We start from the raw sequence: 64,916 nt of genomic DNA on the forward strand, positions 1-64,916 counted from the left end.
CTTTTGTCTCAAGAATTCATCAAAACCCCAACAAAAAGAGATATCGAATGAACTTCAAGAACACTGATCAAGAACTCAATTCCTTCAACTTTTGAGAATGAAATTACGCTTGAAATAATATGGTTGGTGGGTGGGTGAACGAACCCAATACTGTGGAAGCTTACATACCACTTAGAGATCAAACCCATGGTGAAAATCCGCAACAAAACTCAAGAATCTCGACAAACGCCTTGAGGCTTGTCCACCACGTAGAGATAATAAATCAATATAAAAGAGTTATGCAAGAATATAAGTTTGTACTATTAGCAAATATCACATATAAATTAATTTTTTTTATTTTTAGTTACTTGAAAACAATGTAAAAGTTAAATTTTTAAATATAATACCCCTGATTTCATCGGTATGTTTCACAAATAATCGATCAAATTTATTATTATTTTTTAATTATATACATATTATACATAAACATGTCGTTTTAAGTTTAAGCAGCTAATTGACCAAGTATCTACATTACTTAGACTCATTTGAGATATTTGCTCGATTAAAACTACATAATATTTTTAGTAATTTGTATCATGTTCATACTTAGATATTTTTAATATATTCAAAAAAATTATCCGAATACATAACCCCCCCCCCCCTAGCTCATACATCTCTATCGCCCTCTCGGATACATCTTTCTCCTATATGATACATCCCTCCCATCTCACATCTCTCACCTCTATTATACTTTTTTAATTTGAATAATGGAATGGGAAGAAATGGGATGAATAGAGAATTCAATGAGAAGGAAAAAGATGAAACATGTGCATATAACCCTCCTAAAAAATCGAACATATTGATTAAGTAAAATATTAAATTCATTTAAGACTGTTTGTTAATAATAAAACTCGAGAATTTAAGTATAATAAATTATCCTATTATAATAATCATAAGAATAAAATAAGTTTATCCATGAATTGAGGAATAAATCTTGACCCAAACATAAGAAACAAGAGTTTGAATTTAACCATACAATTTTCAAACACTAAAATCAATCGTTCATATTAAGAAAGAATGAAAATAATAAAATTAATAAATTTCAACACATTAAGATAGATTCGCATACAACATCCATATTCAATTCTTTTTGATAATTTAGCACATTTTAATAACTATACTCATAACAAAAAACTGCTTACGTAAAATTATGTCAATAAAATAATAAAGATCAATGAAAATTTAAGAAAATGCAAAATAAACATGGATTTTTTTTTAAAAGTTGATGCCTCGCATGTAACACAATCCTTCAAGTGATATATATTTTTGTTGAGTAGTGAACTCGTGAAGATACTCAACGACGAACAGAAAAACTCAAAATCAGCCCATTATCAAATCAACAACATAAATGATTATAAATATTTTTGGTTCGTAAAATTTAGATACCAAGAAGAGACAAGATGAAGAAACAAAGTTTTTCAGTATAATAATTTATAGATTTTATTGGTAACTGGTATGAAGTTAAATAGATAAAATAATATTTAAAAAATTAATGTGCTCATAAAATTTAAATATGATTACCGTTACTTATTTCTAAATTTAATAAGTTTTATAATTTAGTTTGTTCAAATTAATGTGTCTTTATGGACACTTAATAGAGGAGTTTCAACAAATTGGGTTCTATTATTAATTGACAATTTTTAATGTTTTGTAAATATTTTAAATAAAATTAAGTCTTTTAATATTAGAAAAATGCCCAAAAAAAAAGGATAAATAACATTGAAGCTCATAGAGAGCGTCACGTCACCGTTTTCTCATCCAGCTTTATATTATACTATAGATTTTAGCTGTGATTGCAATAGTTATAAACAATTTTATATTTACTCAAAAGATGATAAAAAAAAATACTTAAACATCCTTTTAACTTACTTAAACTAAATTAATCTAAATAGATTCCAAAATTATTAAACAATACACACAGAAATAACAAGAAGGGGCTCAAACATGAAAAAAAAATCTAGCTCAAATTTATGACATCACCAATAATTTATGGCTGTCATATAGTTGGTCAGAGAGAAAGATCGATTTTGAATATGATATGAATTTAAGGGATGAAGGAAGAAATAGTTTTTTTGCAAAATTTCAACTAAAAGGCATAATTGGCCGCTAAGGCCCAGTTTACCACTTGGCAACGTTTTAATAGCTCTCATACAATAATTATCGGTTAAATTCACGATAATTTTGTGAACAACGAAAAAATTAATTGACAAATTATAATTAGAAAAGTGATAAAGATAATAAATAAAAACAAATCATCATCAACATAATTGGACGATAGGGCCTACTTTACCACTTGGCAATGTTTTAATAGCTCTCATACAATAATTATCGGTTAAATTCACGATAATTTTGTGAACAACAAAAATATTAACTGAGAAATAATAATTAGAAACCTGATAAAGATAATAAATAAAAACAAATCATCATCACAATTACTAACACGAGTATTGTTTTGTGTCAGATGGTAATTTGTTTTTTTTCACATTGTCATATGCTAAACGAACAATAATTTTTTAAATCAAAACTATAAGTATATTTATTTTTTCTATGGTATTCGTATAAGAGTTCAACTAATTCAAATTTGTACTGTATAGGATAGAAGAGCAACTCACTCTGTAATGTTGTCACACAAGATAAGCACGACGTCCGCCTGCTGGCCGGGCGAATCGTAGTTTTCTTCCAGTCAACTGTCCACCTAGTCAAGTGCAAAAAACACATATTTTACGGAAATGCTATCTATCAATAATTTTCCATATTCATGATCGAACCCAAGATCTATGTTTAAAGAAGCAGCCCATCCACTAAACCACATTTTTTATGGTAATACTCTAATAGTTATGCTTCTTTGTTGCATTAATAAGTCCAATATCAATAGTTGAAGATTTATATGAAAGATACTAAATATTTACACTAAATAAATTTGGTATTAATATCGAGAGGGATAAATATTTATTATTTTTTGGAGATACATATCTAAAAAACTATTATTTTTTGTATCAAATATATCCAAAATGATAAAATATAAAACTCTAAATTTTCATGATTTTTTTTTTGAATTTTAAAGCCTATATTACTATTTAAGCATTAAAATCAAATTCACGACAAACTTGTGGTTTCAACAACAAGAGTGGTGCATCATAATTAACTAGACAAATGTAAAATAACTTAGTATTTTAAGATTCTATTCAAGCAAGCATCTTGTGATGTTTTCACACAAAATAATATTTAAATTTGATTTTATATTAACAATAATTATCATTAATAAAAAATGATAATGTTACATTAAAAGATATTTTTAGAGACAGAGTTATCACTCACTTGAGATGACAAGCAATGTGATTCATAAGAAAATCAGTGATTATTTTACGTTGAATGATACTATTTTTGAAAAAAAATATTGAATACAAATTTAATATCCCATATAAAATATAAAATAAAATAGTATTTAATTTACCTTGTAAAAGAAAAAAAAGGAGGGTGGGGTGGGGTGGAGGCAACTTGTAAAGAGATAGTTGTTGACTTGATGAAAAAAAAAGATAATACATTAAAAATTGGCATAATACATATATTTGATCTTAAACTTGGCTTCAAATTTTAACTTTGACCTTCAACTTTCATAATGATCAAACAGACACTTTAACTATCCAACTTTTAAATAAATAAACACATGAGTCCTACATGGCAAAATACACTTAGGACATCACGTAGGACGAAAAATGACATGTAGGACATGTGTATCTATTTGTTCAACTTTATACAAGTTTATGTGTCTACTTGTGCATACCCAAAGTTGAAGGGCATAAATGTGATTCGAAGCCAAGTTAAATAACATATTTATGTATTATGCCTTAGAAATTGGTATGGTCCATTTTCCTTTAAAAAAATTTAGTGTCGCTCCATTTGTCATTTCATTTATTCGAGTCATGATTATTGCTTCATTTTATGGTCATATAACTAGTATTGAACTTGTTCTCATATTTTGAGGTGGATTTGTTGTAATTACAGGGAAGAATATAGGTGGTTGCAATTTAAATTACTAGGATTTCCTTTTTCCAGTTCTGTGTTAAATCTCATTTTGTCAAGTATCTGAGTATACTGCTACATAGTTTTATATATAGTCATTTCTTCTCCTTTTTTTCTCACCTATTTCTTTTCTTTGGTTGTGAAGGAAATTTATTTTCTATAAGGGAAAAGGGTCTGATATATCCCTCAACTTTGTCATTTAGAGCTGATATACCCCTTGTTATGAAAGTGGCTCATATATACCCCTACTTGTAAACAAATGGCTCACATATACCCTTTTCCTCTAACGGAAATGAAAAAAAATAATTTTACTCTAAATTTTTATTATTTTTTTCTAAAAAATATAATCTCATATGAGTAAATTTAATCCTCGTCAAATATATTTTATTTGACTTTTTTTTGTTTCAATGACCAATTTATAATTATTATTTTGATAATCAAAATTTATTAATATTTCACTAATATTCTTGTAAAACTTATTGTAGATGACCAAATTTTTTCTTCGGATACGAAATTAAATTACAATACACACAAAAAAAATAGTTTAATTTTTTTTCTCTTTAAACTAAGGAATGAAAGAAAAAAACAAAATGAGAATAAGAAACTCAAATAATTATAATAAAAGAAGTCAAAAAATAATTTATGTATGAACAAAATTAAAATATACCTTGAAATTTGATAGAAGAATCATATATACCCCTAAATATTTTTTTTTAAAAAAATTAAAAGTAATAAATATAAATTTAAAACTAATTTTTTAACTTCCGTTAAATGAAGGGTATATGTGAGTCATTTTGTAACGGCAGGGGTATATATGAGCCGTTTGTATAACGGTAAGGGCATATATGAGCCACTTTTATAACAAGGGGTATATCAGCTCCAAATGACAAAGTTAAGGGGTATATCAGACCCAGAGTCGCTCCATTTGTCATTTCATTTATTCGAGTCATGATTATTGCTTCATTTTATGGTCATGTAACTAGTTTTGAACTTGTTCTCATATTTTGAGGTGGATTTGTTGTAATTACAGGGAAGAATATAAGTAGTTGCAATTTAAATTACTAGGATTTCCTATTTCCAGTTTGTGTTAAATCTCATTTTGTCAAGTATTTGAGTATACTGCTACATAGTTTTATATATAGTCATTTCTTCTCCTTTTTTTCTCACCTATTTCTTTTCTTTGGTTGTGAAGGAAATTTATTTTCTATAAAGAATAGCTTCTAGGAGGTAATAGATCCATTGGATTTATATCAACTCAATTTTAAGTAAGGAAGTTTGTAATATCTTTCCCTTTAGGATACTAAACGGAAAGATAACACAAACTTGCTTACTTAAAATTGAGTTTAGATAAATTAAATGAATCTATTACCTTGTAGAAGCTATTATTTTCCCACTAATCACATCCCTTGTCATCTATGAGAGTGATAACTCCCTTTCTAGTAAAAATATCTTTTAATGTAAAATTGTCATTTTCTAATGGTAACATTACAAATCCAATTTGAATACTGCTTTGTATGATACATTATAAATTGCTTGCTTGAATGGAATCCTAAATTACTTAAGTTATTTATCTTTTGTTTAGTTAATTATTAAGTACCAATCATGTTGCCTAAACCACGACATTGCCATGAATTTATAAGTAATGTTAAAATAGTAATATAGGTTTACAAAAAAACATTTTTTTGGGATATTTATATCCAAAAATTAGACAATATTTAACCCTCTCGATATTCATACCAAATTAATTAAATGTAAAAACTACTATTTTTATATATACATTTATTGTTTAACATGATTAAATGACACACACGTGCACGCAAGCATGCTCACACGCACGCATGCTCACACGCACGCACACACATATATGAGAAATTGAGTTCTTAACGGGCTTGTTGAAAATCTATTGAATTCTTGATTTGTTGAAATTATTGAGAAGTTGTTTGATACGAATCCATGATTTTAGGTGTGAATTTGATTAAAATCTTTCATATATTTATGGTATAGTTGATTCTATGCGTTTGGGGAAATAACCAAGTCAAAATAGGGGGTAGAGAGATGAAAAACGAAGAAGAAAACTCGGAGTGTGCCTCGATAGGGGCCTAGGGAGCCGCCGTCTCATAGCCCCAAGAAGGGGTCTCTGAATGTTGTGCTTTGGGGAACCGGCCCAGCCAGAGCGCCCCAACCCAGCCCCTGAATTTTAAGGGATGGCGCCCCGCGCCTTTGAGAGCACCACGAATGCCAGTTTCCCTCTCCCCCCTCCCAATCTTTCTGTACTAGTTGCTTCTTAATGTTCCTATGTTTTCTAGTTAATTCCAACACTCTAAGGTACGTCTAAACGTCATGAAATACTCCATAAACATGAGATCATGAACCTTGAATCCGTACTTCGATTCAGTGAATGTTAACAGTCAAGTCTAAAAGTTAAGAATCAGGTGAAGAGAAGTTCATAAAGTTTTCAAAAGCCTTTCACAAATGTTTTAACTTTATTTTTAGACTTCAACTTCTGGTTGAGTAAAGATTGAAGTTCATTTCTTCAAAAATATATGGGGACTTTGTATCCCAAAGAGTTTAAAACGTTTTCACATTTAAACAAGAAAAGGAAAACTTAATTTTCTAAGAGTCTAGTGAGGTAGTTTTCAGAAAAGACTAAATGCTTTCACAATTAAGCGTGAGAGAAAACTTTGATTTCCATGATATCCCTTGAGCTAAGGTTTTGAGTAATTATCTCAAATCACAGAAAGAAGTATGTTTTTTAATATAATAGATAGTATCATATTTTTGGAGTAGTACTGAGCACCAATATGGGAGAAAGTTCAGACGATCCCCAGTCCCCAAAACCATGTTGCCACCATGAGTAGAATAAGGTTATATTTTTCTTATGATTACTTAGTGTTTTTTAGCAAAGACTAGTATATAAACTTAGTAGCTAGATCTATACCCTCGGCAAGATATAGGGCGGTCATGGCAGCGTGAGGTAAAATGTTGTATCATCACAATATTTCTTACATGATGGTTGTCGGTTAGAGAAACTCCCACAAAAGTATTTTTATTCTTATACACATAGTTTAACAGTTTAATTGTATTTTTACATACATTTCTGAGTTATATTTGTAGTTTTCATATACAAAGAGTATGATTATATTTCCAAATACACAGAGTTGATTAAACGTTTTAAAAAGATTTTCTTTGAATTGCAATTTTTTATACTGCTTTATATTGAAATTAGTTCAGTTAAGTTTGAGATGGTCCAGGTAAATTCTTCAGTTCATTTCAATCTTATATCTTGTTTTAAAATTCCCCTTGCATACTCGTACATTCAATGTAATGATGCCTTTTGACTGACATCTTTTAATGATAAAGATATAGGTAACCAAGATCAGCATGCAGTGCATCATTAATTCTAATTGAGCTCCCGACTTGTTTGTAAGCCTCCTTGGTATCGGAGGATCCTTTATTATTACTTTCAGTATTAGTCATTCCATTAGGATGTCGTCGGTCTTGTCCTGATATTCATCTCAGGTTGTTTAGAGGTTTCACAAATAGATAGTCAGATTTTAGTTCATTCATCGTTACATAGTTATTGGCTTATGTTTGGATCTAAGTTGCCACTTTGTCTAAGTTAAATATTTATTTCTGAAACATTATGAGTTTTGTTTTGAGATTATTGGGTTATCTTGTATATGCGTTCTTCATCTTAATGATTAAAATTCTTCCGCTGAGTAAGTAAGTCAGACCAAGGTTTAGCTTGGGGCCAGTAATGGTTCTCGAGTGCCAGTCCCGCCCAAGGTGTATGTCTGGACGTGACACTCAAATGGGACAACTGACGGAAAAGGAGTTGGGGCAGGAGACCCTGACGCATTATTTGTACGGGGCTCCATCTCCAAACTGCACAAATACCATCGTGGCGCATCCATGGTGCGTTGCGCCACCATTGCCCCAGACAAATCCAACACATTTCGTCTTTCACTTTCTGATCATAAATTACTTTTAATCGATTTTTTTCTCAAGTTATCCTTATACAATTACCAACCTAAATACACACTAATCTACTCAAAATAACACTCAAATAACTAACCTTTGTCTCAAGAATTCATCAAACTCCAACACAATAAAGTTTAGAATGACCTTCAAGAAAACTTATCAAGAACTCAATTCCTTCAACTTTTGAGAATGAAAATAAGCTCGAAATAATATGATTGGTGTGTGGGTGAACGAACCCAATACTGTGGAAGCTTACATACCTCTTAGATATCAAGCTCATGGCGAAAATCCGCAACAAAACTCAAGAACCGTGACGAACGCCTTGAGCCTTGTCCACCATGCAGAGATAACAAATTAATATAAGAGTGATATGCATGAATATAAGTTTTTCCTATTAGAAAATAGCACAGATAAAGTAATTTATTTGATTTTAACCACTTGAAAACAATGTAAAAGTAAAAATTATAAATATACTACCCCTAATATCATCGGGACATTTCACAACTAATTGATCAAATTAATTATTTTTTTAGTCATATACATAAATCATACGTAAGTATTGTAACACCCCTAAAATATTAGACCATGATTCACATGTCGATACATCATTGCCTAATTACTATAATATGTTTTATTCTCATTTAGGACTTGAGATTTTGTGATACTTACAACCTTGCTTAACATAAGTGTTCTCGCAATTTAAGGTACTGTATGGGGGTATTATGTAAATTGACTAATTAAAATTACAAATAAATTGAAAGTATTGGCATCAAGTATATACATATAGGTGTATATGTATGCATTTTTGGCAGCACGCAATTATTTGGGCAACACCTTTTAGTGACAGTTGTACATGTGACTAGCCTCACTTTTGAGACTATATTTTGCCACCTCTTGTCGTGAATTTCGTCTCATCTAAAGATAGGAACCTTAGGACATTATCTAACAAGTTTTTCTTTTAAATCATGAGAAAAAATAGGTCATTTTTTTCTGGAATTCGAGACTCACACTTCTCCTAGGTAAGTGATAAAGAATTTATTTCTATGTTGGATAGTGTTTGGTATTTTATTCATATCTCGTTTAATAGAACTTTGTTTACAGCGAATAAAAATGTTTTGGGAATATAATTCATGTGCCTAACTCTTATTCTTATGTTAAACTCTAATTTTGCAGTTATGGAATCTAAATATGGGACGCAACATATGAGAAGTTCTGTCCAAATTCTGAAATTAGAAATCATGTATGTTCAAGTGTTAGTGTTTTGATTATATCTTTTTGTACAAAATGTATTTTGTGGTGATTATTGATTATTTTCAAGCTTAAGGGATGTACCTACATCTTTTATGAAGGATATAAATTCCAGTTTTGTCGTTTCCTTTTTCAAATCTAAGTTGCGACATGAAGTGCATTACTATTTTGTGAGCTTAGTCGTATTTGTACAGGCTAGGCGTACTTGTGATGATAATCCTGTTTTTCATCAACATTATTGAGATTCTAGGAATTAAGGAAGTTATTTAATTGTATTTTTAAGGTTGTATATACTCGTGAATAAGTTGAGGACCTGCATATGTTCGTTGGTCTACGGTTTGAACTCTTGAAGTGGTGTTGGATTGTTTCTTGTCTAAAGAATTGAGGTTTGTGCATAAACTTATACTTTTACCATTATTTATCTGTTGGTGTATCTGAAAGTTTGTATTGGTACCTTGATTACCTCTTGTCACTTTGCATTGTCGTGTTGTTGTCATTTAAGACGTTAAAGACTCTTGTGTAACTCACCCACTTGTATGGATTGTTTGATCACTTGGCACTCTTATTGGGACCTTGTCCTTGTGGCTGTGACTTTGTCACTATTGGAATGCCTCTTGATTCGGATCATTTTCCATCTTGACTCTGGATTTTTAGTTCGTCTTAAGTATGGGAGTTGTCAATTTTAAGTACGAACTAGAAAGTATTTTTAATATGGTTCTTGGTTCTCTTGATTATTCGGCTTTGACGCTTCTTGATACAGGGTGTCGACCCTTCTTAATACCTGCTCGTGCTTGGTGCGATGGCACAATGTATATATTGGGTGAGTCTTGTTATTGAACCTCTTGGAAAATGGTGCTATGAGCGTTATTGACATTTGGAGCTTCAAATATCCAACTTGATACTCTTTGTATATTGTTCACTTGATTTACTGATTCTGTTTCAATTGTGATGCCCTTGACTTGAGAATGATAACTTGGTAAATCTTAGGACTTCGTATCTATAGTTGTTACATCACTAAGTTATATGCTTAGCGATAGTTGTTTCTATCAAAGGAATGTTCGAGAGGATGCTTGAAGTTGGTCATTGAAAATGGAAATTTTGAAATCTTTAAGGAAGATAACACTTGCATATAGGCATATATATTTTGTATAAACCTTGTATATTTACATAATATTTTGAAGGCTGATTTGATCATGTAATCATGGGTTGTAATATAAGTATGGCATATACGTTTTTATATTTTTGGGGTGTGTAAAACCAAGTCTTGTAATATACTAATTTACTACATGTCCTGAAAGTTTGTGTGAAGCATGAACCGACTGATTTCTCTACACGGAAGTTGTTAATATTCTAGTTATTTCATCCTTAAGTGTGAGGATAATAATATGCATGAAAAACTCATTGGTTATTTGCTTAACAAATTTTGGGAGGGTTTTTCATCATCATAAGTTAAAATTTCGTGTCATATAAATTTTAACCTCAAATAAATGTGTAAATGAGCAAGATGCACATCCTTAACTAAATTATTTGTGCAGAACCTAATCCCTGAATTAGATTAAAATCAATATGCCCTTTCATTAATCTCTTTTAAATGTCACAATTATTAAATTATGTTTCTTGTCAAGTTGTAGTATCGGTCGGAAAGGGTCAGTACAATTATAAGCATATTATACATAAACATATCGTTTTAAGTTTAAGCGGCTAATGGACCAAGTATCTACATTACTTCGCCTCATTTAAGATATTTGCTCGAGTAAAACTAAATAATATTTTTAGTAATTTGTATCATGTTCGTACTTAGATATTTTTACTAAATTCAAAAAACTTATTCTGAATACATCCCCCCCCCCCCCTCTAGCTGATACATCCCTATTGCCCTCTCGGATACATCATTCTCCTCTATGATAAATCTCTCCCATCTCACATCTCTTGCCTCTATTATACCTTTTTAATTTGAATTATGGAATGGGAAGAAACGGGATGAATAGAAAATTTAATGAGAAGGAAAAAGATGAAACATGTGCATATAATCCTCCTGCAAAATCGAACATATTGATTAAGTAAAATATTGAATTCATTTAAGAATGTTTGTTAATGATAAAACTGGAGAATTTAAGTACGATAAATTATCCTATTATAATAACAATAAAATAAGTTTATCCTTAATTAAATTATTTTCATTCAATTCATACACATTTATTGAGGAATAATCTTGACCCAAACATAAGACACAAGAGTTTGAATTTAACCATACAATTTTCAAACACTAAAAATCAATCGTTCATATGAAGAAAGAATGAAAATTATTTAATTTCAATACAATAAGATAGGTTCTCATCCAACGTCCATATTTAATCCTTTTTTTTGATAATGTGGCACATCTTAATAACTATACTCATAACAAAAATCTGCTGACATAAAATAATGTCAATAAAATAGTAAAGACCAATGAAAATAAAAATGTGCAGAATAAACATGATTTTTTTTAAAAAAAAAGTTGATGTCTTGCATGTAACAAAATCCAGCAAGTGATATATATTTTTGTTGATTAGTGAACTCGTGAAGATACTCTAATGACGAACACAAAAACTCAAAATCAGTCCATTATCAAATCAACAACATAAATGGTTATCAAGAAAATCATTATTTAGTAAATTAGTCAAAAAAAAAAACATATTTAGTAAAAATATCCATACTTCATAAATATTAGTAATAATGTCAAAAATATCATTATTTTATGTATCCCCATTTTCCTCCTATTTTATCTCCCCTTTTCAATTAATTTTATGTATTTTTTTTAAAAAAAAAAAACATTCTCTCACATATTTATCTTTTCAAATTGTTAATTCTCTCTCCCATTTAATTTTTTTTTCTCTCTCTCTCATGTTTATCTTTTCAGATTTTCATCCAACATTCAAGTTGCAAATACTTTTCTGCCATATATTTTGGTTGTTTTTTTAATAAAAAATTGAATCAATAAGAATATCTTTGAATAAAGTATCCCTAATCTTTATCCTATTTTCTGATTTTTTTTTTTTCTGATTTTGTTTTTGTTTAAATCTTAAAAAGATATTTTTTTGTATTTTTCAATTTCCGTTATAGTTTACTCTCCAATGGCTGAATCCAAGAGGCTTACTAGAGGTAATCATCTTAATCAACCAATTTCTAGTGATTTTTCATCATTTAATTTATTTATTACTCAAGAAATAGCGTATAATGTATGATCCACTGCTAAAATGAGGGAAGAAAGATGGTTAGAACATTTACAAGACTCATTAGTGTGCAAACCTTCCTCAAATTCAGAACACAAATGTAGAATCTTCGTCTACTCGTGAGGATCTTGAAAAAGACGATGAAGATCGGATATTTGTCGAACAATTTTCTATTAGTTTGTTTTGTATTTATAGTTCTTTTTTAGAATTTGGTATGCTTTCTCAATTTTTATTCAAATCACTATGTATACTATCAATATTTATATTTATTAAAATTTCATGTTGCATGGTTTATGAATCTTGTATTTGTCCCTAATTTGTATGGGAAACTTTCACATATAACCACTTAAAAATAATTAATTACTCTCCATAGCTATAGTTTGGTAATTACATGTGTAGCTACATGTTATATGAAGGAGAGAGACGAGTGAGACTGGGAGAGAGAGGAGAGAGGGGGGGAAAGAGTGGAAGAAAGGTGAATTGTATATGTATATTGGTTAGATAATTGTATATTATACATATGTAATTGTATATATGGCAAGAGAGATGGGGAGAGGGAGGAGAGAGGCTAGCGAGACTGGGAGAGAGCATAGAGAGGCGAGCGAGATCGAGAGAGGAAGAAGAGAGGCGAGCGAAAGAGGGCAGAGAGTGGGAGAGAGGTGAACTGTTTATGTATATAATTGTATATAATTGTATATTATTCATATACATTTGTATAAATGGAAAGCCAGATTGGGAGAGGGAGGAGAGAGAGCGAGAGAGGGCATAGAGTGGTAGAGAGGTGAATTGTATATGTATATAGGCAAAAAAATTATACATTATGCATATTTATTTGTATATTCTGACGAATTATACATATACAAACATGATTAATTATAAAAATTCGAAGTCAGCCTATGTAATTAATGTATAATATTAGTCGCGAGTATTAATTATAACAAACTATAGCTATGGTGAGTAACTAAATAGAATAATATACGAATGCAAATGTATTTCTTAAAAAGATACATATTTATTTGACATACATATTCACGAATACAAACTAATAAAGAAATACAAGCTTCATTATACAAAATGCAACACGAAAACTAGAATAGTATTAATACAGACAGTATACATATTGGAATAAATACGATTTAAGCAAGAATACAAAATTTTGAAAAATAAAACAAATACACTGTGGAAAAAGTATGTCAAATACAGATAAAACTATAGGTGTTCAAGTTTCTAAATTAAAAAAATTAAATTTAATAGATAAAACTGTAACGTATTATCATAAAGTTTCATAATAATAATTAGTGAGAATGAGATATGATATTTTTTGATTATATGATTTTCATAACAAATAGTTAGTGAAAAATTGATATTGAAATTTTATAGATGTGGTACTTCTTTAATTCCGTGATTTTCATAACAATAATTAGTGCATATTGGATATTCATTTTGGTTAGTAAAAGTGTTTAGAAAAAAAATAAAAGATTAAGAAAATTGGATATTGAATTTTTTTAGAACAATGGAGAAAAGAGTGTTTTTTATAACATGATGAAAAAAAGAAGAAAGAGCTAAAAGTTGGTGTATTTTGATAAATTGTAACTGATGATATTTTTAAGTATTTGTTCCTTTTTAAAAATAATTATCTACCCTAAATTCCTCTCAATCTGATATATAAAAATTATATTTTTTAAAATAAAAATAATAATAATAATAACATAAATAAGATCCATAACAGACTTAAATTTTGACATTTTTACTAATTATTGGAAGTGTTGTTAATGAACCATCTTAAATATTAAAATATTGACATTTTGAAAATTTCCCCTTTTTGATTTGTAAAATTTAGATACCAAGAAGAGACAAGATGAAGAAACAAAGTTTTTCAGTATGATAATTTATAGGTTTTATTGGTAACTCGTGTAAGTTGAATAGACAAAATAGTATTTAAAAAATTAATGTGCCCAAAAACTTTAAATATGATCACCGTTAATTATTTCTAAATGTTTGTTCAAATTAATGTGTCTGTATGGACACGTAAGAGGAATTTCAACAAATTGTGTTCTATTATTAATTGACTATGTTTAATGTTTTGTAAATATTTTAAATAAAATTAAGTCTTTTAACATTAGAAAAACGCCTAAAAAATTAAAGAAAAAGGATAAATAAAATTGAAGCTTAGAGAGTGTCACATCACTTTTCTCATTTAGATTTATATTATATATATAGATTTTAGCTTCAAATGCAATAATTATAAACAATTTTAAATTTACTCAAAATTATATTAAAATATTAAAGCATCCTTTTAACTTAAAAGCACTTAAACTAAATGAATCTAAATAGATTCCAAAACTATTATAAATACACACGAAAATAACAAATAGAACATCATCAATAATTTATGACTGTTACGTAGTTGGTCAAATAAAAAGATCAATTTTGAATGTGATATGAATTTCAAGTATGAAGGACGAAATAATTTTTCGACAAAGTTTCAACTAAAAAGCATAATTGACTGATAGGGCCCACTTTACCACTTGCACGTCTTAATGGCTCTCATACAATAATTATCGATTAATTTCACAATAATTTTGTGAACAACGAAAAAATTAACTGAAAAATTATAATTAGAAAACTGATAAAAATAATAAATAAAAACAAATCATCATCAACATAATTGGCCGATAGGGCCCACTTTACCACTTGGCAACATTTTAATAGCTCCCATACAATAATTATTGGTTAAATTCACGATAATTTTGTGAACAACAAAAAAGTTAACTGATAAAGATAATAAATAATAACAAATCATCATCATAATTACTAACACGAGTATTGTTTTGTGTCAGATGGTAATTTGTTTTTTTTTTTCACATTTTCATGTGCTAAACGAACAATATTTTTGTAAATCAAAACTATAAGTATCTTTATTTTTTCTATGGTATTCGTATAAAATTCAATCTAATTCAAATTTGTACCGTATAGGATAGAAGAGCAACTCACTCTGTAGTGTTGTCACACAAGATAAGCACGACGCTTGCTTGCTGGCCGGGCGAATCGATGTTTTCTTTCGGTCAACTGTCCACTTAGTCAAGTGCAAAAAGTACACATTTGACGGAAATGATATGTATCAAGAATTTTCCATATTCATGACTCGAACCTAAGATCTACGTTGAAAGGAGCAGCTCCATCCACTACACCACATTTTTTATGGTAACACTCTAATAGTTATGCTTCTTTGTTTCATTAATCAATCCAATATCAATAGTTGAATATTTATATGAAAAATACTAATTTTTACACTAAATTAACCTGGTGAATATCGAAAGGATAAATATTTATTAATTTTTTGGGTATACATATCTAAAAAAAACTATTATTTTTTGTACCAAATATATCCTAAATGATAAAATATAAAACTCTACATTTTCATGACTACTATTTAAGTATTAAAACAAATTCATGAAAAATTTGTGGTTTCGACAACAAGAGTGGTGCATCGTAATTAACTTAACAAAAAGTAAAATAACTTAAGTATTTTAAGATTCTATTCAAGCAAGAATCGTGTGATGTTTTCACACAAAATAATATTTAAATTTGATTTTATCTTAATAATAATTATCATTAATAGAAAATGATAATGTTACATTAAAAGATGTTTTTAGAGAGAGAGAGAGTTATCACTCATTGGAAATAACAAGCAATGTGATTCGTAAGAAAATCAGTGATTTTTTACTTTGAATTATAATAAAAAAATTTAAATATTGAACAAAAATTTAATATCCCATATAAAATATAAAATAAAATAGTATATAATTTACCTTGTAAAAGAAAAAAATAGAGGGGTGGGGGTGGGGGGAGGCAATTTATAAAGAGATAGTTGTTGACTTGGTGACAAAAAATAATACATTAAAAATTGGTTTGGTCCATGTTCCTTTAAAAAAATTTTATAGTCGCTCCATTTGTCATTTCATTTATTCAAGTCATGATTATTCCTTCATTCTATAGTCACGTGATTAGTTTTGAACTTGTTTTCATATTTTGAGATGGATTTGGTATAATTACATAGAGGAATATAGGTAGCTATAAATTTAATTACTATCTATTTCCAACTATGTCTGTTAAATTCCATTTTGTTGAAGTATTTGAGTGTACTGCTACATAGTTTTATATATAGTCATTTCTTCTCCTTTTTTCTTACCTATTTCTTTTCTTCGGTTGTGAAGGAAATTTATTTTCTATAAATATTAGCTTCTAGGAGATAATAGCTCTATTGCATTTATATCAACTCAATTTTAAGTAAAAAAGTTTGTGTTATCTTTCCATTTAGTCTACTAAACGGAAAGATAACACAAACGTGTTTACTTAATATTGAGTTTAGATAAATTAAATGGATCTATTACCTCGTAGAATCTATTATTTGTAGAAAAAAATATTTTGCTACAAAAAAAGAAAAAGATTTAGGTGTGAAAATAAAGAAGAGAAGAAATGACTATTGCTATAAAAAAAATGTAACAATACACTGAAATAATCTGACAAAATGAGATATAACATGGGTTGATGATGTGCACAATATATTTCTATTCAAAGTATAATATGGGTTGATGAAATGACATTATAAAAGAATTTTTAAAATAATTAAGGGAATATTTTTTCGTCTAAGTTATATTCAACATTAATAATAAAAATAAAATTTAGTATCAAGTAAAGTTAAACAATATACAATGATTTTTCCACTAATCACATCCCTTGTCATCTATGTGAGTGATAACTCCCTTTCTCGTAAAAATATCTTTTGATGTAAAATTGTCATTTTCTAACGCTAACATTACAAACCAAATGTGAATATTGCTTTGTATGAGACATTACAAATTGCTTGCTTGAATGGAATCTTAAAATACATAAGTTATTTATCTTTTGGTTTAGTTAATTATTAAGTACCACTCATGTTGCCTAAACCACGAGATTGTCATAAATTTGTAACTAATGTTAAAATAGTAATACAGGTTTATGAATTTTTAAAAAATCATGGAAATTTATACTTTTATATTTTATATTTTATCATTTATGGTGTGTTTGGTACGATACAAAAAATATTTTTTTTGGATATTTATACCCTAAAATTAGAAAATATTTATCCCTCTCGATATTTATGCCAAATTAATTAAGTGTAAAAACTACTATTTTCATATTTACATTTTTTGTTTATCATGATTAAATGACATACACACACACGCAAGCACTCACATACGCATTGTGACATCTCCTAAACCAAAATATCTAGGATTAAACAAAGAAACTCGGAATAGTTATTTTTGTAAAGAATAGGAAATATCTGGAAAATTTCCTAACTGTAAAAGTAAATTTTTAGTCATTTTCAAACGACCATAACTTCTTGCTCAGGATGAGTTAGGGTCAGTTCTTTATATGGTTGTAAATCCCTTCATGAGCTCTTTCCAATGCCGCCTTTTTTGTGAAATTTTGATATCGTATGAGGGAGATATGCCTATTGAAAGTTGGGCTGTTGGATTGAAGGAAATCCAATTTGAATTTTAGTACGAGTAAAGAAGTCTTTTCACCTTACTATTTCCTAATTTTTTAAGGGTTTATTATGGGTAAAATTAAGCCTTAAGTCAATTTTAAGAAGATTGAATACGCTTACGGTTTGGGAGTAAAGAGAAGAGAAGAAGGAGAAAGGAGAAAAGACCAAGATTTCGCTAAGATTGTTGAGTGAGTCTCGTCGAGGTTGATCCCTTTTCAGGTATATGAGATCTTTCTGTGATGGGTTCTTTTACCCACGCAATAATATTTTTAGTTCAGCTCAATTAGAATAGATTGAATGATGAACATTGTAGTTCTTGATGAAGAAAACCGTTGAATTCTTATTGGTTGAGTTGTAGTATTCCTTTGATTGTTTGATTCATGTTTCCGGGCTGTTTTACGAGTCTAAACTATTTGGTATTGAGGATCTTAGTGATCCTAAGTGTTTGGGGTGAGATCCATGGGAGTTTAAAAGGTTTAGAGTTGAAAAATGAAGAATAAAAGTCAGAGATCCCGTCTAACAAGCCCTGGGGCGCCGCGTCTTCTAGATCCCCTCTGGGCAGCCTCTGTATGACAGGGCCTAGTGTGCCGTGCCAGCCAGAGCCCCTCAGGATAGTCTCTGTCTGTCAGGATCTGGCGCCCCGCGCCTCTCAGAGCGGCAGGGTCACCTAGAGATCCCATTTTCCCCATATTTGTGTACGAGTTCCTAAGTGATGTATTTTCATGCTCGGAGCCTAAACCCTGGACGTGGTCGGCACTCGAAGACCATTTCTTGCCCCCAAGAGAACCCTTGGTCTGACTTATTTAACTCAGCGGAAGACTAAACTCAACTTAAACAAGAATAAAACATATTTAAAAACAATTACTTCATAATTGAATCTGGCCAAAAATGGCACTTAAGTCTCAACAAGTAACATAACTCCAAACTGAACTACTAACAGTCTAGGAAGCCTCTAAATTGACTGAAAAGGGATGTTGGGACAGACCCCACAACATCCTAAAACTAAACTACCAAAGCAAATGAAATGGATGTCCTCCAGAATGCAAGGAGGCTCACCACTGACTGTGGAGCTCAATCTGGATCAACGAAGCGCTGCGTGCTGATCCTGGTTACCTACGTCTGCATTATGAAACGATGCAGGTTAAATGGCATCAACACATGGAATGTACGAGTATGCGAGTTGGAGTGCTAAACACAACTATAAAACTTGAAATGGAGTAAGGATGAACTTATGTTGGCTTCGCTCAACTCATAAGATAACAACTCAATATAAAGAAATAATGACTTAAGAAATGTATGTTTATGTAAAACTGATAAAACAATGTAACTCTTAGTTCATTACAGATATAACAATAATAAACTCAGCTTTACTTATATGTGGAAGTAATGTAGTTTCTGTGGGAGATTCTCTAACCGACAATCATCACTTTGAGCCTAAGTGATGATATAACGTATTACCTCACATTGTCCAAGGACTATCATATACCTTCCCATTGGTATAGGACCTTCATTAACTTAGTGGATCCACTAGCTCTCCTTACGTGATCATCTAAAAAGTATGACCCGTCAATTACCATGTTGGCTACATGGTTTACATGGAGTCTTGAGTTAATATGAATTCTCATCCCCATCGGTGCTCAATACTACTCCAAAAATGTATTTTAGCTCATACTTTTATTAAAACTTTCTTCCTTTGGGTTGAGATAATTTAGTGAATCCTTTAGCTTTAAAAGCTCCTCTTGGAATCAATGTTCCCCTCTTTAATTCAAAACCCTTTTGGAACTTCTTAGTTCCCTTTTAATTTAAATTTAAAAACATTCATAAACCTTTAGGGAATACTTAGTTACCTTATATTACTTTGAAGAAAGATCTTCAACTCTTTACTCTTTACTGGCCTTGAACTTTAAGTCTTTAAAACAAAGTGAAAACATTTGTGAAAGACTAGAAAACTTTATAACTTTACTTTAACTTGCTTCTTAACTTTTAAACATGACTCTTAACTTCTTTGACTTTGATCTTACCTTACCTTGAATTGGATTATGGATTCAAGGATCATAATCTCATGTTTAGGGATGATTTTATGATGTTTAGATGTACTTTAGAGTGTTGGAATCAACTAGGAATAAAAGGTACATCACTTAGGAACTAGTACGAAGATATAGGGAAAGAACAGGGTCTCCATGGGGTCGTCGCGCTCTGAGAAGCGCGAGCGCCAGGGCTTGTCGGATAGACCCTGGTCTGAGGCGCTCTGGCTGGCACGCTGCGCCAGGGCCTGTCACACAGAGCCTGCTTTGAGGCGCTCTGGCAGGTGCGGCGCCTCAAGGGTTGTCTAACGGGACTTCCAACTTTTCTTCTTCGTTTTTCATGTCTAACCTCCCAAACTTCCATGGATCCCACCCAAAACACTTAGGATTCCTAACTAACGCATTACTCAATAGTTTAGACCCGAAAACATGCATCAAAACTACTAGAGATCAACTACAATTCAATCAACAAGAACTTCAAAACTTTTCATCAAGAACTTCAAGATTTTCATTCAAATAACTCTAAATTGTTGTATTGAAAAGTTGGAGGGTGGTTAAAGGACCTAAAACCTATTGATCTCACATATCTCGATAAGGATCACCCTCGACGAAATCCTCGCAACGATCTTGGCGTTCTTGCTTTTTCTTCTCCTTTCTCCTCTTTTCTCCTCTTCTTTTCTATTCTCTCAAAACCCTAACTTGTTATCTAAATGTGTAAACTGAATGTGATCAATTTTGAGCCTAACTTATTACCCAAAATTGAAATCAAATAATTGGTTAAGGAAAATACTAAACACCCTTAACAAATCCGGATTGGACTTTTCCCTGTCAAACAACCCAACTTACGAAAGACATATCTCCCTCATACGACCTTGAAATTTCACAAACTCGATGCCGTTGGAAAGATTTTTTCAAGATATTTCCATCCATGTAAAGAACTCACCCTAACTCCTCCTGAGATGGAAGTTAGGGACATTTGAAAATGACCAAAACTCACTTTTGAAATCTGGAAATTTTCTAGACTTCCCTACTGATTTCAAAAAATGATTATTCTTGGTCTTTTAGCTTGAACCTAGTTTTTTCAAGTTACGAGATATTACATGTACCTACAATTCCTAGTTGATTACAACACTCAAAAGTACATCTAAACATCATGAAAACATCCGTAAACATGAGATCATGGTCCTTGAATCCATAATCCAATTCAAGGAAAGTTAAGACCAAAGTCAAAGAAGTTAAGAGTCAAGTCTAAAAGTTAAGAAGCAAGTCAAAGTGAGTTCTTAAAGTTTTTATGAGTCTTAAACAAACGTTTTTACTTTGTTTTATGTCTCAAGATACAAGTTGAGCAAAGAATAATGAGTTGAGTTTAAATCTGAAAAGTTATAAGGGAACTAAGTATTCCCTAAGAGTTAAGTTTCAAGTCAAATAAACAGTAAAGAGTTGAGTTCATTTCTCAAAAGGTATAAGGGAACTAATTAATTCCCTAGAAAGTATATAAATGTTTTTTACATTTAAGTTAAGAATAAACTAAGATTTCTCAACAGAGTTTTCAATAAGAAAGAGGAACATAGATTCTAAGAGGGCTTTTTAAAGATAAAAAGGGTTGAGCAACTTATGTCAACCCAGAGGAAGGAGGTTATTTTAAAGCATGAGCTAAAGTGTATTTTGGGAGTAGTACTGAGCCCCGATGTGGGGATGAAAGTTCCCATTAACTCAAATCCCCATGTAAACCATGTAGTCGTCATGGATATTAATGGGTCATACTTTTTAGATGATTACCTGAGTTCCAATGGATCCACTAGGTTGAGGATGTTCTATGCGACGACAAAGTATAGGTTAGTTCTGGCAGCGTGGGCGAGACATTGTATCACCGTTTAAGCTCATAGTGGTGGTTGTCGATTAGAGAATCTCCCACAAAACTATATTACTTTCATATATAAGTAAAGTTTAGTTGCTACTACATATTCTTTGATAAATTGAGTTGTTTTACTATTATATATATATATGTGTGTGTGTGTGTGTGTGTGTGTGTGTGTGTGTGTGTGTGTGTGAGCGTGTGTGTGTGTGTTTTAAATTGCTTTATATACATACAGTGAGTTGAATAGTTCTTCAGTTGAGCAGAGCCACGGTACTTAAGTTCATCTTATTCTCATCAAGATTAAGTTGCTGTTAAGCATTCAAACTCACATACTCGTACATTCGATGTACTGAGGCTAGTTGGCCTGCAATATTTTATGATGCATACGCAAGTAACCAGGATCATCATCCAGTGCCTCGTTGATCCAGCTTGAGCATTCAGAGTCAGTGGTGAGACTTTTGACATTCCAGAGGACTCTTTAATTGTTTTCCGTATTTCATTTGTTGAATGTTATGGGGTTTGTCCCAACATCCATCTTAGTAGTAATAGAGGCCTCATAGACAAAATATAGTCTGATAGTTCAGTTTTAGTCTCTTTTATCTTACTTGTCATGTGTTTTTAACTTTGATATTTAAGTGCCATTTTTGCCAAATAACTATTTAAAGTATTTTCTCATGAGAATGTTCCAGCTTTATACTTGAGTTGACTTAAGTCTTTCCCGAGTTAAGTAGGCTAGGCCAACGGTTTGCTTAAGACCATGAATGGTCATTGAGTGCCAGCCACGTCCAGTGTGTAGGCTCGAGCCGTGATAAACTTGGTATCAGAGTTTAAGAGTCCTAGAGAGTCTGCGAAGCCTTGTCTGTAGAGTTTTAGTCATTGGTGTGAAGCATGCCACATCTATGATTAGAAGACTGCGACATTTAAGAATTTCTTCACTTCTTTCATATTTTTTTTCATGCGTCAGGGTTTACCTCTACAAAATTTCCCTCTAATTTGTGCTTGCGTGAGTTTCAGATCATTATGCCTCCACGAAGAGCAGTCAGAGGTCGACCAGCCATAAGGAATGTCGAATAACCATAGGTACCTAATGCACCGAATGTGCAACCTCAATGAGAAGTCACGAACTCTAAATTCCGTGAGGCTATCTAGATGTTGAGTCAAGTTGTGACCAACCTAGTCAGGCAACAAATAGGAGTTCGAACTTCGAGAATTTGGGAACTTTAAGGATTAATTCCCCAAGTTTTTCTGGTTCAAGCAATATTGATGATTCAGAGAACTTTGTGGAAGAGTTCAAAAAGGTGTTTGAGGTGATGCATGTGGTTGATATTAAAAGGGTTGAACAAGCCGCATATCAACTGAAGAAGGTGGCTAGGACTTGTTCGATCAGCGAAAGGAGAACTGAGATGAGGATGCACAACATCCAAGTTGGCCTTGCTTTGAAGAAGCCTTCTTGGGGCGTTTCTTTCCCCGAGAACTGAGAGAAGCAAAGGTACGGGAATTCCTTACTCTGAAATAGGACTCCTTGAGATTTCATGAATATGGGTTGACTTTCACCCAATTGTATCGCTATGCACCCGAGATGGTTAAGGATATAAGGAGAAGAATGAGCTTGTTTGTCATTTGCTTGGGTTGTGCTTCAAGCAAAAGAAGGTAGGGAGACAATGTTGATTGGGGACATGGACATTTCAAGGCTAATGGTTTACGTGCAGCAGGTAGAGGAAGAGAAGTTGATGGACAAAGAGGAGTACAAGAACAAGAAGGCTAAGACTGGGAATGAATCTAGTCAACACAAGAGTGGTTCAAGTCGACCACAATTTCAGAAACAAAAGGGGCATGCACCATCATCTACTAATGCACCTGCGCCCAGAAACTGAGGTGAGTATAATGGCCAAAATTCTTGGAACTTCAAGGCTAGACCAGCCCAATACCAAGGTAGTGTGGCACAAGAAGGGAGTCGGGCTCCTACATGTGTTAAGTGTGGTGGAACCACCACGGTAAATGTTGTGATGGCCAGGCAGGTTGCTTCAAGTGTGGTCAAGAGGGTCACTTCATGAGAGACCGCCCTAAGAATAAGAAGGGCGGTGGAAATCTGGGAAATATATCTCAATCTTCATCAATGGCTCCACGAGATAGGGCTGCACCTAGAGTATCCACTTCTGGTATTGGCGGAGGGGCAAACCGTCTCTATGCAATCACTAGCCTCCAAGAGAAAGAGAACTCTCCAGATGTTGTCACTGGTATGATCAAAGTCTTTACTTTTGATGTTTATGCTTTGTTAGACCCGAGAGCAAGTTTATCTTTTGTAACTCCTTATGTTGCAAATCAGTTTGAGATTCTTCCCGAAAAACCAAGTGAACCCTTCTGTGTTTCTACACCTGTTGGTGAGTCTATTCTAGCGGAAAGAGTTCATCGTGATTGTCCTGTTTCCATCAATCACATGTACACCATGGCTAATCTAGTAAAGTTATACATGGTAGATTTCGATGTTATTTTGGGTATGAATTAGATTTATGCCTCTTATGCGTCAATAGATTGTAGAACTGGAGTTGTTTAGTTCCAGATTCCTAATGAGCCAGTCATAGGGTGGAGTAGTAGTTCAACAGTGCCTAAGGGTCGTTTAATTTCATACCTTAAGGCGAGAAAGTTAGTTTCAAAGGGGTGTATCTATCACTTAGTCCGAGTTAATGACTCAAGTGCTCAGGTACCTTCCCTTTAGTCAGTTTCTATAGTGAAAGAGTTTCCAGAAGTCTTTCCTGATGATCTACCCGGAGTCCCTCCCGAAAGAGAGATAGACTTTGGCATAGACATCATCCCAAATTCTCGTCCTATCACCATTCCTCCAAAAAGAATGGCACCAGCAGAGTTAAAAGAACTAAAAGAACAATTGAAAGACTTGTTAGATAAAGGCTTCATTCAACCAAGTATGTTACCTTGGGGCGCTCCGGTCTTTTTTTTTTAGGAAGAAGGATGGGTCCCTTTTGATGTGTGTAGACTACCGCCAATTGAATAAGGTGACCATCAAGAATAAATATTCCCTTCCAACGATAGATGATCTCTTTGATCAACTTCAGGTGCTTCTTCTTTTTCCAGGATTGACCTCAGATCAGGCTATCATAAGTTGAAAGTAAGGGAATGTGATATTCCCAAGAAAGCTTTTAGAACCAGGTATGTGCATTGTGAGTTTTCATTTATGTCCTTTGGTTTGACAAATGCACTAGCAACATTCATGGATCTTATAAATAGAGTCTTCAAATCTTATCTAGATTTGTTTGTCATCATATTCATGGATGACATACTGGTTTATTCAAGGAAAATAACAAAGTTGAAATAGGGGGTTTATAGATGAAAAATGAAGAATAAAAGTCGGAGGGCGCCTGGGTAGGGTCCTGGACGCCTCCCTCTCAGAGCCCCAAGAAGGGGTCTCTGAATTTTGGGCTTTGGGGAGCCGCACCAGCCAGAGCGCCCCAACCCAGCCCCTCAATTTCAAGGGTTGGCGCCCTGCGCCTCTCAGAGAGACAGGAATGCCAGTTCTTCCCCCCATCTTTCGTACTAGTTTCTTAGTAACATACCTATATTTTCTAGTTGATTCCAACACTCTAACGTATGTATAAACGTTGTCACAACATCCATATACATGATATCATGAACCTTGAATCCATACTTCGATTCAATGAAAGCTAACATTCAAGTCAAGAAGTTAAGAATCAGGTCAATAGAAGTTCATCAAGTTTTCAAAAGTCTTTCACAAATGTTTAACTTTTTTTAAAACTTAGGCTTCTGGTTGAGCAAAGAGTAAAGAGTAAAGATTGAAGTTCATTTCTTTAAAAATATATGAGGACTATGTATTCCCAAAGAGTTAAAAATGTTTTCACATTCAAACAAGGAAAGGAAACCTTGATTTCCTAGGCGTATTTAGGCTAGTCTACAGGAAAGAGTAAATGATTTCACAATTAAGCAAGAGAGAAAACGTTGATTTCTAAGATATCACTTGAGCTAAGTTTCTGAGAGATTATCTCAAATCACATAAAGATGTATTTTTTAAAACCTAAGCGATAGTATCATATATTGGGAGTAATATTGAGCACCTATATGGGGGAGAGTTCAGACAACCCCCAGTCCCCATTAACCATGTAGACACCATGGTTAGAATAAGTTCATACTTTTTTTATGATTCCTTGGGGATTTTTAGCATATACTAGTATACCCATTAGTAGCCAGGTTCTATACCCTCGGCAAGGTATAGGGCGGCCATGGCAGCGTGAGGGAAAATATTGTATAATCACAATAGCTCTTACATGATAGTTGTCGGTTAGAGAAACTCCCACAAAAGTATTTGTATTCTTATATACACATTTTAATTGTATTTTTACATACATTTCAAAGTTATATTTGTATATTTGCATACACACAGAGTATTATTGTACTGCCAAATACATAGAGTTGATATCCATGTTTAAAAAGATTTTCTTTGTATTGCACTTGTTTTATACTACTTTATATTGAAATGAGTTCAGTTAAGTTTTAGTTGAGCCAAGTAAGTTCTTTAGTTCATTTTAATCTTATATGTTGTTTTAAAATTTCCCTTGCATACTAGTACATTTGTACTGACACGGAAGGTCATACTTGGAATTTTTTATTATTTATTTAACTAGAGTGAAGTAATTGTTGGTTAATTATTAAATAGCTAATTTTAGTTAATGCCTAATGGGTTAGAGTGATAATGTATTAAAAACTCTATTACCACTAGGCCCATGTCTTAAAAATAAGTTAGCGCATTTGTCTATTTTGATAAACAATTAAATTAGAAAAAAAAAGTCGGAGAATTTAGAAGAAAAGAAGAATACGGAAGCAATATCGATCAAGTCCAGGTAACCAACCTTAAGCAAAATTTGAATCTTTGTTTGTTTAGGATGATGGTTGCATATATGTGTATACATATTACTAGTATATTATATAGTAAGAATAATGAATTTCCTTTTTAGAAGTGTCAAACATTATCGACTTGCGTGCCTAAATTTATTGTCATTGATGGGTATTAATGGATAAGTGACTTGACAGTGATAGACAAAGTAGTAAAGATTCAAATTATAAAATATTGGTTGGGTGATTTGAGAAAACACAAAAAAAATAGGAAGAAAGGAAAAGGAGTGGAAATTTGTGGTTATTCAACTTGGAATCTGGGGAAAAGAAAAGAAAAAAAATTAAATAAATTTAATGATGGCCAATGATTGTCCATAATGAGCCAATCATTGGTTTTAGAAAAGAGGAAAAGAAAAACATAATTATGGAACATCACTGTATATTCATTTGGGTGCGATTCTCTTAGTTTTGGTTATTATATTATTGTTCAAGTTTGATGTGATGGTATGTACATTTATATATTAGATGAATAGTATTTTGTGGGTACCGTTTGAATTATGGTATTAGAAAAATTAGGATGCAATCCTAGACTTGAAACTTGAAAAATATGATAGTTGAAATGTTAGTTGTCTTCAAGAATTACGAACTTGATTCTAAATTTGGATGAGTTTTTAGGTCAAGGTTAAACACATAATAATGTGGGTGTTCTTAGTTCCAAAACCTTATTGGGAATATATACTTGAATAGATTCCATTGATTCGAAAGCTCAACGGAAAGGGAAGACTCAAAACCCGGAGTGATTATTCGACTGGCTAAGGCAAGTGGATTTCTAAATCCTTGTTATGTGTATGAAATTCGTGTATAACCTTGTGTAGTGTTGAGAATGATTTGGAGACTTGTTTCTTATTTGATTGTAAATTATGCTTTGTCATCAAAATGGTTATCTCGTCATTTTCATTTGAGCATGTCATATACATTGTATCTGAGACATTGTTGTGAGAAGATTTATGTGATAGGAGGATGTACCATTTAGAGGGTCGTATTGCGTGTCGCAATGGATATTATATTTGTAAGGACGTATCATGCGCCGCGATGGTTACTATTATCGAGGGTCGTGTAATGCGCTGCGACAGATGCAGGGAAAGATATGTCCCTCATGGGTCCTAAACTGAGAGACAGTGGATGTGTATCATTAGGGAAGCCATGCATCACTATACTTGACATTTCATCTTATGGCATTACACATTTTTATTATTGATGAACTTAAACACGTGTTTTGCTGATCTTGTGAGTGTTTTTTGGTGAAACTTGTGACTATTGAATATTGAGAGTATGTAATCTGATAGTTGTGTTCTTGGTAAACGGTGAACTGATAGGCTATACTGTGGAGGTTCAAATAGGGTGTAAGGAGTACCCGTATTTTATTCACTTAACTTGTGTTTAGAGGTTTGCTTGTTGGGTACCGTGTGTCTTGGTACTCACCCCTTGCTTCTACAAATTTTTGTAGGTTACGAGCCCGGATCTTCGTGATACCTCCCATTCTCTTCGTTTTTGAGGCATGTTATGGAGGATTGTGAGGTAGTTGCTTGTCATCTCAATGAACTTTCCTACTCCAGTTTATGACTTTGTTTTTACTTGAAAGACAACTTCATTTTAAACTCGTATTTTATTTCAATTCTAATACTTATATTAGAGGTTTGTGCACATGAAAACCTGGTTTTGGCGGTTAAATTAAGTTGACTTGTTTTTAAAATAGAAATTGTTGTTGGATTGTTGTTTATTTCCGCACTTTGTTAGATATTGAGTTTTAGGCTGACTTGTCTTGGTGGGATAAGACAAGTGTCATCACACCCATTTTTGGGTTGTGACAAAATGGTATCAGAGCCCAGGTTCATAGGTCTCAAAAATATACAAGTCGAGTCCATGTAGAGTATCAAGGATCGGTATGGAGACGTCTGTACTTATCTCTGAGAGGCTATAAAGACTATTAAGAAACTTCTTTTTTGTTCATTCTTTCTCATCGTGCGTGGTTACCTTCTTTAGTACTGAGTTATTATATACTCTTTTGACAGATGACGAGGACAAATGTTACTGGTGGTAGAGGGGAGACACTTCCCGAGGCAGTTGTTGAGGCCCCAGCTAGGGGTAGGGGCAGAGCTCGATCTAGAGGTCATGCTCGTGGTACGACAATAGCCAGAGGTCGTGGCCGTGAAGCAGCACCAGTGAGAGGTCATGCTAGAGAGGACCAGGTTCCTCCAGAGCCTGTAGTCACACCTTTGCTTCAGGATACACTATTGAGGGTGTTAATGTGTTAGAGGGCTTTTCTCAGGATGATGGTGCGACCACCACACCACATGACTCTCATACTAGAGAAGGGGCTCAGACCCAAGAGAAGCAACATGCTCCAGTTGTTCAGGATGTGGTGGGGCAGCTACTAGTGGATCCCACGATTCAGAATGGTGTTGCACCAGCAGTTGGGGGTCAAGTTGCACTGATGGTTGTTCTGACAGAGAATGAGCAGCGTAGGTATGAGAGATTTCAAAAGATGGACCCACCTCAGTTTCATGGTGGAAGAGCGAAGACGCTCATGAGTTTCTGACTACATGTCGAGAGTTGCTAGAGCTTGATGAATTAGCTGAGTCACATGGGATTCGATATGCTACACTCCAGCTTCGTGGGACAGTGAGAGAGTGGTGGAGGACTTATTCGGGGGTATTTGTCTGTTGGATCCCCTCCGGTGACTTGGGAGAAGTTTTCTAGTGCATTCCATGATCGTTTTATCCCTTGGAGTGTGAGAGAGGAGAGTTGCTTCAGGTTTGAGAATCTGAGACAGGATGGTTTATCAGTTATAGAGTATGAGGCACATTCTTGCCAATTGTCTAGGCATGCGTTAGCCTTTATTCCAGACGAGACAGAGAGGATCCGTAGATTCTTAAGGGGATTGACTTTCTCTATCAGGTCAACTGTGTTTCAGGAATCTAGAGAAGGGGCTTCTTTCCAGTACATTGTGAGCGCTTCCAAAGAGGTTGAATTGATGGAGAGAGAGGTGTTTGGGGACCTTATAAGGTCTCGTACATCAGGTTAGGTTCATGGTGCCTTATATGGAGGTAGGGGATCACAAAGAGGAAGTGGTTCCTTTCAACAACGGCGACCCATTCATGCATCTATGCTGACATCTGAGGGTGGTCAAACATCTAGGGGTTCTTATAGCCCGGTTCAGGCCTCGTACGGTTCACAGTAGCGACCTACGGGGCGAGGCAATTATAGTGGGTTTTCAGGGTCCACACAGCAGTTCCCAGGTCAGAGATTTTGCTTTACTTTTGTAGATCCCGATCACATGATGAGGCAGTGTACTTCTCAAAGGGTTCCTAGTGGGTTTCAACCTAATTCTTCATTTCAGACTAGACCACCAGCACCACCAGGTAGAGGCCATGGCAGAGTTCAGTCAGGTAGAGGTGATAGAGTTCCTAGTAATGGTGTTGCAGCTCAACAGAGTGGGGGTCGAGGTACCACCCAGACCGGAGGTGGACGCGAGGGGCCACTGTTATGCTTTCCCAGGGAGACCCGAGGCAGTGGCCTTTGATGTTGTTATTACAGGTATCATCCCAGTGTGTCATCGAACTGTGTTTGTGTTGTTTGATCCACATTCTACATTCTCTTATGTGTCTACCTATTTTTCTATTGAATTTGATATGATATGTTATAGCATGATTGTACCTATTTGTGTTTCTACACCCGTGGGTGAGCCCTTAGTGGTGGATCGAGTATATCGATCCTATCTTATTTCTATGGCTGGGTACGACACTTGGGTAGACTTAATCATTCTGGGATGGTAGACTTTGAAATTATCTTGGGTATGAATTGGGTTTTAGCTTATCATTTTGTCCTTGATTGTAATGCTAAGACTATAAGTTTAACGATGCCTGGTGTTCCGAGGGTTGAGTGGAAGCGTGTTAGTGTTTCTTATCCTAGCAAAGTCATCTCTTTTATCCGTGCTAGAGATTGATGGGGAGAGGGTGTTTGTCTTACTTAGCTTTTATTCAGGATACTAGTGTTGAACCACCTTTCATGGACTCTGTTCCCGTGGTTCAAGAGTTTCCCAATGTATTTCAATCTGATCTTCCAGGTGTTCCTCTCGATAGGGATATTGATTTTTCTATTGATTTGGAGCCGGGCACTAAGCCTATTTCTATCCTTCCATGTCGTATGGCTCCAGCAGATTTGAAAGAGTTGAAGGATCAGTTACAGGATTTATTAAGTAAGGGTTTTATTCTCCCTAGTGTGTCACCTTTGGGTGCCCTTGTATTGTTTGTGAAAAAAAAGGATGGGACTATGAGGATGTGTATTGATTACAGACAATTGAACAAGGTAATAGTGAAGAATAAGTATCCTCTTTGGCGTATTGATGACTTATTTGATCATCTATAGGGAGCATCATTGTTCTCTACGATTGATTTGAGGTCTGGGTATCATCAGTTAAAGATTAGGGTATCAGATATTCCTAAGACAGCTTTTCGGACTCGATTTGGGCATTATGAGTTCCTAGTGATGTCCTTCGGATTGATTAATGCCCCCTCAACATTCATGGAGTTGATGAATGGGGTGTTTTGACAATACATTGATTCTTTTATGATTTTTTTCATCGATGACATCTTGGTTTACTCCAAGACTGAGGAGGACAGTGTCCGACACTTGAGGATCGTAGTATAGAGGTTGAGAGAAGAGAAGTTGTATGCCAAGTTCTCAAAGTGTGAAATCAGGCTTACTTTTGTGGCATTATTAGGACACGTGGTGTCCAAGGAGGGTATTAGAGTAGATCCGGCCAAGATTGAGGCAGTTAGAGGCTGGACGCGACCTACTTCACCTACTAAGATTAAGAGCTTTGTAGGATTGGAAGGCTATTATCGATAATTTGTTCAGATTTTCTCTACTATTACAGCTCCATTGACTAGATTGCCTCGACAGATTGTGGGTTTTCAGTGGTCTGATGATTGTGAGTAGAGCTTTAAAAAGCTCAAGACTTTGTTGACTTCGGCTCCTGTGTTGACTCTACATGAGGAGGGTGTAGACTTTACTGTGTATTGTCATGCTTCAGGGGTTGGATTGGGTGGTATGTTGATGCAGAAGGGGAAAGTGATTGCTTATGCTTCTAGGCAGTTGAAGTTCAATGAGAAGAACTACCCTACTCAGGATATAGAGTTGGCGGCTGTGGTATTTGTACGTAAGTTATAGCGTCATTTATTTGTATGGGGTGTATTGTGAGATGTTCACTGATCATCGGACTCTTTAGTATATCTTTAGTCAGAAGGATTTGAACTTGAGGCAACGGAGATGGCTTGAGCTGCTGAAGGACTATGATGTGACCATTCTGTATCATCCAGGGAAGGCCAATGTTTTGGCCGACGCTTTGAGTAGGAAGAATCCTAGCATGGGGAGTCTTGCATCGCCTAGTATTGAAGAGAGACCATTAGCTAAAGATATTCAGATGATAGCTAACAGTATTGTCCGATTGCAGATTTCAGAGGAGAATGATTGGATGATTGCTTTTATTGAGGCTCGATCTTCTTTAGTCGAACAGATCCGTCTGCACCAGTTTGATGATGAGAAATTATGTCTCATTCGAGACAAAGTATTGAGAGGGGAAGCGAAGGAGGCTGTCCTTTATTCTGATGGTGTCTTGAGGATCGGAGGTATGATTTGTGTGCCCAAGATAGGTGAGTTAATTAGACTGATTCTTGAGGAGACTCATTATTCTCGATATTCCATCAATCTAGGAGAGGAGAAGTTGTATCATGATCTGAGTCAGTATTATTGGTGGTGTGGGATGAAGAGAGATATTTCAAACTTTGTTTCAAGGTGTTTGACTTGTCAGCAGGTCAAGTATGAGCACCAGCGGCGCAAGAGTATATCTCAGAGGATGCCTATTCCTACTTGGAAGTAGGAGAGGATTACTATGGACTTTTTTGTGGTTTTTCCTACCACAGTGGGTGGTCATGACTCCATTTGGGTTGTTGTTTACCGGATGATCAAGTCTAACCACTTCATTCCGGTTTGGGTGAAGTATACGGCAGAGAAGTTAGTCTTTCTATATATCAGTCAGATTGTGCAACTACATGGAGTTCTGATTTCTATTATATCATATCGAGGTTCATTATTCACTTCCCACTTCTTGAAGTCATTACAACATGGTCTGGGTACTCAATTAGATATGAGTACCGCTTTCCACCCCCAGACAGATAGTCAGTCCGAACGGATGATTCAGGTGTTGGAAGACATGCTTCGAGCTTGTGTGATCGATTTCGATTCTAGATGGGATCGACATTTACCCTTAGCAAATTTTGCCTACAATAACAGTTATCACTCTAGTATCCACATGGCCCCATTTTAGGTATTGAATGGCAGACGGTGTAGGTCTCCGATTGGTTGGTTTTATTCAGCGGAGATGGACTCTTTGGATACACACTTGCTTAGAGATGCTATGGAGCAAGTCCGTATCATTCAATATAGATTGTTGACTGATCAGAGTCGACAGAAGAGTTATGCAAACCGGAGAGTTAGAGCCTTAGTGTTTATGGAGGGTGATCATGTTTAGCTCCGAGTGTCACCCATGGAGGGTGTGGTGAGGTTCGAAAAGAAGGGAAAGCTTAGTCCTAGATTCGTTGGACCTAGATTTTGAGCCAGGCGGGAGAGGTGGCCTATAAGTTGGCCTTTCACCTGGTTTATCAACAGTTCATCCTGTTTTCCATGTCTATATTATTAGGAAGTATATTTTGGATAAATCTCATGTGATTTCACTTGATTATGTGGAGCTAGGTCCAAACTTGACATTTGAGGAGGAGCCCATAGCAATATCGGATAGGTAGGTTTAGAGGCTTAGGACCAAGGAGATTGCTTCAGTTAAGGTGCAGTGGAAGCAACGATCAGTGGGAGAGGCAACTTGGGAGACAGAGTCTGACATGCGTGCCAGATATCCTTAGCTTTTTGAATCTTTCAGTACTTTCTTTCACGTCATGTTCAAGGAAGAACATGATTTTTAGTGGTGGATAATGTAATGACCCGGAAGGTCATTCTTGGAATTATTGATTATTTTATTTAACTAGAGTTAAGTAATTGTTGGTTAATTATTAAATAGCTAATTTTAGTTAATGCCTAATGGGTTAGAGTGATAATTTATTTAAAACCCTGTTACCCCTTGGACCATGTGATAAAAATAAGTTAGTGCATTTGTCAGTTTTAACAAACAATTAAATTAGAAAAATAAAAGTGTCGGAGAACACAGAAGAAAAGAAGAATACGAAAGCAACATCGGTCAATTCCAGGTTACCAACCATAAGCAAAACTTGAATCTTTGTTTGTTTAGGATGATGGTTGCATATATATATATACTAGATGGGGGAGGCCTGTGGCAAGCACGGGCCCAATAGTCAAAATATCAGTATTAATAAATCATTGATGATAGTTGTCGTAGAAGATGGATAATGTGATATGTTATATACTATTAGAGATATCCAAAATATATGTACAACTGATATTGGACATCAAGATGATCCATATTAACTAAGGTAATAAAATCAAAATATATTTTTTTGACATATGAGATCAACATGTGATTGTTTATCATATCATATGCAGAGGATGCTGCTGTTCATTTTTAGTTGCTGATCTTCTTCATCATTCCCAAAACTATAGCATAGGGAGTTTTGTATCTTGAATCAAGAAAATCAAGAAGATGCTACTGAATCTTTTTAACTTTGTTATAATATCATAAAGTTTGAATCTTTTTGTCTTTTGAATCAAGAAAATGCTGCTAAATCTTTTTAACCTTGTTATTGTGACAGAAAGTTTGAATCTTGTTGTCTCTTGAATCAAGAAAATGCTGCTAAGGAGTTCTTCAACACCACTTCTTGGATCTTTACACTCAGAGAGTCCCAACAGTAATCACCATCATCATTAGTATGATTTAACCCCATATCACACACCCAATTCCATTCACCATAGTTATAGCAAACTCTCATGTAGCCATTGTGGATATCAGAATTTTAATAGAAGTTTATACCCTTGTAAGTCTCCAATCTCTCCATTTTCTGAGATCAGCAATGGCAACAAATTCCCATCTCATGGTTTTAGAAGAGCTCAATCTGAAGGGAACTTGGAAGGATTAGTAAAAGTTTAAACTGATGAAGTAGTTGATGAATTTACCCTCTCTAAACCAACCAAGATGCTTTCGCGTAAACCACCAAAATCATTCTTGGAAACCATTCCATCTTTCTCCATTCACAATTCAAGGGAGCTTCATTCGGAGGACGATGACAGCGATGACTTTGATTGCATAAGTGGACAGAACAGTTTGGGAATGAATGCTGTAAAAGAGGAAATGACTCATGTGAGTCGAAATTCGAAGATAGAAATAGTTGAAGGCAGAGAAGAGATGTTCCTAGCACGAGGACTTGGGGTTGCTGATATTGGTTGCTTTGATGATGGTGGCTGTGGCATAGGAGGTGGAGGAGGCGGTGTTTATCGCCCAATAGCGTTCGATAGGGATGGTGGTGACAGCCAGGGACTTCATATAGAAGAGCATTACAAGAAAATGATAGAAGAGAATCCTGGCAATTCATTATTCTTGAGGAATTATGCCAACCTTTTATATCAAGTGAGTCTTTGCTTTTATCCCTTCTCTTATTTTGCTTATTCATTCATTGACAATAGCTAATTTTGCTTTTCTTTCGTGTTGGAGCAGATAAAGAAAGACCTTAAAGGGGCAGAGGAATACTATTCAAGAGCTATCTTAGCAGATCCATGTGATGGTGAAATTCTTTCACAATATGCTAAGCTTATATGGGAGCTTCACCGCGATACAGATAGAGCCACGAGCTATTTCGAAAGAGCAGTCCAAACAGCCTCCAGTGACAGGTCTTCTTCTCACCCACCACCAAGAACACTCAAGTCTTTTTGAAATTCATGAACATGTTATCTACTTTACAAAACTTACTGTTTTATATTGTTTGATGTGTTAACAGTCACATACATGTTGCTTATGCTAATTTCCTCTGGAAAATAGAAGATGAGGAGGATGAGAATGATGAAACACAAACGCAACCAATGGTGCATACTGTAGCCACGGCTTCTATAACTGTTTGACTTGAAAGTACATTATCTTTCGTTGAAATATTTGCAGAAGAGTTGGTAGAAGCTTAGCAAGTAATTAGGAAGAACCTGTAATTTAGCATATAGTTAGTAATAAAACTGATGCACAGGACTTCTCTTTTCTCATACTTTTATGATTGATGACTAACCCTTAAATAATGGTGCATACCATAGACTCTACCTCTATAACTGCTTGACTTGAAAGTACATCATTTATTCGAATAGGAAGAACAAAGATTGTAAAAGCTTCACAAGCAATTAGGAAGAACCAGTAATTAGCATCTTAGGTAGTAATAAAGCTGATGCACGAGACTTCTCTTTTCTCTACTGTTGTGATCACCCAAGTAACCCCATGAACGGCAAAAAAGGCAGTAAGTGAACCATTTTCAAGTTATCCAAGGGTATTTGTAATTGTTTCAATCAATGAACTAAGCAAGCAAGAACATAGACCAACTTCTAAGGCTAGGATAAAAAGATAACAAGTAAGGCAATTGGAAGTTGAAACACTATTGCTGATCTCCTTTTTCTTTTAACCAATGCCCGTATATTTTTAAAATCTTAGATTTATTCTACGAGCTACAATAGCGATGATGATAAAAATTAGCTAAAGGAAAGTATTTGATATAATGTAAACAATGGGAGAATAAATATTTATGGAACTGTATTTTCCCGTGTACGAATCAGATTATGTCCATAACAAAAACTATGTGAAAAATATTTTAGAGAGGGTTAAAGGAATTCTTTGACTATGTACATTCAGAGTTAAATAACAAATCATCTTGTGTAAACAACGCATGCAATAGAGTTAAAGATATATAAATTGGAGATTGGAGATAGATTCTGAAATTTAAAATTCTTGAGGTTGAACATGATTAAAATAGAGTACATGGAGTGCAGGGTCAGTATCGCATCACAAGAGATAAATGGAAAGAGATGATTGATACATTAGATGTTCTCAAGAGTGGAAGTTTAAAGTATCTAGCTTTTACTATTCAAGAAAATGAGGAGATCAATGAAGACGGCGTACATCATATTGAAGTGGGGTGGATGAAATGGAGATTCGTATTTGATGTTGTGTGTTAAGAAAGTTTATCGAGACTTAAAGGTAAGCTCTATAGATCTAGTGGTCGCCAGACTGACTATATTGTTCGAGACTGAGTATTGGTCAATCAAGAAACTCACACTTTAAGAAGATGAAGTTAGTAGAAATCGATGAGGATACATACATGATGAGTGTGTGAACATACTATGAAAAAAGTGACAAGATTAAGAACAAAGATATAGATGATAAGATGATAGTACCCTCATTAGTCAATAAGGTGCGAGAACTACATGAATGCACATAAGAGAAAGTGTTGGTACTAACTTAGGGGTGAAAACATATTTGAAGACTAAACCCATATTTTTCATAGAATAACACATTAAGTATTTTTCCTTTTCTAAAGTACTATTAAACTCTACTCGTCACAAAATCTGAAAAAACATATCTTGTCTACTTTATCAAAGCTTCTTTTTATGTTAGTAATAACATTGTGTTCAGCTATTAAATATACAATTAAACATGATAATCTTGCTACTTGTTTATTCAAAGAAATAGTGGAACAAAAAACCAAACGCCAAAACATGAAAAGTGAATATCAATGAATATATATGTAATACTCAAAACCACATAGTTGATCAAAAGTAAACCAAAAAGAATATCCATAAGAAAATAATTAATACTAATACCTTACGTGTTTTGTGCAAGACGATAATTGACTACAAAGTGGCCCACATCTTGAGCAATAGAACCAAAACCACCAAGATAAGATAAATTGACATGCTCTCATATATGCCTTTAGTCCTGATACAAAAATCATGATGCAATCCAAAAAGAAAAACAATAACAGGAAACTTAAATAAGTTAACTGAGGCATATTATCAAACAACTTAGATGCATAATCCACTTGATATAAAGATTTTGTAAGAAAATCTAACTTTTGCACTTATTATTGACTGTAGATGTTGACTTCATCAAAGAAAAATAATGCATGTGCAAACCAAACAGTTAGTAAGGCGCATGTAGAAATCTTAGCGAGAAACTATATCAAAAGAGAAGGAAACTAAGGTACACATACGAAATTGTCTTTACTTTAATGTTTAGTCACAAAGAATTAAGTGACCAGCAAGAAGGAACTCAGAAGAACAAATCAGAGCAAACATGATAGCGAGCAAAAAGTCGAAGGATTTTAGCTTTGTGTACATACTCTAGAGACAAAGTAAAGTAAAACCAAGGGTGCAATATAGTACAGTAAATTGGTGCGGAGAATTGGAAAAGAAATAGAAGTACTGAATAATAGTAAAATTTACCCCAAAATAAATTGAGAACTGTATAACACTGATGAATGAGGGAAAATTGGAGCGGAGAATCGGACATAGTAGAATGAGATAACCAATTTTGTTATTAATGTATATCACATTTCATTGGAGCAGAGAATCGAGATAACCAATTTGTTATTCTTGTCTATCACATTCACATAAGTATATAATCGAGACAATCAATATCATGAACTTCAAGTATCCATATTTGGACCAAAACATAGTAATCGTCAAATCAATGAGTTTCTAATAAAATTAATTCGATTTAGCAAATTATAAATCTTTATGGACCAAAATATTCAAAATAAGAAGAAAATCAAAGTCTGCTATTGCAATCCCATCATAATGAAATGAGTAAAACAAAGGAAGAAGAGAAAATAACACACAATAAAACATGCACCCAAAAAATAAGTTGAAACAAAGCAATAGTCACACATACATTATTGAAGTAATCACACAAACAAAGCAATAAGGTGTTTAAATTTAAGTTCAAAAAGATTGTTACCTGAACTATATTTGCTCTTTCCTGCATTAGGTAATTTCAACAATGTCAAAGACCAGATTTATTGATTCCCTGTAAATAAAGAAACACCCAACAAATTAAGAACATTTAATAGTAGTTTCTTTACCATTTCAAGGACTTCATTCGACAACTTCATAAAGAATAGGTTGGAATGAATTGGAGAAGGTGGGAATGAGTTAAATATTGGGAAGAAAGCTGCACCAAGTAACAACACGTGGCTTCATGAAAGAAAAAGCAATTTATGCCTTGAAATTACAAGATGTCCTTATTTGTGTGCTTCATGGAATTGCACGGTACAACTTTTATAGCCATGTTCGTCCTTTCCAAACTCTCCCTTCTAAATAAGGGGATATATATATATATATATATATATATATATATATATATTAAGAATAATGAATTGCCTCTTTAGAAGTGTTGAACATTATCGATTTGTGTGCCTAAATTTATTGTTATTGATGGTCATTAATGGATCAGTGACTTGGCAGTAATAGATAAATTAGTAAAGATTCAAATTATAAAATATTGGTTGGGTGATTTGACAAAGTACAAAAAAAATAGAAAGAAAGGAAAAGGAGAGGAAATTTGTGGTCATTCAACGTGGAATCTGGGTAAAAGAAAAGTAGAATAAATAAATAAAAAACTTTGTCACTAAATTTAATGCAAAAATTTGAAAAAAATAATAATTATGGCCAATGATTGTCCATAATGAGCCAATCATTGGTTTGTAGAAAAGAGGAAAATCAAAACATAATTCTGCAAACGTCACTGTATATTCATTCGGGTGTGATTCTCTAAGTTTTGGTTATATTATGGTTCAAGTTTTGATATATTTGTATGTACATTTAAATATTAGAGGAATAGTATTTTGTGGGTACCATTTGAATTATGATATTGAAAAAATTGGGATGCAATCCTAGACTTGAAGCTTGAAAATATGATAGTTGAAATGTTAGTTGGCATTAAGATTTACGAACTTGATTCTAAATTTGGGTGAATTTGTAGGTCAAGGTTAAACAGATAATAATGTGGGTGTTGTTAGTTCCAAAACCTTGTTGTGAATGTATAATTGAATAGATTCCATCGATTAGGAAGCTCAACGAAAAGGGAAGACTCAAGTCCCGGAGTGATTATTCGATTGGATAACGCAAGTGAATTTCTAAACCCTTGTTAAGCGTATGAAATTCGTGTATTTCCTTGTATGATGTTGAGAATGATTTGTAGACCTGTTTCTTCTTTGTTGCTGTTGTATTTCTTGTTGTAAATTGTGCTTTGTTATCAAAATGGTAATCTCCTCATTTTCATTTGAGCATGTCATTTGCATTGTATCTAAGACAAGGTTGTAATAAGAGTTATGTGATAAGAGGATGTACCATTTCGAGGGTTGTTGACACCCAATTTTGACACTCCCCAACATAAATTAATCATATCGAGCTTCCTAATTTTCATACGATTCAAAATAATTAATCTTATAAAATTTCAAATACATATAAATATATATATATATATATATATATATATACATACATACATACATATGCATACATACATACTTGTCTCATCATAAATGAATAAGTAGATAAAAATGGGTGATTGTAATATCATGTCAAAAAGATATTCACGAACATAAAAAAATTAAAAATTACTAACTTTGATAACTCATATACTAAGCAATGACTTGGGACAAAAGGGATAACAAATCCATTTTAATAAAAATAAAAATTGTAGCGTAAGTTATTAATTTTTAATAGTAGGTTTCGTTTCATATTCTTCAAAGTATGCTTGCTAAAAATAGTCATAACTCACCCAAAATATATTTAGAAGGATCAAATAGGAAGGAAAGAGGAAAAAGGCTTAAAGGGAAAAAATCCCTTTCCAAGTGCGATCATATACATGTCATACAAAAAAAAATCAATACAATTTTAAGGGATCAACAAAATAGTNTATACATGTATGACGTAATTATATATATAACTCATATATTTTATTTTTATTCTAAAATCATTTCGAAAGGATTTTTATTTTGGGTATAATACTTTGCTAAATTAGTTTACATGTGTTGATTTATTTTATAATTACGTTGATTATTTTATTTCGTTAAAAATTAAGAAGCTTATTTAATTAATTTATTTTAGTTAATTTCATCTAGTTACCAAATATTTAATCCATTTAGACAAAACCATTTTGGGCCTATTATTTTTTAGTAGTCCATCTCCTATTTAATTCCAATTCATTTCCCAACCCAACTCTTTTATTCCCTTAACCCAATTCTCCTCCAAGACCTGACCCGAGCCAGCCCACGACTTCAAACACTTTAGTTTTACGCCCAATTCCCTTTTTGATTCCTTAAATCATCTTGCAGGTCGTTTTAAATCAATTCATTTGTCCAATTCAACCAGCCCAATATTCCAGCCCACGTCTTTACCTTTAACCCGGCCCAAAATCGTTGTCTTCTTCCCCAAAAGAGAAAAATCAGAGCGTACTAGCAACAAAACGCATTAAAATTCAACGCATCGAATCCGGTGCCCCTCTTCACGTTGGACGCATGCAGCAGTAGTGCTCTCGTTTTTCCTCTCTTCACGAGACGCGTGAGGAACAAGAGAGAGTGTAACAGAAGGGAAATCCTAAATGTATCTTTCTCCTTTTCCGTATGGTTCAACTTTAGCCGAATCTCTCTACACTCGTACAACTCCGGCAACCAGGCAAGCATGCCAAATTATCCCATGAAGGCTCGAGATTGAGCCATGTCGCTCGTCAAGGACGATGGGATAAATTCCGATCGTCGATTATCCTCTTTCCCCTTTTGGAATGGGTCAGGAGCCTTAGAAAAGTTTGTTCACCCGTTTTATGAAAGATTTTTGGGGAGTTTTGGATTTTTCGAAATGGAAATTGGACCCCTATCCCCCCCACCATTTTCCTAACCCTAATTTGTCCCAATATATATTCTCTTTTGCCATTTGAAACGGGGTTTTTTTTTGGTCGAGGATTTTTTTTGGTTGATTAAAAAGAAGAATTTTTTTTTGAAAGTTTCCTCAGGTCAGTAGAGAAGAACAAAAGAGGATTAGAAAAAAAAGAGTGAAAGATATTCAAAGTTCAGATAAAAGTTGAAAAAGATCTTTTAGTATCGATTTAAAAAACAAGCCTAGAGTTCAAGGTCGACTCGTAATTTTGGTTCACTTTTCGCGTCGGTAGTTTGTGTTCATGTTTTGTGGCGTGGAAGTCGCTGCCTATTCCAGCTCGCTTGAACCCCATTTGTTGCCCCAAAACTCGTCTTATCGATTGCTTCTTGTTCCGTAAATTTGAGACATTCGGTTGATTTGTTTTCTTCTTTCTCTCCTTGTCTTTCTCCTGTGACTAAATGATGATTAATGAAATAGCGTTTGGTTTTGGATAGAGTAATTTGTTAGATGGAAGCATGAATTATATTTTTTTTATTCCCATGTGAGTTATTGGTCTTCAAACGTCTATGGGGGATTGAGCAGAATATGAGTTTCTGTTAATTTTGCTCTATAAGGATCAAATGCTACCTCTATTGTTGAGTTTGGTTTATGACGGATTTCGAGTGTTACCGTGTCGTTCTTATAGAGTCGTTTATTTGGGAATATGGGTGAAATATGAAAGTTTGATGGTGTATGTCTTAAAATTGTTTTCTCTAGCCTTAAAAATCGTTATTTTCCTTTTGTATTTTCCAAGTTCTTTTTTTTTCACGATTGCATTCTGTTTTTTTTTTTAAAACTATTTATACTCTTCTTAAGTCCATTTTTCCTCCATTTTATTTTTTTGATCTTCTGTATCTGTGCACATGTCCTTGTTTTGATTTAGTGTTGAATCTCGTTGCCTTCGCTTTCTTTTTTTTTTTGGACACATTTTAGTTAGCTTTTATCCATATCGATGTGGGTACAGATTCCTACCATAGCGGAAAGTTTCTTTAACAGATACCCTCATTCTGATTTTTCTGCATCTCTATACGTCTTACCGATTTCCGCTAATGTTTTCTCTATGCCTAGGTGATGTTATTATCTATGTTAGTTGCTTCACTATGTAAAAACCGTGTTTCGGATGCTGATTTTGTTCACGGCCTCTTAAAGGTTATTTGATAACCCCCTTTATTTGCAGAGAAACATGATTATTTTGGGATGGAATGTGATTTCTTTAAATCAGAATTTGATAAAAGCTCGCGTCAATTAGCTTGTATTCAAATAATGCATTGCTTTCACGTTTTAAGTGCAAGCATTAGTATGTGAAATTTGTATTGAAAATTGTTGAAATATTTGCTAGCCTTGCTGCCCTTTTATTGAATCTCAAAATCTGAAATGAAATCTTCATAACTTATATGTCGTATTTGCCTACAATATTACGTTGTTAATACAATTTAGGAATGTCGCTCAAAATAGCTTTGCCCATTCTTCTAACGGTAGCCAGAGTAATTGTTAAAATCATCTAAAGTTGATAGATTTATGTCCATTATAACTTTACCATGATATGTCATGCTAAGTTATTGGTCGCTCTAATGCTGTTAATTTTATTTCATAGAGGTGTATTAGAGTTTTTCCTATTCCCGTACTAATCTGCTTTTATTTATGCTTGGCATGTAAATTTGTTCGAGTTCGCCATGGATTTCAACCCTTCCCTTGCCTTTCGAGAAAGCTGTAAAGGCTTAATTTCTTCCTTTCGAGTCAATCCGTAGAAAAGGAAAACAAGTCTCGAACTTGAAAAATGCGCGCAAATCAAGAAGTTGAAGAAATAGGGCCAAATAGTCGATTTTCTTATTTATTATTTTATTTTCGTTATCTTTATGCTGTATTTTGTTAGATTTGGGCCTAAGCCCTTGTCTGTTGTATTACTATTATTTTGCTAGTTTAGGATAGGTATAATGGGTCTAAGGCTCAAACGCGAAATGGGTCCAAATACCGGTCCAGGCGTACAGAAAACCCGAATTTGGACCCAACACTCTCTCTCTTTATCTATCTCTCCCTCTCTCTCTCTATGTCTCTCTTTATATTCTTCTAATTATTTGTAATTTGATTGTCGATTAGTTTTAGGGTTAACGAATCCCGATCCTCGCAAAATTCCACTTCGGTTTTAACGACTCAATCAAATCGAGTACATAGCTCTAAAATTTTTACGAAATTAAAGTTACTTAGATAGTTAATTATTATTTCACTTTCAAACAATCTTAAATGATTTTAGCATTTATTTTCAAGCAATTCTAAGAAATATTTTTATCACATTTAAGTTAGATCATTTTTAGCCAAATAAGTTAGTTGTCGGATAACCGCAAGTAAGTGGACGTCTTAGGTGCTTTCAAAACCTTCCTAAGACACTAATAAGAATCCCCGATCCCCACCTTAAAGTATTTTCAAATGGCTTTCCTGTTAAGTCTTTTGAATATAAAGGTTTTCTTGATTTTTCTCAAAAATCAATTGGCGACTCTAAAAATTTTGAAAACTTATAAAATATAAATATTTTTCCTATTTTCTATTAAAACAGAAATGACGACTCTGCTGGGGAATTTGGAGGATTCTAACCTTAAAATTAACTTTATTTGGCTATTTTTAATAATTGCTTACTTGTTTACTTTACCTTAATTTTGGAATTGTTGCATTTCATGGCATCTTTCTGCCAATTGGCAAGTAGTATGCATTAAAAAAACGAAAGTTATGTGGCTTTCCACGACTTTCTTCAGAATACACAAAATTCATTTGGAAGTATCAAACAAATAGTTGGAATGCGGTCATCCGACGTTGTTTGTTAGCTTCACCCCAATGTTTGTCCAACTCGGGTTACCGTCAACTTGAAAACTATTCTAGTAAGCCTAAGCTAGAGTGAAACCAAAATCAAAATTAAGCATTAGCCTAAGACAGCTTAATACCCAAGGTGTATTAAGTCCGTTTAGTAGAAAACCGCCAAAACCGTGTCTAAGGTCTTCGACCTCACGATACATCATTTTATGTGACATTTGAATGATGTACGTGTGAAACCAATTTGGGGTGGGTAAAACTAACTAGCTTCTGTTTTGTAGATATGGACCGTTTCCCAAAGTTTGATATGGTCATAGCAGCACCACCTCAACTAACAATGTGGAATAATAATCTCAACGGGGATCATAGAAGAACTCTTAACAAATACGTGGGTGCATTGACAGAATTGATCAACATGAACGGTTGGCTAGAACTGGTTGAGGTCCTCACAGGATATTGGGATAGCCAAAGAATGGTGTTCCGATTTGGAACAGCTGAAATTACCCCAACTTTAGAAGAAATCTGAAACTGCATAGACACCGTAGGCACTGTGATAGAAAGGAAAGCAAAAAAACAAGAAGACATATTTATCCCTAATAAGCCTTCTATAGAAAATATTGCTGAATGGTTCGGGTTGGGGAAAGACTTTGCCTAATGGTGCCAAGAATCTCATGTAGCATTCAGAGATCTTTACATCCGATTCGGACATGCAAGATTCTACGCCACTTACAACCGAGAGTTTAAGATCTCCTACAGAGAATGGAATGAAATTCATCCATTAGCATATGTTGTAGCGTTATTAGGAACGATGGTGTTTCCACATGGTCCAAGTCTGAGTATTAATACTCGAGTTATAACACTCGTGCATACTTTGTTCAAAGGGTATGAGAACCAAGGGACAACAAAGTACTATCCTATAGCTCCGGTCATCCTGTCCGATATGTATCGAGCCCTGGGAAAATGCAAAGAGGGGCATCGATACTTCCAAGGATACACTTGCTCCTTCAATGATGGATCCTCATCCATTTAGTGCAGGATGCTGGGACTCGGGAGCTACATAGTCTTGACAACAAGAACACCCTTAGAGATTTGAATGAGATGTTGCACTAGGCGAATATGGATAATCGGAGAACAAGGGGGAGATGGGCTCAGATTTTCTCCGAATTGAGAGAAGAAGATCTCCAATGGATGCTTGACCGTTTCATCTCCAAAGAAGTCCTTGTGGAGAGCCGCAGACATATTGTGCTTCCTCTACTAGGTATTCTGGGAATTCGCCCTTATGCACCCATTCGAGTCTTGTGAAAGTTTAGGAGGAGACAGACTGTACCCAAAGAGGCATAATATGTCGCTTATGCATACGATATTGGAGATGATAAAGTGCACGACGCGTCTGAAATGTTCAGAGAATGGAAAATTGCTTAGCATATGGATAAAGACACCATCGCCCCTGACCGATTCAATGCTGGATATGACAAGGGTTATAAAAAATGGCTGAAGAAGGACATACAAAGCATCTCCTCCCAAATCCCGTGCGGCTTTTGCAGCGTAACGGACAGAGAAGCCAAAGCAGTGGCCAAGCTACAAGAGGTAAATAAAGAGTCCCAAGAGGCGTACACTAATTTGTAGAGTACCAAGATACTCTTGAGAAGGTGACTCAAGAGATGGAAAGACTAAGGCGTGGTTATGATAATTTCGATACCTGGGTCAAGGAGAAAATCAAAAGGATGTGATACGAAAGCTTAGAAGACAAAGGACGCCTGGGTGAAGGATTCTTGCTGATGCTACGATATATGTTTCAGCAATACAAGACTCAGGGGGACAGCGATGAAACAGGACCATCTGGAGCGTCATAGTTGATTTCGCCCCTGCGCGGGTTTTTCTAGCCACTGCGTGTTCCTGCCTTTATTGCATTTTTAAATGGCCCCTGTGTTGGTTTGTCTTTAATGCTTTATCCGTTATTTTCCCCTCTGTGAATATGATTATTCACTTGTGGAATTTATTTTAGGGTAATTGTTTATTTGGTTCAAATCACGCGTACATCATTCAAATGCGCTAGGCCTACCCTTGGCACAAAAGGGTCACTATGTACGTGTTAGGACGTGATATGTGTGTTTAACTGTTTATGTGTTATGTTGCTATGAATGAGGATATCAGAAATCCACTCCATTCCAGAAATTCCCAAAATATACAAACAAGTCACTATTACAAAATGTCCAACCAAAATTTCTAAGTTTTAAGTTTCTCGCTCAAAAGGCCTCCTCCTATACCACAAATCCTAAAACACTACTCTACCGTCTCAGGAAAGGCAAAGATCACTGCTATGGAAAAATGTAAGAATATCCAATGGAACTCACTTGAGAAGAACTACAAAGAAAGATCAAACGGATCACTTGGGGAATTCAAGAAGCCAAGAAGGAAGGGCTCAGAGTCAACATGGCCACCGCAATTTACAAAGATGCAACCGTTACGGTGGATTAGGATCTGGCATCACATATGAAGAGAAAGAAAGATGTTGAGATGGAGACAGAAGACTTGCGATAGAAGTTAGACATGCTTCAGTTGAAAGTGCAAGAAAGAGCAGGGAAAGAGGCGAGGATAGAATCAGAGACCGCCGCTCTGTTAGCTAAAAGCATGTCACTTGATGAGGAGCTAACATTGTAAATGAAAGAATTCGCCTCCATGAGAGAAAGGATGGTCGCATTGAGAAAGAAGAACAAAGCCTTCCATAGCAACATGATTGACAAACTTAAGAAAATGTGTGAAAAATACCCTGTCTATGAGCAAGGAGCTAATAGTGGCTCCGATGACGCTCACCCTGGAGCGACAGGGGAAGACGACGACGAGGAAATCATCAACAAACCTCCATTCCTGGGCCGTCTAAAAAGAGGAAACTAATGCTGCAACAAGAAGGAAAATGACTAACGTGTCGTCATCATTTTATCTTTAAAAGCTCGATTGTCGCCTTTCAATTTCATTGTAATCGTAATGAACGAATGAATGAAAATGTTTCATCTTGTACTCGAACTACGTTGGGCCTGAATTCTCCTTGTAAGATACGTAGGCGCCTTCCCAGGCCCGGCCCTTATCTTTAGAAATTTTCATTCCCCATTTATGTTACGAGAAGATACGAAGGCTAGATCAACGAACATCAAAGAGCAGTTGCAGGAAGACCTTAGCTCAACATGATCTAGCCTTTATGAGAAGTGTCAAAACTAAAACAATCAAAATCCTGCTTGTTAAAAAAATATGTTCCCATCCTTACTCGTGAGTTGAAGATATCCTCAAACAAAGAAACTTATGTGTTTATCTGCTCTCTATGTGATATTATGCATTTTTGTATTCGGAATCTGCACTGACAAATCTTCCTTTGAGTTGTTTTCCTTCTCAAGTACTTTGAAACTAATCTGTGTCGATCAAAAGCTAGCAGATCATCCCCATTTCAACAGATCAAAAGTTCCGCAGATTCCTTCCCTAGACAAAGCTCAGGAAAAGGAAAGACAATTATGGGGGATAGTTATGAAGAAGTGAGTTTTACTAATGTTGTGGTGGCTCAACCCACCGTAGCGGAGCAGAATGAGTTGATTCTGCAACTGATGCAGCAGATTGCAGAGATGAGGGTAGAAATGCAAAGGAGACAGGATCTACCTCCGCAAGGTTTTGTCGCTAACGGTGTTGATGGGAGACCTCTGATCCACTTCCCTTCCTCAAATATGGATCCGGCTCAGAACCAACCATATACACATGCTCAGAATCCATCAGTTATAGATCTGACTACCCCAAATTCCCAATATGCTTCCGCATCCTATCATACTCCGCCTCCTCCTCAAAACAACCACCCCCAAATGACCCCTCATCCTCAAAATACCCAACCTCAAACCACTCCACCACAGCAAAACCAAAATCAAAATCCAAATCAAAATGCTTTTAATCCACAAACATCTCACCAACGCTTAAATCAGAATACCAATCTGCAGACTTACACAAAGAATTATCAAACCTCTCAAAATGTTCAAGGTCCCTCTGTAGCTCCACCCTTACCATAAAGAACCACTTTCCGAATTCCCGTCCCTGCCGAGCATGATGTGCACAGCTCTGAGCTGAATCATTATGAGGAACAGGAAAAGGAGTGGAGGGCAAACGAAGAGGTAAAGGTCGACATAAAAGAAGAGATCAAGAAGGCCATGAAAGAGCTCCAATGCGTCTCTGATATCGCCGGGCTTAGTTATGAAGACTTATGTATTCATCCAAATTTAGACCTTCCAGAAGGGTTCAAGATCCCGAAGTTTGACACTTTCAGAGCAGTGGGAAACCCTATGGCTCATCTGAGAGCCTACTGCGACTAGCTCGTGGGAGTTGGAAGGGATGAAGCTCTATTGATGCGGCTCTTTAGTCGAAGCCTGTGTGGAGAAGCTCTTGAATGGTTCACCTCGCATGAACCCAGGCAATGGAATGCATTTCCCAAAGATTTTATCGATCGATTCGCTTACAACGTAGAAATTATTCCAAATCTATACTATTTGGAAAAGATAAAGCAAAAATCAATCGACAGATATAGGGAGTTTGCCTATAGATGGAGAAAAGAAATGGCGAGGGTGATACCAACAATGTGTGAAAAATAAATCGTAGAAGTGTTCATGTGGGTGTGAGAGCCCGAGTATTATGATCGAATCTTGTTTCTCGTAGGAGATAAATTTGCCGAGATAGTCAAAGTTGGTGAGACTATCGAAGATGGGTTGAAAATGGGAAAGATAGCCCGTGTTGCCGCATCATTCAGATCATCATGAACGTTGAAGAAGAAAAGATAAAAAAAAGAAGAAGAAATCGTTGTTGTTTCATATGGGGGATAAAACTCCCAGAAGCTCGTCATATTCCCAAGGTCGTTCTCGGCCTTCCCAAAATTCCTACCAAGCATTCTACACGCGAGCTAGTCATCCCAATAATCCTCCAATTGTCAGAATGCCACCTCCACTCATCCAAACGTCCAAGCTCTACTATACCAAAGTCCCCCCCCTCCCGAATTACCAATATCCATCTCCCATTTACCAAAATCATCATCCACCCTACCAAATTCCATCTCCCTATCAGGGTGTTGCTCCCAACTGTGCTAACGTGCAGTCGAGTTACCGAGCACCCCCTCCTGCTTATCAAGTCCAAGCTCCACTATACCAAAAATCCCCTTCCAAATTACCAAGCTCAATCGCGAAATTACCAAACAAATCCATATCCCAGAAGCCAAGCTCCCCGTACAAATACCAGAAGTTATCAACTGGTGCCTTCTCCCCAACAAGGCAGTTATGATCCTCCTCGACCCAAATTCGAGAAGAAGCCTTCAAGGAACTTCACTGCACTCGCTGAAAGCTGAACAAAGTTGTACGAGCGACTGGCCGCGGCCGGATATATACACCCAGTGGCGCACAAACCTGTGGATATCAATTCAAAATTCTATAGGCCAGATCAGAGGTGTGCTTATCATTCCAACTGTGTTGGTCATGATACTGAAGACTGTGTCAACCTCAAGCAAAAGATTCAGGATTTAATTGACGAAAAGGTGGTTTCTCTCCAACCAGCTGCACCTAATGCCAATACCAATCCGTTGTCGGATCATGGAGGTGACAACGTCAGTATAATAGAAACAGACGAAGATTAGTGTGGGACGAAAGTGATAACTCCAATCGTTCATGACGAGTTGGAAAAGGTTGTAGCTTCTTTAAGCGTCAAAGAGAAAAAAGAGTTTGTTATTTTCACACCCGCAAAGGTTGTTGCCTTGGTGCCATCTGATCAAGCCAAAATTTTTGATTGAAACTGCCATTGCACAAGGTATGACCCGATACGGAATATGTTATACTGATGAGGAGCTTGATCTCTGAGGTCAAAAGAAGGATCAAGCTAAAAGGCCAATAAGCGAGAGTGAGGCAGAAGAATTCTGGAAAAGAATGCAACCGAAAGATTATTCTATTGTCAAGTATTTGGAAAAGACTCCAGCTCAGATTTCTATATGAGCCCTACCGATGAGTTCTCAATCGCACAGGCAGGCATTGATGAAGGCTCTTGATGACACGTATGTGCCCGTCGGCACAAGCAACAATAATGTGGACGCTATGATTAACCAAGTTATCCGAGGGCATCGAATTAGTTTTTGCGACGATGAGTTGCCTTTTGAAGGGAGGTCACACAACAAGGCATTGCACATCACTATCGTATGTTGCGAGAAGGTCATAAATTGCGTCCTAGTGGACGATGGATCCAGTCTGAACAGTTGTTCATTCTTAACATTAAAGCAGCTAAACTTTGACTTGGTAAAGCTAAAAAAAAACCAAGTCAATGTAAGAGCCTTCGATGAAGTACAGAGAGATATGTTGGAAGCGGTGAATCTGGTCATCCAAATGGGTCCATCAGAATCCAGTGCACAGTTTCAAGTCTTGGACATCGATACCAGCTATAACCTTCTTCTAGGAAGGCTTTTCTTCACATGGTTGGAGTTTTGCCTTCTACCCTCCATCTGATGATGAAACTCGTTTGGAAGAACGAAGAGCTGGTTATTCATGGCGAAGGGAGTCACTCGGGCAGACAGGCGCCAATCATTGATGAAGTATTGTGAGGTACACATTTCTACAAGGTGGAGCTGGTAAATGCCACCGATGAAGACTTGGCCCCACAGACTCCCATGCCTGTCGTCTACAAGATGATAGCTATTGTGATGTTGCAAAGTGGATTTGAGCCAGGTTCCGGATTGGCAAGGAACTCCCAAGGAATTGTTGAGCCCATTCAATTTCCTGTCAAAGGGGCAAGGTATGGATTGGGGTACCTCCCCACAGATGACGATGAGAAGACAAAGAAGAAGAAGGATTAAGAATTGGCCAAGCCAATCCCTCACCTATATCAATCCTTCACAGTCCCTGAATATGCCAAGCAAGAGGACCTTGGGGAAAGAATATGTGGCCTTTTTGAAGAGATTGATGCTATCATTGAAAAAGAGGTCGAGCTGACAGGATTCCGTGATGCTGAGACAGGACAGATGATGCAGAACTGGACCTCCACTCCCATCCTGATCCCCAAAACTCCTCGGTATAAAGGCATCGTTTTATGCATATTTAAATCAGTGGTAGTCCGGAAGAGGCCCGAGACCCACCATTTTGCATTTTTCTTAACTGTTTGAATTTTTAATTTTCCATCGTGATGTTTAAAAAGGCAACATGGCCCTATGCCATGGACAATGTTTGCATCGTTTTTTCCAATTTGAACGAAAGCCTCTTTTATTTTAAAATTTATTTATTTATTCAAATGTTATACTTTGCTTTCCTAACTTTGTTTGTTTATGCTTTCAGTAATATAAGTTTTAAACCTGCCAATGTCATGTCATGTAACGAGCTGAATGAACAAAATGAGGCAAGTAATGACGAGGTTGATGATTACAAAGAATAAAGTGAGGAACCAAAGTATGTCGCCAAGGAATTTCGGCCGTTTGAAAACCAGCATAAGCTGAATCTAGAGGAAACGGAAACGGTAAATTTGGGAGACCCAGAGTGCGTTAAAAAGGTTAAGATCAGCATTAACTTAAATAAAACTCAATGAAAAGGCCTAATTTATTTGCTTGCTGAATATATTGATGTGTTCGTCTGGGAAGTAGGTGACATGCAAGGGTTGAGTACTGATGTTGTATCTCATAAACTGCCGATTAATCCGGGGTTCGATCCAGTAAAGCAAAAGGTTCGGAAGTTCAAGTCTAAGTTGAGTCTGACAATTAAAGAGGATATTACCAAAAAAATTGAGTCTCTGCTGGTAGAAGTGACTCAATACCCTACCTGGTTGGCCAATGTTGTTTCGGTCGCCAAAAAAGACTGAAAGATTGGAATTTGTGTCGACTACAGAGATCTCAACAAAGCCAACCCTAAGGATAATTTTCCGTTGCAAACATTCACATTCTGATCGATAACATTGCTAAACATGAAATGCATTCATTTGTGGATTGTTATGCAGGTTATCATCAGATTCTGATGGACAAAGAAGACGCAAAAAAGACAGCTTCTATTAAACCTTGGGGTGTATATCATTACAGAGTGATGCCATTTGGTCTCAAGAATGTTTTTTCTACCTATATGAGGGCTATGACGACCATATTTCATGACATGATTCATAAGGAGATTGAGGTGTATGTGGATGATGTCATAATCCAGTCCCGCGAGAGTTCGGACCACTTGACACATCTAAGGAAGTTCTTTGATCGTTTGTGTCGTTACAACTTGAATTTGAATCCCGCCAAGTGCGCTTTTGGAGTTCCGGCCAGTAAGTTGTTGGGATTTATAGTCAGCAGAAAGGGTATTGAGCTAGATCCTTCTAAGTTTAAAGCAATTCAAGATTTACCTCCGCCGAAGACGCGAAAAGAGGTGATGAGTTTCTTAGGGAGGTTAAACTACATCAGTCGATTCATAGCTCAATCAACCGTGGTGTGATCTTCAAGCTGTTAAAGAAAGATGCTCCGACAAAGTGGACCGAAGAGTGTCAAATTGCTTTTGACGCTATCAAGAACTATTTGTCAAATCCACCAGTATAGGTTCCTCCGCGAGAAGGCAATCCTTTGTTGTTGTATTTGTCCGTCTCAGATAGTGTATTCGGATGCGTACTTGATCAACACGACAAGACAGGAAAGAAGGAAAAAGCTATCTATTACATAAGCAAGAAGTTTACTCCATACGAGTCTCGATACACTCTATTGGAGAGAATGTGTTGTGCTTTGACTTGGCTTTCCCAAAAGTTAAGACATTATTTGTCTTTGTATACTACATATCTCATTTCGAGAATGGATCCATTGAAGTATATTTTCCAGAAACCGATGTCTACCGGAAAGTTAGCTAAGTGGCAAATGTTGTTGAGTGAGTTTGATATTGTGTATGTGACTCAGAAGGCGATAAAGGCGCAGGCCTTGGTTGATCATCTTGCAGAAAATCATGTTGATGAAGAGTATGAACCTCTCAAGACTTATTATCACGATGAAGAAGTATTGTTTGTGGGTGAAGATATTTCTGAAATATATCCTGGCTTGAGATTATTCTTTGAGGGAGCGACAAATCACCAAGGAAAAGGTATTGGAGCGGTTTTAGTGTTGGAAACTGGTCAGCACTACCCCATGGCGGATAAGCTCCGATTTAATTGCACGAACAACATAGATGAATACGAAGCTTGTATCCTCAGCTTGAAAATGGCCATTGACATGAATGTCTACGAGTTGTTGGTTATTGGAGACTCAGATCTTTTGATTCATCAAGTTCAAGGAGAATGGCCGTGAAGAATCCAAAAATTATACCTTACGTGTAGTATGTACAGAAGTTGTGTAAAAGATTTCGTAAGATCGAGTTCAGACATACTCCCAGTATACAAAATGAGTTGGCCGATGGTCTTGCCACCATCGCGTCAATGATTAAACATCAAGATACTGATTATATTGATCCTATATATATAAAGCTGAAAGAACATCCAGTCCATGTTCACATGTTGAAGCAGAACCAGACGGTTTGCCATGGTATTTCCATATAAAGAAGTATTTGGAATCCGGGATTTATCCTGAAGATGCTACGTCCAATCAGAAGAAGTCGATACGCTGTATGACTCTCAATTTCTTTATAAGTGAAGAATTCCTGTATAGGAGGACTCCAGACTTAGGTCTTCTCAGATGTGTGGATGTTGTTGAAGTTGCGAAGCTTATTGAACAGATACATCCTAGAGTTTATGGCACGCATATGAATGGGATCACTTTAGCAAGAAAGATCCTTCGAGCAGGGTATTTCTTAATAACTAATGGAGAATGATTGTTGCTAGTTTGTGCAAAAATGTCATAAATGTCAGGTGCTCGGTGATTTGATCCGAGTGCCACCTCACGAAGTTAATGCTATGATTTCACCTTGGCCATTTGTAGCTTGGGGTATGGATGTCATCGGTTCGATAGAGCCAGCCGCTTCAAATGGACACAGATTCATTTTGGTTGCTATTGATTATTTCACCAAGTGGGTAGAAGCAGCTTCTTACAAGTCGGTAACCAAGAAAGTTTTGGCTGATTTTGTTCGCAACAATCTGATATGCAAGTTTGGAGTACCAGAATCCATCACTACTGATAATGGTGCAAATCTCAACAGTCACCTGATGAGAGATATTTGTGAACAATTTAAGGTCACTCATCGGAATTCCTCTGCTTATCGTCCCCAAATGAATGGAGCTGTAGAGGACGCCAATAAGAATATCAAGAAGATTCTGAGGAAGATGATTGACAATCACCGAGGTTGTCATGAGATGTTGTCATATGCATTATTGGGTTATCTAACGACTGTCAGAACGTCGACTGGAGATACTCCATACTTGCTAGTGTATGGGACAGAAGCAGTCATACCTGCTGAAGTTGAAATACCATCCCTAAGGATCATCCAAAAAGCAGAATTGAGTGGCTCAGCAAGCAGATTGACCAAGTAATATTAATTTATGAGAAAAGAATGGTGGTCGTTTGTCATGGTCAGTTGTATTGACAGAGAATGATTCATGTTTTTCACAAGAGAGTAAGATCCAGTTCGAAGTAGGTCAGCTGGTCCTTAAGTGTATTTTTCCTCATCAAGACGAATACAAAGGAAAATTTGCGCCAAATTGACAAGGACCCTGGACATGGTTCGCAAGGTATTATCCGGAGGTGCTTTGGTCCTGTCGGAGATGGATGGCACCGCATGGACGAAACCAATCAACTCAGATATTGTCAAAAGATACTACGTGTGAAGCTTCGGTTTGCATTTATGTTATTTCCTTGTAATTGTTTATTTTCTTGTAATTGTTTCATTTAAAGTTATATCCCTTTTGTAATGGACTACGTCTGACCTGAATTCTCAAGAATGAGATACGTAGGCGGCCTATTTCGGCCTCGGTCGGTTTCTTTGTAAAATTCTTACTTTTGTTAACCTTTGAGAGGGAACTACGTATGACCTGATTCCTGCCTCAATGGGATACGTAGGCGCCACAAGGTTCGGTCATATCTCCCGTATGATTTATATTCCTTTTTACAATAGAAACTGGGACAAAATTTTTGAGAGGGACTCAAAAATTCTCGTGAAGAAGATTCTTCCTCAACTAGTCAAGACTAAAAATATTTTGAGATTTGCAGATGGGATAGAATTTTTGAGAAGATCTCAAGAATTTTGCGATCTACTCAGTTATAGTTGAAAGATAAGCAAGACATTTAACTGGGACAAAATTTTGAGGATGGCCTCAAAATTTTAGCATGGGTTTATCGACAAGTCTAGAGTGGTTTTGAATACTCCCCAGCGAATAATTAGATATAACTCTAAGCATCATGCTCAAAGAAGTTTGCTAAGCCTGACGTTAGATGACATTTGGCAGTGACTTTTTCAAAATACTAATTCTCAAAATTTATTCTCCTAAAAAATTTTCCTTTTGTTTTTCATTCGTTTTGACATAAAATATTTTGTCTTATATATCAAGAGTCGGGAGATCAGAAAACCAACCAGAGATAGCAGGACAAGGAGCGGATAACTGAAGAAATCGGCACAGATCAGTTTGTTCTTAAAACTAACAATTTTTCAGTGGACGTAGGTTTACAGCTTTGCTCTGAAATTAACAAATTCTTCTTGTGGATAAATATGGAGAAGTCAAAGGATGAAAAAACTATCCCAAAATCATTAGTTTTTCCTAAAAGCACGAATCATTTTATATCACTTATGTCAAAGACTTGGGAATATGAATTGTTTATTTCAATTAATTTCCAACAACATAAAATTTATAAAGAACGTCCAGGTAGATTCAAAGGTGAATCAAGCGAAAATCTCAAGGAAGAGTTCACGGTTTCCTTACAGGACGTCATTTGCATCATAATATCATATAAGATATTATGCATTACCCGGAGGGTCAGTTATTTTATTATCGATCAAGATATATTATCTAGAAGTCATTTTACCGTTATCATTATTACAGACGATATGATTATCCAGAAAGCACCCAGAAGATCACTATGTTGCTCGATTGAAGCACTATCTTTGTTTAGTACCAAGGATGGCATCAAGAAATAATATCCATGCATCGCGGAAGATCATGCATCGCGAGTCAATATCCATGCATCGCGAGTCAATATCCATGCATCGCGGAAAATCATACATCACAAGTCAATATTCATGCATCATGGAAGATCATGAATCGCGAGTAAATATCCAAGCATCGCAAGAAGATTTCATACCTCACAGAAATTTATGCATCGCGAGAAGATTTCACACCTCGCAGAAATTTATGCATCGCGAGAAGATTTCATGTCTTATTGAAATTTATGCATCGCGAGAAGATTTCATACCTGGCAGAAATTTATGCATCGCGAGAAGATTTCATACCTCGCAAAAATTTATGCTTCACGAGAAGATTCCATGCCTCGTTAAAATTTATGCATCGCGAGAGGATTGCATGCCTCGCAGAAAGTTATGCATCGTGAGAAAATTTCATACCTCACATAAATTTATGTATCGCGGGAAGATATTTATGCCCTGTAGGAAGTCATGCACCGCAAGAAAAGGAAATCGTGCATCCCAAGAGAAATATTTATCCATCGGCATCAACTGCATTCTTTTATTTTGATAAAAGTGAACATCAAAAAGAGCATCGAAGACGATGTAAAGAGAAATACTAGCACATCGCATCAAGTTTCCTTTATGTTGACATAATATGAAGAATACATTGAAGATTATATTGCAAACACAAGACATAAGATTTATTTAATTTACGTCAAACCAATCAGGTTGACGTCAAATGTAGAGGAGAATAATTAAGTGTCGACATGGTGCGGACGACATCAAAAAGGATGCAGCACAACGTGGAACTTTTTCTTAGCAGCAAACTGGGACATAGTCCAAAGAGGAGTGTCACACTCTTAGGACGCGAGCAGAGGAGCGACTTCCACCATAATCAACCTACACCCCTATCAGAAGGCATGTGGGTTTTTCTTTAGGTCTGTCAGTTTCAGTCTCGCATCCGGAAATTTTGGTATATGTCGGAAGCAAGTTTCAAATCTGAGTGACAATGCGCCAAGATCTTTGGAAATTATGTCCGTGTAAGTTCTTACCTATGGATGTGAAGAGCTTTACCTTCATGGCTAAGAGGTTGCAAGCCTCCTTTTCATACTCGATTTATTTGTCACTTATCCAAATCGAAAGGTTATCTAACATAATAGATTTCCTTTTCAACCAATTGAGTCAAACTACAAGCAGCCTGATTCCTAAGGTTTAAGGATATGTAGGCGGGCTCAATATTGAAAACTCGGCAGTATTCCAACATTCACTCTTAAATCCTATTCCCGAGCATTCCGGTACCTTCATAATTCGGTACAGGAGTGACTTTTGAATTCTTTCAAGATCTTGCATTAAATTAAGCGTATTGAACTACAAGTGGCCTGAATTCTCATATAGCTTGAGATATGTAGGAAACCTATTTTCAGGGTTCGGTCATAATTCCTAAAGTCTGTACCAAAATCCCTTTCCTAAAGGTGAAGATGAGGTCGGTCAAAATTGGTTTGGTCAGTTTCATTTTCCTTAAATTTCTTGCATCAATCCAAGTAAAATGAGGGACAGTTGTTGACACCCAATTTTGACACTCCCCAATATAAATTAATCATATTGAGCTTCCTAATTTTCAAACGATTCAAAATAATTGATCTTATAAAATTTCAAATACATATACATACATACATACATACATATACATACATACATACATACATATAAATATATATATATATATATATATATATATAGTTTTGCAAGTTATAATTTTTAAATAGTTTCGTCATGTTTTGTAATTTTTAGATGATATAAATGTTTGACGTAATTATATATATAACTCATATATTTATGTTTATTCTAAAATCGTTTCAAAGGGATTTTTGTTTTGGGTATAATACTTTGCTAAATTAGTTTACATGTGTTGAATTATTTATTTTATAATTACGTCGATTGTTTCATTTCATTAAAAATTAAGAAGCTTATTTAATTAATTTATGTTAATTAATTTCATCTAGTTTCCAAAAAATTAAACCATTTAGATAAAACCATTTTGGGCCTTTTATTTTTCAGTATTCCATCTCCTATTTAATTCCAATTTATTTTCTAGCCCAACTCTTTTATTCCCTTAACCCAATTCCCCTCCAAGACCTGACCCGACCCAGCCCACGACTTAGAACTCTTTAGTTTTAGGCCCAATTCCCTTTTTGATTCCTTAAATCATCTTGCAGGCCCTTTTAAATTAATTCATTTGTCCAATTAAACCAACCCAATATTCCAGCCCACGTCTTTACCTTTAACCCGGCCCAAAATCGTTGTCTTCTTCACCAAAAGAGAAAAATCAGAGCGTACTAGCAACAAAACGCGTCAAAATTCAGCGTGTCGAATACGGAGCCCCTCTTCACGTTGGACGCATGCAGCAGTAGTGCTCTCGTTTTTCCTCTCTTCATGAGATGCGTGAGGAACAAGAGCGAGTGTAACGGAAGGGAAATCCTCAACGTCTCTTTCTCCTTTTTCCGTATAGTTCGACTTTAGTCGAATCTCTCTGCACTCGTACAACTCCAGCAGCCAGGCAAGCGTGATTGTCCCATGAAGGCTCGAGATTGAGCCACGTCGCTCGTCAAGGACGATTGGATCAATTCCAGCCGTCGATTTTCCCTTTTCCCCTTTTGGAATGGGTCAGGAGCCTAAGAAAAGTTTGTTCACCCGTTTTATGAAAGATTTTTGGGGAGTTATGAATTTTTTGAAATGGAAATTAGACCCCTTTTTTCCCCTTATTTTCCTAACCCTAATCTGTCCCTATATATATTCTCTTTTGCCATTTGAAACGGGGATTTTTTTTTTGGGTCAAGGAATTTATTTGGTTGAGTAAAAAAGAAGTAATTTTTTTTTTGAAAATTTCTTCTGGTCACTAGAGAAGAACAAAAGAGGATTAAAAAAAAAGAGGGAAAGATATTCAAAGTTCACAGATAAAATTTGAAAAAGATCTTTTAGTATCGATTTCTAAAACAAGCCTAGAGTTCAAGGTCGACTCGAATTTTGGTTCACTGTTCGCGTCAGTAGTTTGTGTTCAAGTTTTGTGGCGTGGAAGTCGCTGCCTATTCCAGCTCGCTTGAACCCCGTCTATTGCACCGAAAAAGGTGAAATTCCTCTTAGCTCACTCGTCTAATCGACTGCTTCTTATTTCGTAAATTTGAGACATTGGGTTGATTTGTTTTCTTCTTTCTCATCCTTATCTGTCTCCTTTGACTAAATGATGATTAATGAAATAGCATTTGATTTTGGATAGAGTAATTTGTTAGATTGAAGCATGAAGTGTATTTTTTTCTTTTCATGTGAGTTATTCGTCTTCAAACGTCTATGGGGGATTGAGCAGAATACGAGTTTCTGTTAATTTTGCTCTATAAGGATCAAATGCTACCTCTACTGTTGAGTTTGGTTTATGACGGATTTCGAGTGTTACCATATCGTTCTTATAGAGTCATTTAATTGGGAAAATGGGTGAAATATGAAAGTTTGGTGGTGTATGTGTCAAAATTGTTTTCTCTAGCTTTAAAAATCGTTATTTTCCTTTTGTATTTTCCAAGTTCTTTTTTTTTCACGGCTGTATTCTATTTTTTTTAACTATTTATACTCGTCTTAAGTCAATTTTGCCTCCCTTTTATTTTTTTGATCTTCTCTATCTATGCACATGTCCTTGTTTTGATTTATTGTTGAATCTTGTTGCCTTCGCTTTCTTTTTTTGAACTCATTTTAGTTAGATTTTATCCATATCGATGTGGGTACAGTTTCATACCATAGCGAAAAGTTTATTTAACAGATACCCTCGTTCTGATTTTTCTACATCTCTATACGTCTTACCAGTTTCCACTAATGTGTTCTCTATGCCTAGGTGATGTTGTTATCTATGTTAGTTGCTTCACTATGTAAAAACTGTGTTGTTGGATGCTGATTTTGTTCAGTGCCTCTTCAAGTTTATTTGATAACCCCCTTTATTTCCATAGAAATATGATTATTTTGCGATGCAATGCGATTTCTTTAAATCAGAATTTGATAAAAGCTCGCGTCATTTGTTTTCTATTCAAATAATGCATTGCTTACACGTTTTAAATGCATGCATTAGTATGTGAAATTTGTATTGAAAATTGTTGAAATATTTGTTAACCTTGCTGCCCTTTTATTGAATCTCAAAAGCTGAAATGGAATCTTCATGACTTATATGTCATATTTGTCTACAATATTACGTTGTTAATATAATTTATGAATGTGGCTCAAAATAGCTTTGTCCATTCTTCTAACAGTAGTCAGAGTAATTCTTAAGATCATCTAAAGTTGATAGATTATGTCCATTATAACTTTACCATGATATGTGATGCTAAGTCATTGGTCACTCTAATGCTGTTAATTTTATTCCATAGAGGTGTATTAGAGTTTTTCCTCTTCCAGTACTAATATGATTTTACTTATGTTGGGCATGTAAATTTGTGGGAGTTCACCATGGATTTCAACCCTTCCCTTGCATTTTGAGAAAGCCGTAAAGGCTTAATTTCTTTCTTTCGAGTCAACCCGTAGAAAAGGAAAACAAGTCTCGAACTTGAAGAATGCACGCAAATCAAGAAGTTGAAGAAATAGGGCCAAATAGTCGATTTTTTGATTAATTATTTTATTTTCTTTATCTTTATACTATATTTTTTAGCTTTGGGCCTAAGCCCTTGTCTATTGTATTACTACTATTTGCTAGTTTATGACAGGTATAATGAGCCTAAGGCTTAAACGCGAACGAGTCCAAATACAGGTCCATGTGTACAGAAAACCCGGATTTGGACCCAACACTCTCTCTCTTTCTCTATCTCTCCTCTCTCTCTCTCTCTCTTTATATGCTTCTAATTTTTTTATTTAGTTGTCGGTTAGTTTTAGAGTTAAATAATCACAATCCCGCAAAATGCCACTTTGGTTTTAACGACTCAAGTAAATCAAGTACATAGCTCTAAAATTTTTACAAAATTAAATTTTCTTAGATAGTTAATTATTATTTCATTTTCAAACCATCTTAAACGATTTTAGCATTCATTTTCAAGCAATTCTAAGAAATATTTTTATCGCATTTAAGTTAGATCATTTTTAGACAAATAAGTTAATTGTCGGATAACCGCAAGTAAGCGGACGTCTTATGTGCTTTCAAAACCTTCCTAAGACGTTAATAAGAATCCCCGATCCCCACCTTAAAGTATTTTCAAACGGCTTTCCTGTTAAGTCTTTTGAAAATAAAGGTTTTCTTGATTTTTCTCAAAAATCAATTGGCGACTCTAAAAAAGTTGAAAACTTATAAAATATAAATATTTTTCCTATTTTCTATTAAAACAAGGGTCGTATCGCGCACCGCGATGGATATTATATTTTGAGGGACGTATCGCGCGCTGCGACAGATGCATAAACCGATATGTCCCCCATGGGTCCCAGACTGAGAGACAGCAGGTGTGTGTTAGTAGGGAAGTCATGCATCACTATACTTGACATTGCATCTTATGGCATTACACACTTTTATTATTGATGAACTTGAACACGTATTTTACTGATCTTTTGAGTGTTTTTCGGTGAAACTTGTGACTGTTGAATATTGAAAATATGTAATCTGATAGTTGTGTGTGCTTGGTAAATGGTGAACTAATAGGCTATAGTGTGGAGGTTCAGATACGGTGTAAGGAGTACCCGTATTTTGTTCACTTAACTTGTGTTTAGAGGTTTGCTTGTTGGGTACCGCGTGGTTTGGTACTCACCCCTTGCTTCTATAAATTTTTATAGGTTACGAGCCCGGATCTTCGTGATACCTCCCACTCTCTTCTTTTTCAGGCATCTTGTGGAGGATTGTGAGATAGCTGATTGTCATCTCAACAACTTTCCTACTCCAGTTTATGACTTTGTTTTTACTTGAAAGACAACTTCATTTTAGACTCGTATTTTATTTCAATTCTAATATTTATATTGGAGGCGTGAGCACGTGACAACCTTGTTTTGAGGATGGAATTAAGTTGACTTATTTCAAAATAGAAACTGTTATTGGATTGTTGTTTATTTCCGCACTTTTTAGATATTAAGTTTTAGGCTGACTTGTCTTGATGGGATAAGACGAGTGTCATTACACCCATTTTTGAGTTGTGACAACATCCAATGTAATTAAGCCTTTTGACCGACATATTTTAAAGATGCAAATACAAGTAACAAATATCATCATCAAGTGTATCGTTGATTCTAATTGAGCTCCAAACTTGTTTATAAATCTTCTTGGTTTCGAATGATCCTTTTTTATTACTTTCAGTATTAGTTAGTTCGTTAGGATGTTGTAGGTCTTGTCCTGATATCCATCTTAGTTGTTTAGAGGTTTCACAGATAGATAGTTAGACGATAGTTCATTCATCATTACCTTGTTAATGACTTATGTTTGGATTTGAGTTGCCACTTTGGCTAAGTTAAATGTTTATTTCTAAAACATTATGAGCTAAGTTTTACGACTATTGGGTTATCTTGTATATGGGTCCTCATAATAATGCTGAAAATCATTTGCTGAGTGAGTAAGTCAGGTCAAGGGTTTGCTTGGGGCCAGCTATGGTTCTCGAGTGCCAGTCCGCCCATGGTGTAAGGTCGGGGCGTGACACTCAAATGGGACAACTAACGCAAAAGGAGTTGGGGGCAGGAGACCTTGGCGCATTCTTGGTGCGGGGAGCCAGCCCCAAACTTCAGAGACACCATCCTAGCACATCCATGACGCGTCGCGCCACCATTCTCCCAGATAAATCTGACAAATTTCGTCTCTCATTTTCTGATCCTAAATTACTTTTTATTGATTTGTTTTCTCAAGTTTTCCTTAGTTAAATTACCAACCACAATACACACTAATCTACTCAAATAACTAACATTTGTCTCAAGAATTCATCAAAACCTTAACAAAACAAGATTTAGAATGAACTTCAAGAACACTTATCAAGAAATTAATTCCTTCAACTTTTGAGAATGAAATTACTCTTGAAATAACATGATTGATGTGTGGGTGAACGAACCAATACTGTGGAAGCTTACGTACCTCTTAGAGATCAAACCCATGGCAAAAATCCACGACAAAACTCAAGAACCTGGACCAAAGCCTTGAGCCTTGTCTACCATGCAGAGATAATAAATTAATATAAGAGTGTTATGCATGAATATAAGTTTTTCTATTAGCAAATAGCACATATAAAGCAATTTTTTTATTTTTAACTACTTGAAAACAATGTAAACGTTAAAATTTTGAATATAATACCCCTAATTTCATCGGAATGTTTCACAAATAGTCGATCAAATTTAATATTTTTTTTAATTGTATGCATAAATCATACATAATTATATACGTATTATATATAAACATACCGTTTAAAGTTTAAGTTGCTTATTGACCAAGTATTTACATTACTTTGACTCATTTAAGATATTTGCTTGATTAAGACTAAACAATATTTTCAGTAATTTGTATCATTTTCATACTTAAATATTTTTAATAAATTCAAAATAACCAAATACATCATACACACACACACCCGTCTAGGTGATACATCCCTATCGCCCTCTTGGATACATCTTTCTCCTCTATGATACATCCCTCCCATCTCACATCTCTCTCCTCTATAATACTTTTTAAATTTGAATTATGGAATGGGAAGAAACAGAATAAATAGAAAATGTAATGAGAAAGAAAAAGATGCAACCTGTGCATATAATCCAATTAAAAATCAAACATATTGATTAAATTAAAAATGGAATTCATTTAAGATTGTTTGTTAATAATAAAACTCGAAAATTTATGCATGATAAATTATTCTATTATAATAACAATAAAATAAGTTTATCCTTACTTAAATTATTTTCATTCAATTCATACTTTTTTATTGAGGAATAAATCTTGACCCGGACATAAAACACAAGAGTTTGAATTTAACCATACAATTTTCAAACACTAAAATCATAAATTTCAATAAAATAAGATAGGTTCTCACAACATCCATATTAATCCTTTTTGATAATTTAGCACCTCTTAATAACTATACTCATCAAAAAAATCTGCTTACACTAAATAATGTCAATAAAATAATAAAGAGCTTCACGTCACCGTTTTCTCATTCAGTTTATATTATCTATTGATTTTAGCTTAAATGCAATAGTTATAAACAATTTTTAAATTTACTCAAAAATTTATAAAAATACTTAAACATCCTTTTAACTTAAAAACACTTCAACTAAATTTATCTAAATAGATTCCAAAACTATTTCACAATGCACATAAAAATTAAAAAAAAAAAGGGGGGGGGGGGGGGGGGA

At 35.1% G+C, this 64,916-nt stretch overlaps 1 long non-coding RNA gene and 1 pseudogene across 2 annotated transcripts; one reads left to right on the plus strand and one right to left on the minus strand.

Moving 5' to 3' along the window:
• Positions 1–34,463: 34,463 nt before the first annotated feature.
• Positions 34,464–36,050, plus strand: LOC107005603 (annotated as a pseudogene). The gene is made up of 2 exons (XR_001454906.2): positions 34,464–35,688; positions 35,796–36,050. The product of XR_001454906.2 is annotated as an uncharacterized LOC107005603 (transcript).
• Positions 35,734–39,143, minus strand: LOC107005604. The gene is made up of 4 exons (XR_001454907.2): positions 38,910–39,143; positions 38,786–38,806; positions 37,651–37,765; positions 35,734–35,991 (listed from the first exon to the last, which is right to left on the minus strand). It is a non-coding gene; the product is annotated as an uncharacterized LOC107005604 (long non-coding RNA).
• Positions 39,144–64,916: the final 25,773 nt, after the last annotated feature.

Source organism: Solanum pennellii, chromosome 12, assembly GCF_001406875.1.
Source record: "Solanum pennellii chromosome 12, SPENNV200".
NCBI lineage: Eukaryota > Viridiplantae > Streptophyta > Magnoliopsida > Solanales > Solanaceae > Solanum > Solanum pennellii.